General features: G+C 39.3%; 2 protein-coding genes across 2 annotated transcripts; one reads left to right on the forward strand and one right to left on the reverse strand.

The window, feature by feature from the left end:
• Positions 1–24,775: 24,775 nt before the first annotated feature.
• LOC126175577 (dynein regulatory complex protein 11) lies at positions 24,776–29,554 on the reverse strand. The gene has a single exon (XM_049922435.1). It carries the CDS (start codon positions 28,619–28,621, stop codon positions 26,192–26,194), a length of 2,430 nt encoding a protein of 809 aa, XP_049778392.1. The 5' UTR covers positions 28,622–29,554; the 3' UTR covers positions 24,776–26,191.
• Positions 29,555–29,944: 390 nt separating this feature from the next.
• Positions 29,945–60,063, forward strand: LOC126175578 (glycerophosphodiester phosphodiesterase 1). The gene is made up of 6 exons (XM_049922437.1): positions 29,945–30,524; positions 30,701–30,876; positions 30,987–31,092; positions 37,180–37,272; positions 49,180–49,409; positions 59,435–60,063. Exons 1-6 carry the CDS (start codon positions 30,195–30,197, stop codon positions 59,583–59,585), a joined length of 1,086 nt encoding a protein of 361 aa, XP_049778394.1. The 5' UTR covers positions 29,945–30,194; the 3' UTR covers positions 59,586–60,063.
• The last annotated feature ends 12,026 nt before the right edge of the window (positions 60,064–72,089 follow it).

Here is a 72,089-nt window from a genome sequence, read left to right on the forward strand (position 1 = left end):
TTGACATAAGTGTTCAGGTGCCTCATAAAAGTTGGACTGCTTTGCTTTTGTGCAATTCATCTGTATAATACGAGTGAATTTCCCATATATTCCCTTTACTCCAATCAGATCCACAGCACATTTATGCCTCTTAACAACTAAATGGCATTTCACAATCTGTAGGTCAATCTTCATGTTCTTTTCAAGCAAAAACTCGAAACTGATTATGAAGTTTTCAATTAATCCTTCAGCTATTAAGAAAAATACATTTGAACACCATCCTTTGCAACTGAACTTCAATTAGAGACTGAATTTTACTGACCTTTGATTTCCCTCCTACTGTTTCTACAATGTGGCAATTCTGTACTGGGTATATAGGCAACCTTTTAATTTCATTAATTTCCTTGAACAAGTAGTGTGAGATAACAATCATCATTGATCCTGTGTTGAGCAAAATGGTTGTGGGTATAATCCCTACTACTGCTTTAATGCTAGCTTGTACAGTTCCCTATAACTTCACTGTATGTTCATGATGTTCATTTGTCAAATCTTCTCTAATACTGATGGCACTGTTATACCTTAACAGGTTACTCATCACATATGGAGGGCCCCCATTTCCTTTCATGGTCAGCATTGGAGGGCGTAAGGTGATCAATTCCAGTTAAATGTATCCATAGCCATCAAATGTGTATTATTGGCGACCTTGATCTGGATTTCCACACCATGGCTCCCCATTCAGATTCTGGGCTGTATTAAATTGCTGGTGTTTCTTCCCTGATTAAATTGTGGCTGATTTCCCTTGTGGTATTGCCAATGTGGATTCTGAAAATTCCTATTCATACTGTACTGTGAGTGACTATTTGGCGATGGTCCTCACTGACATCTATTGTTCTGATCACTCCAGTTGCCGTTAACAATGAGTAACCTGTTAAGGTATAATAGTGCTGTCAGTATTAGAGAAGATTTGACAAATGAACATCATGAACATTCAGTGATGATACTTATCATCATTCCTATGTCTCCTTTTATGACTCAGAGAGCTGCCGCCAGCCGGGCCAAGCACTGACATCAGCATAGCCTGCTGTGTGTTAACAAATGTGGGATGCAGTTCAGGTGCTCGCCTGTGATTGTTGCCGTTATTTTGGTTATTATTGTTGTTACTAACCTTGATATCTTCATTTTAGAATCAAGGATTGACAAAAAGTGTTCTGTGTTAGTTTCTGGGATCTGTACCAGATTTTTCTTTAATATGAAATGGAAGTTTTCCTTTCAGAATGTGTAGAACACCATGAAGAGCTACATGTTCATCACAGAAATGAGTCTTATTTATGTGCTTCATGAAATATTTGCTTAATGTTACATGCCTGATGTATGGCTCTGGCCTAAATACTTCTTTTCTTAATCTTTTGTGCTTGCAGCATGACCAATATTTTGCAAGGAATGCGTTTTCAAGTTGTGATAATGTGTGACAGCTCTCTGCTGTCTCGGATGCCCAAAGCGCAGCCTCACCTTGTACAAACCCTAGTACCTATGTATTACATTGTTGTACAGACCAAGCTTTAGGCAACATGCTTCTAACAGCTGTTACGAAAATAACTGGATGAGCAGATTTCTTTTCTGGGATGAACAACCGGAATTTTTGGTTTTTTGAAGACTTTCTTCTAGTGTAACTGATAAAAGATAAAAGTGTGGTGTCTGCCCCCCCCCCTCCCCACATTTAATGTAACAGCATTTTGTTGTACTACTTTTGTGCTGGCTACTGTTCCTTGTGTACATACATTTTCGTGAGAAACTGGACTACAACATTCTTCATTACTCTTAACTGTATAGCTACTATCATCCCTTACTTTCTCCTTAATGTTATTCAATTTTTCTTCTAATTTCTCCAATTTTGTTCCTATTTTTGTTTACACATGGTCCTTCCACTTCCAATAGCTAGATACTGTGTAGGTGTTCTTTGTATCTCACCTAGCTCAGTTTGTATTTTAAATACTGATGTACTCTGCTCTGTGTACACATCAGTAATCATTTGTCCGGCTCCGGCAGCTGAGTGGTCAGCGTGACGGAATGTCAATCCTAAGGTCCCGGGTTCGATTTCCGGCTGAGTCGGAGATTTTCTCCGCTCAGGGACTGGGTGTTGTGTTGTCCCAATCACCATCATTTCATCCCCATTGACGCGTAGGTCGCCGAAGTGGCGTCAAATCGAAAGACCTGCACCAGGCGAACGGTCTACCCGACGGGAGGCCTTAACCACACGACATTTCATTTCATTTCCAGTAATCATTTGCTCAACAGCCTTCTGTAGCTTTTTCTCTAACCTGTTATCAATTCAAGTCTCTTTCTCTCATAAAAAATAATCAACTTCTTTTTCGTGTTTTGTTATGTCATCTATTTGTTTGACTACCTGTTGAATTGTGGACTGTAGAATCGTGTGTTCTAAATGCATTGCATCAAAATTATTTCTCGGTTTTTAATCTGTTTTCGGTATGTCTTTTACTATAGCTTTCAGTGTTGAAATGTCATTAGTTTTTCCTTCTAGGTTGCCATGTATCACTTCAATGATGTGATATGCAATGTCTGTTTTCAAAGTGTAATGCATATCAGTAAGATTACTAACATCATTAGTAAAAGCGTCTAATTTTACTGAAGTATTGTTCTGTTTTTGTCAAATCTTTTATCAAGTTTTTGATGTTGTAATCAAGTTTCTGATTGAGTAAATCTTCTATCCATTGATATAACTGCACAAAAGGATCAGGTGTAGGGTTTGCTACTTGATTGGTTTGGTTGATTTAGGGAAGGAGACCAAACAGCGAGGTCATCGGTCCCATCGGATTGGGGAAGGAAGTCAACCATGCCATTTCAAAGGAACCATCCTGGCATTTCCCTGAAGTGATATATGAAAATCATGGTAAACCTAAATCAGAATGACCAGACGCAGGTTTGAGCCATCTTCCCCCTGAATGTGAGTCCAGTGTGCTAATCACTGTACCACCCCGCTCAGTGGTTTTTTACTTTGGAACTAATATTGCTCTCTGGCTGTGACGTTGCGTCACCTGGCAGCGTGACCACACTGTTACTGCTACCCAGAAAATTTTCAACATTACTTTTGAATACAGTATCTTAAGTGTTCTCTGCCTCTGAACTTTCCATGGTTCTTGTTTCAAACTTAATTTTAAGCATAACAATGTGTATGGATTTCTGAAATTATGTTCACTATGTAAGCAGTTCACAGATGATGGTTAGCTGTAACTTACCGCTGCTACTGAAAAATATTTCCTTGCAAACCAATTGCATCATGCTAAGCATGTTTGCATGCTTGCAAGAACATTTCTGTCTTCTTGTCAAATTTTATGTAAAGACAAATTACTACAAAAATAAAAATTTCTGGAAGTACTAGAAAATATACCAAATTCTGTGCATGTCACACAGTGGGTCTCATAAAAATTCAATTGTACTCCCACATTTAACTGTAGCAAGAGCTACGAATGAGTACTGATGTTGTTTACCTATTGTGCTGTTTTGCTGCCATTGGAAAAATATTTCACAGTCGGATTATTTCCAGATTTTTCTGTTCTGGTTTTATTGTTCCAGAATCTTGGAAAACATTTCCTTATTACTGTAACTTGCTTGGCATCATGCAATCAGTTGCACATAGCATGAAACAAACAAACATTTATGTAACAGTAGTATTGTTGCTTTGTACATATGTATATGAGAATTATGTATATATTTACATTGTGTAAATGGTACCCAGTGTAAAATCTCCTTCTGTCTGATTTGGCTTACTTACAAGCATTGAAAAATTGTTGACTGATTTGTTAGAGAAAAATAATTTAATAATTTTGAAAATCAGATATGCCCACAATTTGAAGATTATTCTTGAAAGATTTGTTAGTCGCAGTACACAAGGGATTTACATTAGCGAGAGAGGTATGAACAGGTTATTTCCTAGTGCCACTTTTCATGATTATGGTTAATTTTACAATCTAGAGAAAATACCTGTCTTGCTTCAGATTGGTATGCAGGAGGCAGAGGGTTTCTCTGATGAGCTGACCTGCAGAAAACTATTATTTCCTTTTATGTTCTGACCATGAAATCAGAAAGTTAGAGACTGCAAGCTACTGAAAAGGGTGAGAATTCTACTCGCTTAATTTTTACATACCATGCAATTGGGCATTTTGGCACAGTGCAAGCCAGTCAGGAATTATTCCGTTTTCACTTACAACTTTTACAAGCTCAAAGAACATTTAAACTCCTTCGCCATCTCTTTAGCAAAAGGCGCCACAGGACAATAACAACTGTGTAAATCAATTTCTTCACTTGAATGGTTGTTATTAAATAATGAATGGATTATACTCCCATCTGCCTAAGCTCTATTCAACACTAAAAATGTAAAGATACCAGAATGTGACAAAATAAGATCAACCTTAACATACCTACTGTTTTCTACAGAGATCATAATATTCCATCTGGCACCGTAATTATGTGTTGTAACTCTTCACATGCTGCCACCACATGGGTTTGATAGTTAAAATAATACGTGACCCACTAACAGAGTTCCTCAAGGTTAGTTTTCTTGGCACTATTGGACAACAGAAAGGCATTCTTATCAGCTTAACTGATGTTACCCATTATCTGATAGTGAAAAGAATCAGGGCAGATAATTCTCCCATCTTTCCGTAGATTCATCAAAACTGGCAAATGGCATCCGGGGCAGCTAGAAAAAGGCTTCTTTGCAGGTGCCTGGCCCATCACCAACGTCGCATGAGAGCGGGTCAATTCTGCATTCTGTTTGAGCAGCTCCTGCAGCTGTTCCTTTTCCAGTTGGTGGTGTTGTTGCTTCTGGAGGTACAACTCCTCCTGCCAGCATTGCAGAAATGGCCACAAATTAATACCAAGGAAAAAAGCGGTACATGCATAAGAAACTTTTTTGTCTGCACTTTTGTACCAGTACAGACCTGACAACATCACGAAACTGTCCTGTCAGCATAGCTATCACTAATCTAGCTAATGGTGGGTGCTCGATCTGAAAGCTGGGGAAATGGACCTCAAAAGAGAAAAAAGTCAACATGCTGGTCAATGTACAGGGGAGCAGAGAGTCCGAACGTGTAGAGACTGACACGGAGAAAATCACGCACACAACCAGTTCGAATGACAAACAGCAAGTATGCTGAATCAAGAGCACTGTTCGATGTGGAAGCCAGGAGCATGTTAGTCATATGAAATGACTTTCATAGCCTGTTGTTGCTGGTAAATAAACACGTGGGTCAGCAGTTCTGCTCACACAAAGCTGCATGCATACAATTGGTGTTAGCTGTCCATTCTACTCTACTGCGAGAACCACACTAGCTCATCTGCATCCATATGTATGTCTGCTGGTGGGTATACTGATCACTCAACATCGTTCATCATTACACAGTGCGACGGAATTTCATCACATCATGAGCATCGGCAGAGCTGAAACTTGAGTAGTTACATCTCCAAGTAGTGGTGGTGTTGTGCTGTCCCATGGTTTTGGTTGTCCTTGGTGAAAACGTGCAATGGTTTTGTAACATCTTCTTGTACTGACAACAATTTGGTCATAGGTGTGACCAATACGCATTGCGCAGCACACATGTGCCAAGTGTATGCTCTTGCAGGTTGGTGGACTTCACTATTTTCCTGTAGAAGAGGTTCACAGTCAACTGGTATCTCTCACAAAGGGAAGGTACTTTGCTAATTCACATCAGATCATCTGTTGGGACACAAAGTAATAGGTAGAGGGCCAGGTGGAGTGTATGATCATGAAGCTCCTGTAGATGATCAATGGCGTGTCCTTTGCATTGCCCCAGACAACTGATGTATACTGGAAAATTCAATATATGAGTGTCAAGTAGATAGCTAGATAAAGTGAAATGGTGGTCTGCGTGTTCCCAGACAGTTGTCAATGGCAGTGCTGCCGTCATTGGTCATCCAACAACCACAGTGACTTGAGTTTTCTCATCATTGAATTCCAGAGGCCATTTGGTGACCCATAGCATCAATCCTTGATGACTTGTTGCAGCCAGTAGTGAAGATGGGTGTCATTCTTAGTGTGGCTGTAGAGCACCATATCATTGGCATAGAGAGCCAAGAGGGCTCATTCTGTCATTACAGTGTACATTGTGTACAAAGCATACAGCAATGGTCCACGGATGACCCTGGTGTATGGTAGTACGAATCAGGTATTCTGGTCACTTCCCTTCTGCCCACATCTACATCTACATGATTACTCTGCAATTCACATTTAAGTGCTTGGCAGAGGGTTCATCGAACCACAATCATACTCTCTCCCTACCATTCCACTGCCGAACAGTGCGCAAGCTCTGATTTCTCTTATTTTATTTTGATGATCATTCCTACCTATGTAGGTTGGGCTCAACAAAATATTTTCGCATTCGGAAGAGAAAGTTGCAGACTGAAATTTTGTAAATAGATCTTGCCGCGACGAAAAACATCTTTGCTTTAATGACTTCCATCCCAACTTGCATATCATATCTGCCACACTCTCTCCCCTATTATGTGATAATACAAAACGAGCTGCCCTTTTTTACACCCTTTCAATGTCTTCCGTCAATCCCACCTGGTAAGAATCCCACACCGCACAGCAATATTCTACCAGAGGACGAACGAGTGTAGTGTAAGCTGTCTCTTTAGTAGACTTGTTGCATCTTCTAAGTGTCCTGCCAATGAAATGCAACCTTTGGCTCGCCTTCCCCACAATATTATCTATGTGGTCTTTCCAACTGAAGTTGTTCGTAATTTTAACACCCAGGTACTCGAATTGAATTGACAGCCTTGAGAATTGTACTATTTACTGAGTAATCGAATTCCAACGGATTTCTTTTGGATCTCATGTGGATCACCTGACACTTTTCGTTATTTAGCGTCAACTGCCACCTGCCACACCATACAGCAATCTTTTCTAAATCACTTTGCAACTGATACTGGTCTTCGGATGACCTTACTGGACAGTAAATTACAGCATTATCTGCGAACAACCTAAGAGAACTGCTCAGACTGTCACCCAGGTCATTTATATAAATCAGGAACAGCAGAGGTCCCAGGATGCTTCCCTGGGGAACACCTGATATCACTTCAGTTTTACTCGATGATTTGCCGTCTATTACTACGAACTGCGACCTTCCTGACAGGAAATCATGAATCCAGTCGCACAACTGAGACAATACCCCATAGACCCACAGCTTGATTAGAAGTCGCTTGTTAGGAACGGTGTCAAAAGCTTTCTGGAAATCTAGAAATACGGAATCAACTTGAGATCCCCTGTCGATGCGAATAAAGAGCTAGCTGCGTTGCACAAGAACGATGTTTTCTGAAACCATGCTGATTACGTATCAATAGATCGTTCCCTTCGAGGTGATTCATAATGTTTGAATACAGTATATGCTCCAAAACCCTACTGCAAACTGACGTCAATGATATAGGTCTGTAGTTCGATGGATTACTCCTACTACCCTTCTTAAACACTGGTGCGACCAACGCAATTTTCCAATCTGTAGTTACAGATCTATCGGTGAGTGAGTGGTTGTATATGATTGCTAAGTAGGGAGCTATTGTATCAGCGTAATCTGAAAGGAATCTAATCGGTATACAATCTGGACCTGAAGACTTGCCCGTATCATGCAATTTGAGTTGCCTTGCAACCCCTAAGGTATGTACTTATAAGAAACTAATGCTAGCAGCTGTTCGTGTTTCAAATTCTGGTATATTCCATTCGTCTTCCCTGGTGAAGGAATTTCAGAAAACTGCGTTCAATAACTCCGCTTTAGCGGCACAGTCGTTGGTAAGAGTACCATCGGCACTGTGCAGCGAAGGTATTGACTGCGTTTTGCCGCTTGTGTACCTTACATACGACCAGAATTTCTTCGGATTTTCTACCAAATTTCGAGACAATGTTTCATTGTGGAACCTATTAAAGGCATCTCGCATTGAAGTCCGTGCCAAATTTTGCGTGTCTGTAAATTTTAGCCTATCTTCGGGATTTCGCGTTCTTCTGAACTTCGCATGATTTTTCCTTTGTCTCTGCAACAGCGTTCGGACCTGTTTTGTGTACCATGGGGGATCAGTTCCATCTCTTACCAATTTATGAGGTATGAATCTCTCAATTGCTGTTGCTACTATATCTTTGAATTTGAGCCACATCTCGTCTACATTTGCATAGTCAGTTTGGAAGGAATGGAGATTGTCTCTTAAGAAGGCTTCTAGTGACACTTTATCCGCTTTTTTAAGTAAAATTATTTTGCGTTTGTTTCTGGTGGATTTGGAAGAAACGGTATTGAGCCTAGCTACAACAACCTAGTGATCACTAATCGCTGTATCAGTCATGATGTTCCCTATTAGCTCTGGATTGTTTGTGGCTAAGAGGTCAAGTGTGTTTTCACAACCATTTACAATTCGCGAGGGTTCGTGGACTAACTGCTCGAAATAATTTTCGGAGAAAGCATTTAGGACAATCTTGGAAGATGTTTTCTGCCTACCACCGGTTTTGAACAAGTATTTTTGCCAACATATTGAGGGTAGGTTGAAGTCCCCACCAACTATAGCCGTATGAGTGGGGTATTTATTTGTTACGAGACTCAAATTTTCTCTGAACTGTTCAGCAACTATATCATCGGAATCCGGGGGTCGGTAGAAGGAGCCGCTTATTAACTTAGTTCGGCTGTTAAGTATAACCTCCACCCACGCCAATTCGCATGGAGTATTTACTTTGACTTCACTACAAGATAAACCACTACTGACAGACACAAACACTCCACCACCAATTCTGCCTAATCTATCTTTCCTGAACCCGTCTGAGACTTCGTAAAAATTTCTGCAGAACTTATTTCAGGCTTTAGCCAACTTTCTGTACCTATAACGATTTCAGCTTCTGTGCTTTCTATTAGCGCTTGAAGCTCAGGGACTTTCCCAGCACAACTACAACAATTTACAACTACAATTCCGACTGTTCCTTGATCCAAGCACGTCCTGTATTTGCCATGCATCCTTTGAGATTGCAGCCCAGCCTGTACTTTCCCGAGGCCTTCTAACCTAAAAAACCGCCCAGTCCACGCCACACAGCCTCCGCTACCTGTGTACCCGCCAGCTGAGTGTAGTGAACTCCTGACCTATTCAGCGGAACCCGAAACCCCACCACCCTATGGCGCAAGTCAAGGAATCTGCAGCCAACACGGTCGCAAAACCATCTGAGCCTCTGATACAGACCCTCCACCTGACTCTGCATCAAACGCCCGCAGTCGGTTCTGTCAACGATGCTGTAGATGGTGAGCTCTGCCTTCATCTCGTAAGCAAGACCGGCAGCCTTCACCAAATCAGATAGCCGCTGGAATCCAGAAAGAATTTCCTCAGATCCAAAGCGACACACGTCATTAGTGCCGACATGAGCCACCACCTGCAGCTGGCTGCACCACATATGGAAACTGTGTCCATACAGATAGGAATGTAGGAGGCATACATGTGACAAGGGGATTCCCATGCCAGGCAGCTTGTGTAGAAGCTCCTGGTACCAATCAAAGTCAAACACTCTTGGCACATCAAGGACGATGGCTCCAAAGCACTCCTGGCATTGAGCTTTGTTTGGAGTCTCTGCCACAAGCCAGAGCAGTTGGTGCATCATTTCACAATGCCACCATAAACTGAACTGTTCCCATTAGTTGCAACAGAAGACAAGAGAGTTCAGCATAAAAGTTCTCAGATTTGACAGTGATGGGCAGGGGCTTCTGTTCTTTACGTACCTCACTAACAGCCATATCTAGCATTTGAAAGGCATTAGAAGTATCTACTGGAATTGTGATGGAAAGTTCCATCCATCACTTTGTCCTCGTGGCCCGTGCAAAACCCACAGCATCAGGTACAGGCATCCTTTTCTATTCCTTCACTTTCATTGAGACCCAGTGGATGGCAGCATCAGCAGAGGCTCTCCCCTTGTTTGTCACACAAGTGGATGAAATTGATAGGTGTCTGTTCTACAATTCTGGGATAGGAACTTCTAATTCGGGCATTATTATTTCTGTAATCATGTCCAATGTGGTATCTTGGTTCATCATAAGCCGGGTGGTGGGGAGAGGGGGGGGGGGGGGGCAGATGGGCCCACTGACTGAGCAGGGTCTGCTGGACAGCAATCCACCAGGCCCTCCACAGTACGACGTCTGAGCATGTTGACATCGGAGGGTGAACCTGACGAAGCTAGCGAGTGAGTAGTCAACATCTGATGCCGTTCATGTCCCTTATATAATCTACCAGGCCTGGTAGCAACATTAAACATAAAGAACACTAAAGTACCCTGTTGGCAGTCCCATTAGTCAAGTCAACTGCAACTCTAAATCATTTACATACCCACCAATGATGTGCACATGTACAAAGTAACATTGATATCTGGCCATGTCTTCCGAGTGCTTCACTTTTTTTGAGAGATAGTGAGTGTAGAATTTATAATGGAGTAGCAGATAGGTCACTCCACTTAAGAATTATTTTCATATATAATAAAAAATGTAGTTTGATGTCATTTGTTCCTAAACTATCTAATGCATTGATAATTCTTGTCGCATTACCACTAACTTTGCCTCAGTTGAAAGATGATATTCGAAAATCAGGCTTATATAAGAACAGTATTTCAGAACATCCATAACTCAAGACAATGACCTTGGACTGCTGGCTTGAAACTGTTGACATTAATAGGTGAATTATTGAGTGAGAACAAGATGATTTTTTTTACTAAGTGACAGTATTGTGCAAATCATTTTTGGACTCTCCTGTTTTGGACATGAATTATTTGTATATACATTCATATCATATTAAAACCATGTTGCCTCTGACATCTACTTACAAACATGAAAATAGCATCCCAGCTATGATTTGAACTCTATTTTTCATTGACAGGAGACGCAAAATGAGTAACACGTGAATAATACACAAGAACCAGCTTATAACTGCACCGAGTTGTTAAATGAAGGTGAGTCAAAAAGAGCTCAACATGGCTACTGAGAACTTTGTTGCATGCATAGTATATGTGTGGCATGCTCTTGTGCAGTGACTCGAAAATGTCATGTGAGTGTAAAATCTCCATTGTCTTGCACACAAGCCACCCCTATTGATATTCTGACTGGATAGGTGCAGATACACTCCATTGCAAATAGTTTTAAATTGAGAAGTTGTAGAGTCCATTTAACTGGTTTTCCTTGATATATGCACTCCATCTGATCATTAACTTGATATGACCTTGTATGGGAAGTACAAAATACATTAGGTGCATCATCATTCTGAAATTACATGTCATACAAACAACATTCTACAATCCCAGTGCTACATCATGGAGGTAGGACAACTATGTACCCTTATAGTGTAGAGTGAATCATATCTCCCAATCACAGAAACACCTTCAGCATTAGCCAACATACTGATGCTGACCCTCTCCAACAATCCAAGAACACCTGTTGCATGAGGGTTTTCCTGTGTCCAGACAAGGTTCTTTTAACTAATGACAAAATCATGTAGCTTTGCCTGAGAAAAAAGTTTGGTGTAAAATCCACAAAAAAATCAATGAAATCAACTGAAGATGCAGACAAATGTTTTTTGTGGATGAATGAGTGTAGTCATTGCTCATGAAGGATAGTCAGAGGACTTCCTGAGATACACACACAGAATGTAACGTGTTATGTACTGATAGACAGTGTCTTTTTCAGTTCATGAAGCACCCTAACATCAGGAATGAGGTGTCTCCTTGGAGCATCACATTTGATCTTGCTGGCAATGAAGGAGACCATTTCTCTCAACCACTGATCAACTGTGACAAAAAGTGTATGTGTTACATTCATGTGACATTGAAAAGGCTCTAGATAAATGCAGCTGTCCCATTTCAAAGTAATTCACTGTATATTAACATTATATGGGAATAGAAAGCAAATGTATTTGTAGACATTCTAAACCACCAAAGTTCACTAGTGGTTGAATTGCAGTTTTAAGGTATGAGAATTTGTGCAGGTTCGAAAAAACATGACAGGTGAATCTTCAGCTGAGATCAACTTATGACATAGGCCACCTGCACTCTGACAAAAGTACAGTGTTCCTAGTATAGTTTTGTTTCCTCCTCCCCTTCGGACACTGACAGAAAAGTGGTAGTGTTGCCAATGGGTACACAGTGTATCCTGTGTTCACTTGATCTTGATCAGTAGATGCACTTGCAGTGCAAATTGCAGGGAAGAGGAGGGGGGGGGGGGGGGGGGGGACCGTATTTGCAGATTGTCATCACCATCTTTGCCATTATTGGAGGGAGCAGAAGAGATGAGTAGCTGAAGGAACAGCCATGAGTACATTAATATCATATTTATACCAACAACTACTATTAGAATAGTGTTGAGTCTTACAGAGTAAATGTCATAAAGTGCCAAGTTGCATATTAAACAAAACAAAAACTGTAAAATGTGAACAAAACTGAACTTTTGGTAGGACAAGCTGTACATGGGAACAATCCATGTAAATCATTTTCATTGTCGTCAGTTTGGTCATTGCAACTGTAGTGTCCTATGAACACTGTCAAAGGATCTCCATGGTGATGTCTCAGTATATTAGGTACAGATGGATTGTGGCATGGTGTCAGGTACAATTTTTGTGAAAAAGTTTACTGTATATGTTGCTTTTCCATTATACTCCTTTTTTCATATGCTGTCAGCATTTAAAAAGGTACACTGTTTCTCCCATTTACACATTGTGTTCCGTAAATCCTATCACTGGATTCAGGTGTGGGTAAGGCCAGGCAAGCAGGCTTTGGTTCATTGAGAGAATAATGGGTTTATATCAAAAACCTTGATAAAAAATTTCAGAAATTTGTTTCAAGGGATGACTCTTAAGAATGTTGTACTATAGCCTGCTGTAGCTTTCACTTCCCTAGTAACTGGGGAGGTAGCAAAATAAATAATATCTTAGAAAAGAATAATGGAGCAATACCAAACCTGTAACACATGCTTTAAAGAAAAGTATCCCTGCCATACATCTTACAGTTGTTTTGCAAACTACAGATGTAGAGGTGAAGATATGATGGTAACATTCAGAATATTTCTAACAAAAGTTTTCTCAACAAAATGAAGGGGCCATTGTCCATGCAAATTCTTCTCACAGACAAGAGACCAAAAAGATAAACATCGGTTAAGTTAGATGTTTGTGGCATGAAGTTGTGACCTATTGGATTTCTGGACAATTTTCTGCACTGCCATTTGTATCTTGTATTATTGTGGTACAGTTGGTCTCCATTATATTTATTGATTTGTTTATCATCCTAGAACCAGCAGTACGTCCAACACTGTTGTACTGAATGTACCTAGGATGGATGGATAAATAGACAAAAATAAATCCACAAAGATGAAGTATACCACAATAATACAAGACACAAACCCACGCCATCCACAGAACACATTAACCTTTTACTACTACTCAGAGTAGCATTTTTTGTTAATTGACATTTTTCATTTTAGAGCACCCATCAATTTCATTTCAAAGAATATGAGACTAAAAATTTCTAAAACTTGGTCAATTAAAGATGTCATCCATCAGGCATAACCTTTCATTGGAGAATTGTGATATTTTGTAAAAGGATTAACCGAAAACAGTTCACATTTTAAATAGAAATTTATATATTCAACAACTGTGGAATGTATAAATTGTAATTGTTCTACCTGTAAAAAAATGGACTTTTGCTTTTAAACCTGTTGTTCATTACAAATTTGGAACAGCTTTCTGTATATCATATCAAACAACTTTCCTTTTCAGAATATGGTTATGTATGATTACATTTATAATCTGAATGGTTCATATATCTTACGAAAAGATAAAAAAAATAATTACATTTAATAGAATTTACACAAAAATGTCATTAAAAGTATATTATAAAAGCCACCAATGATAATATAGTTCATTTTCCTGTAATTACTTAACCTTCTCTCAGCACTGCCAGGAAAACAAAGGAAAAGTAAGGGATAGCAGCAACAACATTTTGACATGAAATATTGTTTCATACATCCCCACATATTGGAAGTGATCCTATTTACAGTTTAAAATTTGTTACAGTGTCCCTTTGCAATGCATACTGATATACTATTTAAATTTTTACTTCAAGATATTCTTTAACAGCGTAAGGGCAAATAATGAATGGGTGGTTTTTAATTTTCTTTTTAAAAAATACATATTTTCTATCTTCTTTATACACAGTAACATGAACATGACCCTCATTACACCAGTAGAAGTACTGTTCACCATAAAATCTTTAAAATAAAAAAAATTCTAATAGTTATGATAAATTATCAACAAAGTTAATTAAAGCATGTGCTTCAGGGCACCATATAAAGTTATTTATGTAACCAGTCATTTATCAGAGGAACATTTTCTGAATGGTTGAAATATGCTGAGTTCAGCATTTTTATAAGAAATGAGTTAAACATCATCAAATTTCCATTCAATTTCACTTTTTGCCAGATTTCTCAAAAATTTTTGAGAAGCAAACACACAGTCAGCTTTTTAACCATATGACCACAAATAATACACTCAAAGACAGAAAAAAATGATGCACCATAAAGGAATTGAATGGGATGGGATGGATATCTGTAGATGTGATGTACATGTACAAACAGATGATTACAATTTCAGAAAAACTGGGTGATTTACACAAGACAAAAAAGCTTCACAAACGGAACAAGTTAATAATGTGTTTGTTCACCTCTGGCTCTTATGCAAGCATCTATTCAACTTGGCAATCATTGATAGAGTTGTTGGATCTCCTTCTGAGGGATATTGTGCCAAATTCTGTCTCATTGACACATTTAATTGTCAAACTCCCAAGATAGCTGGTGGGCCCTGCCCATAATGTTTGACTCTTAAATGTGGAGAGATCCAGTGACATTGCTGGCCAAGGTAGGGTTTATCAAGCATGAAGACTAGCAGTAGAATCTCACACAGTGTGTAGGTAGGCATTATCTTGCTGAAATTTAAACCTAGGATGGTTTGCCACAAAGGGCAACAAAACAGGGTGTAGAGGGCAACAAAACAGGTGTAGAATATCGTCAATGTACCACTGCACTGTAAGGTTGCCAAGGATGATGATTAAAAGGGGTCTTGCTATAAAATGAAATGGCACCCCAGAACATCACTCCTGGTTGTCAAGCCATGTGGTGGGTGACAGTCAGGTTGGCATGCCAAATCTGTCTGGGGCATCTCCAGACATGTCATCACTGATCACAGTAGCTCAGTTCGAAGCAGGACTCATCACCGAAGACTATTCTACTGCAGTCAATCAGATTCCAGGACAAATGTGATCAACACCACTGCAAATGTGCTCGTTGGTGGAGGTCATGGTAGCACCACGAACTCAGCCCCCCTTTTGTTAGCCACCTATTAATCCAACATTATTGAATAGTGGCATTGCTCCTATTGGAATGTTGAGTGACTGCTGATTACTCCAACTGGCTTCTTCTAGCACAATGAGACATCCATTCTCAAATGCTGACATTTGCACATACTGTTCACACACCTGTCTGTGAGGCATAATTACTGTCCAGCAGAGTACACAGAATGAAATTTGCAAAGACTTTATGTATTGGTATCGATAAGTCTCCAGTGTACTATCCTTTCCAGCTGAGCAGTGAAATTGCACTGTAATGTCACACATTCATCCATCGGCCACTGAAGTTTACATTTTCCATTGATACCTGTACAAATATCAGTTTGTGACCAACTTGCATAACTCATTCATGATGTTTTTTTTTGTTTTTTTGTTTTAAGCATATACTGTCAAAGTGACAGTTCAGATTTCTAAAGGCTTCTGATACTGAGAAGTCTACCTACACATACAGTAAAAATGTACTTAATTTGTTAGACAAGAAATTACAGGTTACTGGTATATTTTTTGATCTTTCAAAGGAATTCAGCTATGTCAATTCTTTAAAGAAAATTAGGATATGACAATTTTACGAGAAATGCTGCAAGATTGTTCAATAAATTGCAGGGCAAGTATAGTTTTAGGAAGACTGGTTAATGCAATTTTCATAGACATTAATATATGGTTCCTAGCCCATTCTGTGTCACTAAGCTTTGAAAAAGCATGCTATATGCAGTTTAGAAATTGTAGGATATTTCACCCCAGTAGGTGCCTAAAATATAGCTGCAGGCAGATAAACGTTGTCTATGTTAAATTATTGGTATTGCAGCTTGATGACATGTCTGCTTGTGTCTGTATATGTGTGGATGGATATGTGTGTGTGTGCGAGTGTATACCCGTCCCCCTAAGGTAAGTCTTTCCGCTCCCGGGACTGGAATGACTCCTTACCCTCTCCCTTAAAACCCACATCCTTTCGTCTTTCCCTCTCCTTCCCTCTTTCCTGATGAGGCAACAGTTTGTTGCGAAAGCTTGAATTTTGTGTGTATTTTTGTGTTCGTTTGTGTGTCTGTCGACCTGCCAGCACTTTCATTTGGTAAGTCACATCATCTTTGTTTTTAGGTATATATATATATATATATATATATATATATATATATATATATATATATATATATATATATATATATATATATATTTAAAAACAAAGATGATGTGACTTACCAAACGAAAGTGCTGGCAGGTCGACAGACACACAAACAAACACAAACATACACACAAAATCCAAGCTTTCGCAACCAACGGTTGCCTCGTCAGGAAAGAGGGAAGGAGAAGGAAAGACAAAAGGATATGGGTTTTAAGGGGGAGGGTAAGGAGTCATTCCAATCCCGGGAGCGGAAAGACTTACCTTAGGGGGAAAAAAGGACAGGTATACACTCGCGCACACACACACACACATATCCATCCACACATACACAGACACAAGCAGACATTTGTAAAGGCAAAGAGTTTGGGCAGAGATGTCAGTCGGGACGGAAGTACAGAGGCAAAGATGATGTTGAAAGACAGGTGAGGTATGAGCGGCGGCAGATTGAAATTAGAAATTAGCGGAGATTGAGGCCTGGCGGATAGCGAGAAGAGAGGATATGCTGAAGGGCAAGTTCCCATCTCCGGAGTTCTGACAGGTTGGTGTTAGTGGGAAGTATCCAGATAACCCGGACAGTGTAACACTGTGCCAAGATGTGCTGGCCGTGCACCAAGGCATGTTTAGCCACAGGGTGATCCTCATTACCAACAAACACTGTCTGCCTGTGTCCATTCATGCGAATGGACAGTTTGTTGCTGGTCATTCCCACATAGAATGCATCACAGTGTAGGCAGGTCAGTTGGTAGATCACGTGGGTGCTTTCACACGTGGCTCTGCCTTTGATTGTGTACACCCTCCGGGTTACAGGACTGGAGTAGGTGGTGGTGGGAGGGTGCATGGGACAGGTTTTACACCGGGGGCGGTTACAAGGGTAGGAGCCAGAGGGTAGGGAAGGTGGTTTGGGGATTTCATAGGGATGAACCAAGAGGTTACGAAGGTTAGGTGGACGGCGGAAAGACACTCTTGGTGGAGTGGGGAGGATTTCATGAAGGATGGATCTCATTTCAGGGCAGGATTTGAGGAAGTTGTATCCCTGCTGGAGAGCCACATTCAGAATCTGATCCAGTCCCGGAAAGTATCCTGTCACAAGTGGGGCACTTTTGTGGTTCTTCTGTGGGAGGTTCTGGGTTTGAGAGGATCTCTGGCTCCTACCCTTGTAACCGCCCCCGGTGTAAAACCTGTCCCATGCACCCTCCCACCACCACCTACTCCAGTCCTGTAACCCGGAGGGTGTACACAATCAAAGGCAGAGCCACGTGTGAAAGCACCCACGTGATCTACCAACTGACCTGCCTACACTGTGATGCATTCTATGTGGGAATGACCAGCAACAAACTGTCCATTCGCATGAATGGACACAGGCAGACAGTGTTTGTTGGTAATGAGGATCACCCTGTGGCTAAACATGCCTTGGTGCACGGCCAGCACATCTTGGCACAGTGTTACACTGTCCGGGTTATCTGGATACTTCCCACTAACACCAACCTGTCAGAACTCCGGAGATGGGAACTTGCCCTTCAGCATATCCTCTCTTCTCGCTATCCGCCAGGCCTCAATCTCCGCTAATTTCTAATTTCAATCTGCCGCCGCTCATACCTCACCTGTCTTTCAACATCATCTTTGCCTCTGTACTTCCGTCCCGACTGACATCTCTGCCCAAACTCTTTGCCTTTACAAATGTCTGCTTGTGTCTGTGTATGTGTGGATGGATATGTGTGTGTGTGTGTGCGCGAGTGTATACCTGTCCTTTTTTCCCCCTAAGGTAAGTCTTTCCGCTCCCGGGATTGGAATGACTCCTTACCCTCCCCCTTAAAACCCATATCCTTTTGTCTTTCCTTCTCCTTCCCTCTTTCCTGACGAGGCAACCGTTGGTTGCGAAAGCTTGGATTTTGTGTGTATGTTTGTGTTTGTTTGTGTGTCTGTCGACCTGCCAGCACTTTCGTTTGGTAAGTCACATCATCTTTGTTTTTAAATATATTTTTCCTTCGTGGAATGTTTCCTTCTATTATAACCATATATATATATATATATATATATATATATATATATATATATATATATATATATATATATATATATATATATATAATGTTAATAATAATATCAAATAATCCGAGTATTATGTAAAATCTGACTTTTGTACAATTTCAGTGCAGTAATGTGATAAGTGTAAATAAATGTTGTAAAATAATTCTTCTATGTGATGATGTGTTGCCACAATACCCTAAGAATTATCATACGCACCTCAGTGTACTGAAAATTTATGTGTGTGACAAGTTCGTTATTACCATCTAAATGATAATATGTTTAAAATTTTTTGACTTATTCCACATGCATGATGACCATGTCACTCAGTACCTGTAGAAAGTATGTTTATTGTGTATTCTTGTTTTTTGACATGTTCTATATCCTCATTATGAATCTATGGAATGAAAAGTACATCTAAGCTAATCCAAAAACACAGGTTTTTGTTTCATTATCTCTGTGCTGCAAATTTTCTGTTTGCTAGATTGTCTGCAGACATGTTGAATTGAGTCCCCTACTGTACTGTTTGCGGCATTTAATCAAACTGTTGGAGACAGAGGTTACTGATGATGACTAGAGCACTAAACGTAGTACAGTGTGTTAACTGTGTCATACATGGAGGTGAAGATCATTTAAAGTTTTTTCATAATCAAAACCACAGTCATCTTAGATTTGAAATGTTTAATAAAGATCCTAACTGCAATTATTACATACATTTATCACCAGGAATAGAAACAGAGAAGCAGTAAACAAGGACTACCACACACAGAACTGTCAGCTAGGTATCACTGGCTGCAGTAAAAAATAAACAAGTGTTTATCAACTTCTGCCAATTCAGAATTATAGAGTAAATCAGCCAACTTGAAGTTAACACACTGTAGTGGCCTTGGTGGTTTTGTTGTGAACAGGTCAGCTGTTTTATTTTTATACTGTAGTCCAATGATTTTATTCTTCTTTAAGACAAAATTGCATCCAGTTTTATACAAAGAAGGATTAGCTGAGTAGTTTTCTAGCAGTCACATGCGAGTGTCCATAGTGTATGCAGTGATAAACTATGCTCCATATTATAAGTTATCTGGTGAAAACTGCATATGATCTAAAGAACTTTGTACAATAGAGACTAACCAAATGAGTCAGCACAGCTGTTAAGATGATGACCCTATATTAGGAGAGAACGAGTTTGCGCTGTATGGCCATCCAAATTTAGGTCATTCAAGCTTTTTCTAAATTATTTCAGGCCACAGCTGATCACCTGTCCTATTCTTGTAAAAATGAACTTTGTGTTCTGCCTTACGGCGGGTCTTGTCATAGCCTTGTCAGAGAGGTCCACCGCATGAGCGTCTAGAGTAGTGATTCCAGTGGTGGTTTCCCATTGCCTTCCACTGATGATGATGAAATGATAATGAGGACAATACAACACCCAGTCTCTGAGTGGAGAAAATCTCCAACCCAGCCAGGAATCGAACCCGGGCCCCTTGGCGTGACAGGCCGCAGTGCTGACTATTCAGCTATTGGGTCGGACATTCTTGTAAAAACATAAATTCTATGTTTATGTATATTTTGAGCAATCTATTTTCATTTTATTATGATAACAAATCCTATATCATTGTGAGATCATCTCTGGATGACTAAACAAATAATAAAAATGTACTTATCTTCAGGAGATGCATCTTTCCTTGCAGCTCAAGGAAACAGCATTTAAGGAAGGTTGAACTTGGAAGATAATGAATTTCTTCAACTGTTCAAAGAGGAAAGAAAAAATCCCAGTCCTACTGCAGATTAATGTGTCAGATTACTTGAGGAAGATGCACAAGCAAACATACACAGGGTGTTACAAAAAGGTACGGCCAAACTTTCAGGAAACATTCCTCACACACAAAGAAAGAAAATATGTTATGTGGACCTGTATCTGGAAACGCTTACTTTCCATGTTAGAGCTCAGTTTATTACTTCTCTTTAAATCACATTAATCATGGAATGGAAACACACAGCAACAGAACGTACCAGCATGACTTCAAACACTTTGTTACAGGAAATGTTCAAAATGTTAGCGAGGATACATGCATCCACCCTCCGTCGCATGGAATCCCTGATGCGCTGATGCAGCCCTGGAGAATGGCGTATTGTATCACAGCCGTCCACAATACGAGCATGAAGAGTCTCTACATTTGGTACCGGGGTTGCGTAGACAAGAGCTTCCAAATGCCCCCATAAATGAAAGTCAAGAGGGTTGAGGTCAAGAGAGTGTGGAGGCCATGGAACTGGTCCGCCTCTACCAATCAATCGGTCACCGAATCTGTTGTTGAGAAGCGTACGAACACTCCGACTGAAACGTGCAGGAGCTCCATCGTGCATGAACCACATGTTGTGTCGTACTTGTAAAGGCACATGTTCTAGCAGCACAGGTAGAGTATCCCGTATGAAATCATGGCGCTGAATCGAGGAAGTACAGTACATACTGACGAAACTAAAATGAGCTCTAACATGGAAATTAAGCGTTTCTGGACACATGTCCACGTAAGATCTTTTCTTTATTTGTGTGCGAGGAATGTTTCCTGAAAGTTTGGCCGTACCTTTTTGTAACACCCTGTATACCACTGATTATCTTTGCAAATAATTAGCTTCTGCTATGTCTCCAATCAATAACATCACAGAAGACATGGATAACAGAATTTCTTTTTAAGAACTCACAAATGCTACAGACAGACATTGATTAAAATAAAAAATTACTAAGTTACAACCAAAATTACATACAGCTATATGTATTTATTGGTTTATTCTGGGTGAGGCACGATGATGATGATGACAATGCTAAGAGTATTAACAATAATAATAATAATAATTATTATTATTATTATATTTTTATTTTATTTTTTATATTAATATTAATGTAACAAAAGGATGGTAGTGTATATTAATAAGAAGCTACAGTAATTTTAATTACTTCAGTACTTACAAACCTAGCAGCATCATCATATCTTGCAGAGCATAGGTTAAAGTACGACTTTTCTTTGTATCTGTTTTGCCTCTCTCATAATTCAATGTACTCTCCCAATTTCACTTTTAGAACAATATTTTTGTAGCTCTGTAACTCTGCACTATATTCTACAATACCAGTAACTAGCCAGCACCTTAATCCCTTTTAATATGAGTTTCAGTGTGTGCAGTTACCAGTTTTGTTAGAAATTTTTAAGTACACAGGTGTACACTAGGTAGTGAAGCGTACCTGAATACCAATTGATTTTGATTGTTTGTTTTATTTGGTCCAATTGATTGTGTGGTTGTGATATTGCACATACACTGGAAGATTGTGTTTAAGATCCCACTGATGAGGTGGTCTTTAGAAATGATCACAAGCCCAGCTAGGACACGGATAGGGAAAGAACTTTGCCCAGATCATTTCAAGGGAACAATCTTGGCATTCCTTTAGGGAAACCAAGGAAACCTAAATTGAATAACCACGTGAGAATCTGAACTTAACTCCTCTCAAAAGTTAGTCCAGGGTCCTAACAGTATATCAACCGCTCAATTAATTTGTCCATGGCCAAGATGTAAATTACTTGCAACTGTCACAGACATGACATTGATATCAATGTCATTCTTTTAAAATTTTGGAACATGTTACTTAATAATTTAATGTAATTTGAGTGTCAACTTCACCTGAAGAACAGTTCACTTTATATAGTTTTTTTTTTTTAAAGCTAGTTCAGTTGTGTGTGTTTCAAGTCAACAGGTAAACTGCAATACTGTGCTAACATGAAATTATTTATTTTGCATGGTACATCACCAATTAAAATTCATCCGTTAATAAATGGTTAGCTGAATACAAATGTTGAGTCTACATGGGAGAAAAAAAGAAAGAATTGGGCCGAGTACATCAGCCTAAATGAGGAGCACATTGAAAAAGAAGTAAACTGTCAACCTAAAAATCCGTGGCACGCAGACTCTTAACTCTTCCACTGTTTCCTGCTAGGATGAAAGCATTGCATACACCAGAAAGCAATGTTGTTCTCTTGATGGATGAGTTCTGTGCTTAATGACAACTATGGTAACCAAGTATTATTGATTCTGATGGACTGTTGTGTTGCTGACCTCTGTACCTGTGCTACAAGAGACACAGAAGGCAACAGTTGACAGAGACTTCTGATGATTAGTTCATATAGCATGTTTTATAATTTAGCACTACCTATAAATTACTATATTAGGCACATCATAGAAATGGTTACAAGTAATGATTTCCTGTCACTATCGCTCCACTTCACAGAACAATGCTAACAAGCATCCAGGCAGATTTACCCAACTCCTTTGAAATATGTCTGTAATGGAATGCGAGAACTCCTGGACCCTACAACTATGTATGTCCTCTTAAAACTCAACCCAATCTATTGGTGCATCAGTCTGTGGTGATTCTTTGAGGCTGCACATGTAAATCTTTCAATGCATAGCCTATTGCCAAACAGAGTATATTTACTAAAACGCCCTTTGAATTTGGCCACAAAGCATATACACTTTTATTGTTGTTTGTGTAAAACTATGATTCATTATGCTATGTGCATTGCAGTATGAGAGCCTTAAATTTTCAATTTTCTAACAAAATTGTTGGCAGACTGCAGAACATCAGTCAGTCCATCATATTCAATTGAAATCTGTTTTCCATTGTTAGACAAACAAACCATTTGAGGCTAGAAAAAGTTTTAGGACAATAGTTATTCAAGAGGAACTGAGTGAAATTGTAAGGATTCAGGATTATTTGCACAATCACAGTAATGTGGAATGAATCGTTTTACATTCACATATATTTGAATACATACATCATCTGTGCAAATAACAGTTACTATGCTCGTGACTTATCGTTCCAGAAAAGAACTGTAACATGGTGGTGCAGGTCAATTACTATGTTATGGATCCTTGTGAACTATATCCACTAAAATAAGCAAAATGCAAATATGTTAGAAATTTGGTTAAATATGATTTTCTACCACCACAGTCACACTAATCAAAGAAAATAAATGTGATTCACTCAAAACTGTTGCATATTTACTTTATGAAGCAGTTCAATATCTTGCAAACACATCAGTCTGGCGATTGCAACATAAAAAAATATTCATTAGAAAAAGCTTTTGTTGATGGTTTTAGCTTCCAACAAACCTGTTACCCTTTTCTGTGTAATTGCTGTTCACTTCTAAGCACTTTGGCACTGCCTGTAATGTAGCACTGGGTTCTGTATAGCAATTCTCCACCTGGAATTGAACCAATTGATAACAGCAGTCTTTAGTTCACTGTTACCTTCAAACTGTTATCCACCAAACTATTGTTTCAAGTGCAAGAACTGGTAATAGTCACAAAGTGTGAGTTTGAGACCATATGGCGGGTGCTGAACAGGTTCCTAAAAGAATTACTGAATTTTACTCTCGGTATGGCCAGTGGTGTTGGGACACATATTGTCATAGGGGAGGGCCATCCCATATGACAGTTACTTATGCTGTCAATTTTGGATGACATTCCTCAGTTTCATAAGTATTTTGCAACACACATCAGATGCAATTGTTGATTCATGGTCCAAGAAATCATCTAAAAGAATGCCCTTTTCATACCAGAAAGCAGTAGCCATCTTTTTCAGCCTGAGTAAGGAGATTTCTTGAATATTTATGAGCTTTGCGAAGTTGAATATTGCTGCTGTGTTAACTACTGTTTTGATTTAGCATTGGTGTAAGATATCTGTGTCTCCTCACCTGTAAGAATGCAGGAAAATGACTTATCTTCTTAAGGCCAGGAGTGGTATAGAAATGCTCATTTGCTTGACATTCTTTGCTCTTTATGCTGGCTAGTAAGCACTTTTAGTCCACAGAAGCATTCCCTTGACGTTCTGTAAATAATGGTGTGTCCAATATGAGGAATTTCATGAGTCAAAGCACAAATCATTGATTAGATTGCAGCTTTTGGTCTCATTGTCACACGATTTCATTAGTATGGAAACTGGCCTGGTGCTATGCTCTGCATCATGCACACCTGTACAGCCACTTCTTAAAATATTGACATCATTATCTTACCTTTGCTCATTACTGTAGGTCAACTCCTGATGAATTAAAGCACACAAAAATTGAATTACAGCATGCAAACTGCAGTGGGAATAAGCAACGAGTTTTGAAGCCACTGTTGTTTGTTTTCACTCACACACAATCAAAACAATCACTTATGGGATTCATAATCGATTAATAGATGGCACTGGATTTATAAAATGCTGTTCTGAGCTGTCAGCAATTAAATACGAAATAGTTCTTACTTTTTGAATATATCTTGTATAATATTAATATGCACAACTTACTGTTCAAACCATATGAATATATTGAATAAATCAAAAAAATTCAATTTTTTAACATAAATTCACTCCTGTATCATCTTTTACTGAAATATAGTAATAAGCATGTACTGTGAGATCACATACAAGTAACTAAAGAAAGTTTGACATACAGTACCAACAAATTAAATCATTTTAAGATACCATTTGCCCCTTATTTTCTAAATACAAGACTTCAGTAGTTCCAGTCAGACAGCCTAAGACAGTCTATTACTGTATCAAATACACATTAGTGGGTAGCCTTTCCTTGGGACTATTTCTGAGGAGCAGTTGTGAGTTATAAGTGGATTGACTTAACATTTACATAAAGAACAAATTTACATAATGAGAAATACCATGCACTAAAATGGTAACACAAATTGCAATGAACTTAAATTACATAATATTGTGACACACTGTATGTATTACTTCAACTGCCCCCTAAGAAAGATTATCCAACAGTTTAAAGATGAGATTCCATTATGAAGTTAGTACAAGTGGACACAATTATTTGGTGATGCAAATGAAGATAAGATCAAACAATGCATCTCTGCCACACATGAAAGTAATGTTAAAAAAGTAATTAGTAACAAGCAGCAATGATACAGAAATATTATTAATTTTGGCATTCATATTTAAGAATCAAGAATGTCTACAGATTAAAACAGCATATTATTAAGAGTTACAAAAAGAGTACATTGACAAATGGTTTACAAATAACTGATGCTAGTTATTCTAACATTTTAATAACTGTTTGCAGTTTGGCTAAGCCATCTATTATCGTTAGACATTTGTTTTTACACACAGAAAATGCATTTCTTGGAGGTATTTTTATGAGACTGTCTTTTTTGGTGGTGACATATTGAACCCAGTGAAACTGATTTTCAGAATAGTATCTAACAATCACTAAGAAATTTTGCTTGTGGCATACACTATGACATGTCGAAAAGAGGAGTGATAATTTGCAATTAGACACTGAGTTAACAGAGGTCATATTTCAAATGAAAAGTTGGTGCAATGATACAGTCGTGAACTGTGCGACATAAATCAGAAGTTGAAACATGTAAATTAGCTACAATAGTTAATAGTATGCAGAACATCAACTGTAGGATTCCAGCTGGGTGGTTTCTAATTGGTCCCAAACAGAAATGAGCTAGACACTTCTACTTTTTTCAGTTTAATAATTCACTACCTACTGCCTTGTTCTAGGCCATGAATAATGACTTATTTTCTTCCCACATACATTATTATAAACTTTGAGGCTCACAGTTTTATCAATTTTTTGAAGGAAACTGGTTATTACATTTCATTTTTTTGTTTGTTGTGTCTGATTCTCAGCCTTTAGCTCAGCTTCTATCTCTAGGGCTCGGGCTTTTCTCTTCCCAATAGGGGTTTTGGCATACCACTGCATAAATGATTCTTCCTCTTCTTTATACACTGGCTCCTGTTTGCAAAGTTCATTAATAAGTTCAGCATGTGTAAGAGGTCGTATTCGAAGTTGCAGGACTCTTTTGCATGTCATAACATCTTGTACTACTTTTAATATTGACCCTACTGTGTAGCCATCAGATAGTTTAGTCATTGCTGCAGTATCAAACTGACGATTTACTCCACTGAACTGAAATAACAGTTCTTTCCACAATGAAGAGATACTACCATAATCAGGGCGTGGAGGAATCATAACAAATTTATTGTAAGTTTGTGCCAGGGCTTTTTGATCACATTCCCATGGGCAATGTGATACACCCAACAACATTATTTGATCCTCTGGTGCAATGCCTTTTACTAATTTTGGCAGATCTTTTTTCAAACGTTTTGGGTCTGTCTTATCTGTTTTGGGAACTTTCTTCAAAAATGGTTTCTCAGCACCATCCATATATATAACAGAAGGCTGCAACAGGCGAGAGACTTTATTAACTAAATGAACTAACATGATGAGACCCGATTTTCCAGGGTACTTTCCAACAATGTTTGCTGGAGACAAATCAAAAAAGACTGCACCAACTTCTGTACATATTGCATGAACTAACATGTCTTTTCCACTTCCATGGGGTCCAACTATCATTAATGATTTTACCAGTGGTGCCATTTGATGAATAATATTTGAGCCTAGAGGTAAAATGCAATATTCCTTTATAATCTGTCGAACATCACCAAGGGAAGGTGGAGGATCCTTTCCTTGTTTCCTTAAATCATGTGCAGCTAAAGAATGTTCACCATGAAATGAAGAAAGAGGAATTTCTGGATATTTTTTTATAATACCATTTGTTATCAATTCTTCAAAAAGTGATTCCAAAGTTCTATCAGGTGTTAAATCCTTTTCTTTTTTCTTTTTGCTCTTTTTACCACTTCTTCCTTTCTTTTTGGCACTCTTTCTTGCCTTTTTACCTTTCTTTGCACGATCCCTGTCTAGAGCAGCTTGAAGAATTTCCAGTTCTTTTCTCATCAACTGGTCAACTATTTTGCGCAACTCGCTTTCCACTTCAGCTGTTTTCTCCATTCTTATCATATCTATGTCAGCAGTTTGGCGAGGGTTGTTTGACTCATCTCTGTCTTTCCATGTTTCTTGGTATTCCTCACTAGCAGACATTATATCGGACAGAAAATTGGATGGCATCATTTTAAACCCTGGATCTTCTTCATCGTCATCCTTTTTTGGTTTCTTTCCTTCTTTTTCTTTTTCCTTCTTACCTTTCTTGCTCTTTACTGAAGAGGCTGTAGTGGATTTACTAATTTCACTTTCTGCTCCTTGGCGCTGGAATATCAGTGCAGAGCCTCCTGATTCTTCTGAAGGAATTTCAGGAAACTTCCCAGTCTCTTTCTCATACTCTATATACCAATTCCGGATTTCATCTGCAATTTCCTCCTTCATAGTGCCACCTCTTTTACTCATTATCTTTTCTTTCTCTTCCACAAGTGACCTTTCATACTCCTTTTGATACTCAGATTGCAGCTGACGCCTAATTTCTTTAATTTCTTCGGCTCTCTGTCGTTCGCTGGTCTCAGTAAAACTAGGCTGCAACATCCCTATTAAGAGCATCTCTTCCAGTTTTCTTTGTTTCATTTTTCTTCGTGTAATGTAACCGCGCCATACTTTCTGAATTTTCAGAGCGGCTGAACCACCATCAGTGGCTTTTCCTTCTTGTGGTTCCACTTTCCCTTTCTCCTTCATTAGCCGAATTTCTTTCATGAACTGAAAGCGGAGTCGTCCTTGTCGTGCCCTTTCATGTCTCTGTAACAGGCGAACAGCTTCAATTTCTGTCATTGGTTCTTCAATTACTTCTTCTTCATAAAAACCTAATTTTTTAAGAATGTCATCCATATCTTTTCTTCTCTTTTTAATCTCATTTTCTCTCTCTCGTCTATAATGTACTGGTATGTTTACTTCTACTTCTGTGGGAGACAATTTTAATTTCAGTAAAACATCATCATTATAACTGAATTCTGATAAGTCCAGGTTGACAAGCTCATGTTTCAATTCCAACAAACGCCCAATTGAAGCATCTAGCAATTTACGAATGACAAGTCTCTTCTGTGGCTGTACTATCTGATCATAACACTGGTCTAATCTATTTACCACAGTTACATACCTGAAGTATAATTCAGAAACAGAAACTTGTGCTAATTTCTTGTCTTTCTGTGGCTTCTCAGCACTCAATACAATATCTGTCTGGGTAGTTTCATCTACTGTCCTCTGAGTTTCAGACCACAGATAATTGTAAGTTTTATGTGACATTCTTTCAGATTGCAGTGAAATACATATTATGTATAAATTGATAATTTTGTAGGTTTTTCACAATGAAATAACTATGAATCAAAGAAATTCCTCCTGAAATGTGGTAGCATTGATCATAGTTACAACATGGCAGATGTGTGTGCAGTAATATTACTCTTAACAAGCTGCAAACCAGAAACTAAATGTACACTGGATTATGAGTTCTGCAAACTGTAAAACGCTGCTAATTCTGAATATCTGCCAGAGAACTACACAATATTACATATTTTACAAAGTCATACAGATGTAACATTACACAGTTAATTCATAAAAGTGTGTTTCTTTTTCTTTCTATTTCCATATGTGGTACAAGAGAATGTTGAAAATATCCAGTGAAATATTGTAAACTGAGTACTGGACAGGTGATAATTTCAAACTACTGCAACAGAGATTAAAATCTAAACACCACATTTACTGATTTGCTTACACATTTATGACAATACTTAAACATATGTCCTGATGGCACCATACCAAGTAAAGCACTGTTCTCCAATCACAGCAGTGGTTCATTATCTGCGCAGATGCTATGTTGCATCAATAACATGTGTTGCTACAGTAACAAGAGTAGTAGCCTGTTCATTGCCCTTCCCAGCTGCTGCTGATCAATAATAAATTCTAAGTGATGCCAACGGTCCTTACTAAATTTATAACTAGCTTACATGTGAGTGATAATGTATGGCAGATACCAGCAGGTTTTTGACAAAACATTGGGAGCCAAATTTTTGTAAAATTAAAATTCGATACTCGCTGTTAAATGTGAAAGGCAGTCAAGACTTAGCAAAGTACCCAGTAATTTGATGAAAGAAGTGTGGTGCCAAGATTTTTTAACCTTACTACGCCTATAAGACGATAAACATGTGTTGCTGATTGTTAAATTTCGAACTAAATGCTTAAACATACTAATTATGCGAATTGCTAAATTTACCATAATGCACATTTGTGAAACATTTTCTTAGTTCGAAAATGCTTCCATTGATAATGTTGGGTGCCGTCAAAACTTAGGCTACATTTTAAAGGTGTTAGAAATTGATGGTGTGCTAGTATCGATATTACGACGTGGAAGCCATTAATTGTATAAACTTTAAATCTTCCCTGAAAAATTCACTTATGAAATACAGATACTTATGACAAAACTAAAGAATTAGTGCTATTGTTAACCCACAACTACTTTCCACCTCTCGGGAAATGTACTTTCTGTAGTAAGATAGACAGCCTGCTGTTTAATAACACGTGTAATTGACGATTCTATTGACTACATAAGTTGTTTCCGTCTCATGATTCTACGTGGATATTTCGTATTTCGCGCCTGTTGAGGAATGTGTATACATACAAAAGCGCACATGGTTGCCATAAATAACTTTTATGTGCATAATCTTTGTTGAAGCCAGTGCAGTGTGATCTTATAGTAACTAATTATTTGCGCTCAAAGTGCGTGTGGTCGATGGCGAGAACTATAAAAGCGTAGGAATCCACGTGTACGGGGCAATTACTGTCACACTGCCTAGAGTACGCCGGTGTAGTTTGTGTTGCTGCCATGAGCTTGCCGGGAATGTTATTGAGTTGCTTTAAATGTTGGACTTACTTGTATGGTCTCTATTTGTGTTTATCAGAAGCAGTGTGTTGTACAGTACCAATTTCATTTCTCGCCCCTATACTGTTGGCGTTGTGGATTAAGTATTTACGAATTCCCCCACCTGATGCAAAACTAGTCGAAGATGTATTAGGATGCGATCCGTGGGCGTTAGCTGAAATCAACGGCAACGGAACAAATGAATCGAATAATGAGCGGTATGTTATGAGAACAGTTGCTCACCGCGGAGCGGGTTTAGATGCTCCAGAAAACAGTTTGTCTGCTTTGAGGAGGGTAAATATGTGTGCTTCTTAATTTTGGATGTATGCAGATATGTAAAAACTCCAGATTACCCGTTATTACTAAAAGTTCGGATTAAATACGAAGATTGACGTAATGACAATTACGGTCCACTCAGTTTGTGGATTATGTTTACTCTGGACTAGTAATGTGCGTTGTATGTTTTGCAGGCTAAAGAAAAAGGCTGCAGTGCTGTAGAAATAGATGTTGCTCTTACATCTGACGGTGTTCCTATTGTTTTTCATGATGATACTGTGGATAGAATAACGACATCCACCGGTGAAGTGAAAGATATGACTTGGGCCCAACTGAAAAATCTGGATATTTCTTCAAAACATCCATTCAGGTGAGCCCCTATTGGACAACCTTGATAAAATCCTCAACCTGTAATAAATGTTTTACAAGTATGAATTTTTCGTGGATTCATGTATAGTTGTTATTTGATTAAATTTACAGTGACAGATACAAGGGAGAGAGAATTGCCTTGCTAGATGAAGCCATTCAGGAATGCATTGAACTGGGACTAAGAGTATTTCTTGACTTGAAAGGAGACGATTTAAAGGTAAGATCAGTTTAAGGCACTCTCAGTAAACAACCCTCAAATAGTGTTTTGCAGTGACAGTTTCAGTTCCATATGCAATTTTTAAAAACATCTGTATACTTTGTGCACTCTGAATTGTAACAGGTTAGTTTTATGTGCTTTGTTGTATGTAAAAGTTATATGAATGTGAATTACAAAGTGATAGTGAATAGCTGGTCCACCACACCAGCAGAAACCATATTGGCACATGGTGTACTACTCTAGGGCTTTCTGTTCCCTACAGTTTGCCTCTGAGGACACACTGAATTGCCATTCTTTCACATTTAATGGTATGCAAAGCTGTGAAAAATAAAGGAAACATAGTTTTTAATAAATATGTAACCTGAGTTTTTTTTACTGTGAAATAACAAGATGTTAACTCTGTGTATAACAGATCCCTACTGTCAGTCCCCCCCTCCCTATCTCCCCCCCCCCCATTTTCTCATAATTGCTTGTAATCCACATGACAGATCTCTCACTTGTCAGTGAGTTTTATATACAAGGAAAGTGTGATGCTGGTCCCTGGTCTATGTTCCCCATGAAACAGCTGGTCCCTTTTAGCTTTAATGAAGGCAAAGGCATGCTGAATAATATGACTACATAGATAAGAACAGTAGCATTGAAACAAACTTTGAATTGGCAGCATTTGTATCTATTGTTCAAGACTTAGCAACTTCTGTCAACTTTCTCACGTGTATCTAGGAAAGGCGTATTCCAAAGGTTGTTATTTCATTACAGAGAAATAGTTCCTGTATTCTGTACATCTGTTCCTGAGTTCAGGTAAGCCCCTGAAATGACTGACATGGGGATGTAGTCACTCTTTTAATCATTTAGTGTAATTCTTTGCTGGTACTTTGATCCCAATTTAACTCTGTTAATTTACTTTTATTTGATAAGTTTTTAAAAAGAACTATGCAGAAAGTTTTAGTTGGCTAAGTTTTCGGACATTCATTGCTCATTAACCCATTTGATAGTGTTCACTCCCTTCAGTATGGCCTCATCTTTAATCGGCAGAGTGCTTGGAAGGCAATCAGCAATTACTATAATAAAACATTAAGAAAATTACCTGTAAAACTACATGTTACAAATGTTTTTGGATCTGAAATCTTTGTGGACTTAAAGGAAATGAATTTTTACAGCCCCCCCGCCCCCCCCCCCACAAGGAGCAATCAGCTTGCACCACTCTGTACTCAAGTTACTTGTAATGTTTTGGGATAAGTCACATTTTTATGCTTCACCGAGCTGCAGGGTTGTTAGAGTATAAGAATGTTGTTGTTGCTGGTCTGAAGACTGTTTTCCTGCAACTTTCCTTGCTACTGTCTTCTGTAAGCATTTTTCTTTCTGTGCAACCTGCACGTATTTGAGCCTGTCTACTGCAGTTAAGTCTTGGTTTCCCTCTTCAGTGCTACATCTTAAACTTCCTTCATTAATACATTTTATGATTCCTTTTTCCAGTCAAGTTGAGCCATCAGTTATTTGGGTAAACTAGGTAATTCAGTATACCTGTTGGTACCACCATATCAAGCCCCAAGATACAACACACACTATTTAAAGTTAATCAATAACCTTACGTGTTTCCATGGCATGAAAATATAAACATCAACTACAGATTCACACAAATCTATGATATTTAGGTTTTCCTGTCATTGGAGTATTTCTCATATACTCAGCTGGGTGGTAACTTTCAAAATGCGTGATATTTCAGCAAGCTGATATTTTTTCCATCTTCAGACGTACTTGATGACTTGTTGTCTCCTCTTGGCACCACATTTATATCCCACATCACCTACTGCCTCCATCCATCTGGTTGAAGGATGTGGACCTGGTGCGGTGGTGGAAGAGTGAAACTGGGGCTTGATCCAATATCCTCAGGTGCGGGTCTCTGCCAGTATAGTTGCCGTGCTTTATTGAAAGCTGTGGTCTTTTGTCATGTAGTTAGATTTCTAAAGGATCTTTCAGAATTAAATCCCAATAGGTGTTAGACTGTTAAAACAACTTTGTGTCATCATACCTCATGTCATGTCCTTGGGAGCTGCAGTGTTCTGCGGTAGAGCATCATTTGTTGGTGGTCCGTTGCCTGTGTGGTGTTTAGGCTTGTACTTTACAGGTAGTGTGGTCTACACACCTTTTCTCACACTGGCAAAAGATGTGATAGACTCAGTTTATGATGTTGTAGGTCATTGTTTACTGATTGCAACAAGATTTTTGCCTTGGCTGGTGGGTGGAATACTCACTTGCCATGTTAAGTTTCCAGAGTAGCATCCCTCCCCCTCCCCTCCCCCCCTCTCCTGAATGTGCTCACAACAAATTGGATAATTACCGACCATTGCAACAGGTTTCTCTTTATCTTCATCAGATTGTGATTCCCCGCCACCCACCCCACCTCACCCTGTCAAGGGGCTCACCACTCTTTGATGACTTTGTGCTTGGCTACTAAGGGGCCCCAGCCTTTTCCCGTTCCATGCTGCATGTCTATCTTCCTGCTATTTGTTTTCCCCTCCCAGGAGAACATGTCTGGGATATTTTTTGGAATGTGTTCTGAAGTTGTAGTAGCCTGACATCAGAACAGTGCCTCCACTGCTTTTTCTTTCTTTTTTTGTTCTACATCTCCTATCCTTCCTCTGCATTGGCATTTGAGGTTCCTCTTTGTTGCTGCTTCCTCCCTGTGTGCTCATGAAGGCCGCCCCACACATCTGATGTGTAGCAGGTGACGGGGTAATGCACAATTCCCAGCCCCAGGTCGATAGGTAGGGTTCACACATACCCCTGGTACAGGCCAAGCCAAGGAAGTGGTGATGGCCTGAGCTGTTACCTTCCCAAATTGCCAATTGGTCCCTCTGTCAGGAGATCTGGTGTGATCCGAGGTGTGAACAATCAGCTAAGGCGGGTGAAGCCCCTTCTGGGGTGGAGGGGGCACAGGTGAGGGTGCAGTTGGAAAGTGCACACCATCGGAGGTGCCGACAGTCGTGGAGGATTTTTTTTGCAATGAGCCAATCGCCATCTCGGTCTGTGTCTACTAAACATAAACAGTGAGGCTAAAGATCCCAAGACTCTCCAGACTGCACCTAGGTTCCTTGTGGCGTCATGTAGTGAAGGTCAGTCCTTTGCTATGGTTAATCCATTTATTATTCAGAAAGGTGTTGATGCAGTTGCAGGCCCTGTGAAATCCTGCTCTCGTTTAAGTAATGGAACTTTGCTTTTTGAGACCAAGTGTGATCTTTCAAGCCCAGAATCTGCTTGCAGCTTCGCTCCTACGTGGCTATCCTGTTAGTGTCGAGTCCCATCAAACGCTGAATTGTTTGTGTGGCGTTACTTACACTAGGCTGCTCAATGGTCTGATCGACGGAGAAATCCAAACTTACCTCTCTGATCAGAGTGTTACAGCAGTCCATCTGATGATGAAGTGCTTTCACCAAAGATCAAAGCAGGCTATGAAGTCATCTGTCTGCCCATACATTCCAAACCTGATGTGCTGTGTTCTAAGCAGTACTTCCTGGAGAGTGAATTGTATCGCCCTCCACTATTTGTACTGATCCATTGTCCATTCAAAACTAGACTATGGCAGTTTCGTTCATGCATCTACATCTCCATCCATCTTACAGTCTTGGAATCTGTTCAGCCACTGATGTCTTTTACACTAGCCCAGTTGAGTCTCTATGCAGAAGCTGCCGAACTACCTCTGTTATACTGGTTCTCTTCAGCAGATGTGTGTGCTGTTCATCTGCCATGCCCGGCCATGCATCCTATGCCTCATTCTTTGATGACTCCTGTGACCACCAGTATGGGGCACGTCCTTCTTCTGTTACCTCCTGGAGTTTGTTTTTGACTATTGCTCTGGTAGTTTAACTTCACACTACCTGCTACATTCTCGATGGTTGTGAATCCGTCATCACCTCATCTTCCTGCGGTGGTTTATGTACATCTTGTAATTCATCTGCTTCCTAAGGAAACTACTCTGGATTCGATCTATCATAAGTTTCTCAATCGTCGCACGGAACATAGTGATAATACCTTTGTGTGCACTAATGGCTGTAAGACTGACCGTGATTTGTTTGCCTTTGTGTTTGGCACTGACCGTTTTCAGTATTGGCTGTCAGAAAACTGCTCAATTTTTACAGCAGAGCTCTTCGCCCTCGTATCAGGCCACCCAGTACATCAGGTGACACAGGCTTTTTAATTGTGTCATGTACTCTGATTCTGAGAGCCCCTGTGGGCTGTACACAGTCCATCCCTTAGTGCAACAGGTCCAAGAAAGCTTCCATTGTCTAGCTCTTGAGGGAGCTAATGTGATGTTCATGTGGGTTCCTGGTCACAAAGATCTGGTGGGGAAATGAGGCTGCTGACGCTACTGCCAAGGCTGCAGTCCTCCTAACTTTGTCCGGTAATTCGTCCGTCCCTTCGGATGATATGTGTTGCTGTCTGTCAGCAGGTGGTGTCACTGTGGCATCACCACTGGTATTCTCTTTGCAGGAACAGTCTCCGACGAATTAAACATCATCCAGTGGCTTGGCTGACTTCATCTCGGCCCTCTCGCCACAAGGTCATTTTAGCTAGGTTGCATATTGGACATCTTCATTTTAGCCATTGCCATTTATTAAGTGATGATCCCCACCGCATTGTCAACCTTTAATTGTTTGCCATTTGCTGACCGAAGGCTCTTTTTTTAACCACTTATATTCTCATGTATGTCTGCTGTCTGAGGTACTGTTATTTCAGCGAATGACGCACTGGCTGTCGACCATGTTTTACTTTTTATCTATCGTAGCAATATGGCAGAGGACATTTAATCTTTGGTACAAGACCTGTGGTGTCTTTACAGCATATTTTGTGGGCCTTTCTTTACGAGCAAGTCCTTATTCTTTTACTTCTTGATGATATAAAGTTGTGACGTGCGCTTTTGGTCTTAGATGTTTTTGCACACAGCCTGTAGGAGCTGTGATTTGGCTGCTAGATGGTCATGGTCAGAGGTTTCATATGCTCAGTGCGCTACGGTGCTTTGGACATCTTTGTGTTGTGAAGGGGCAGGACAGCTGAAGGCATACAAATATGAATCCGTTCTTCAGTTTATGGTAGGAACAGTGTTCTGGTGTGTGGTCTGGTCTTAGATTGGTGAGCTCATCCAGAACTCGAATGTGAATTAGATGTAATAGTTCGTTGAATTCTGGTATTGCAGGAAGTCTTGCAGTCTATACCCCTTGTGTAGTCACAGTGTGAACATATCATCTATATATTGAGAAAAGCGTGAGGTCGTGTTGACTACCAACTCCAGGGCTGCTTCTTCAGATGCCTTCATAAACATAGTGGTCACCACTGGTGACAGTAGGCAGTCTGTTGCTACTGTCTGTCCATAGTAATTTCTGCTGAACAGAAAGTAGGCGGACTAAGTATGAATTCAGTACCATTAGGGCTGGCCCAAACTTTCGTCCTATGGTGCTTAGGAAGTGTCCATGAGATACCATTGTAAGAAAGACACTACATCGAAGCTAACCACGAGGTTGTCTGTGTGTGATGCTGGCATTTGCCCGTAAGGGGGCTAAGCATTGCTGTTCAGAGTTTTGCTAATTCGTATATTGGTGCACCAGTGTTGCTAACAGTTAAGTGGGGTGCCATTCGTACCTAGTAGACGTTACATTGTCCATTTAAGTCTAGGTGGTGCAGCTGCTCATGGACGAAGTCTCATCACCGTCTTACGATCTGGGAATATGTGTTGGAGGAGGTAGGTAGTCTTGTTAATTTAGTTTGCAGGATCATCTCCAGTTCTCCTGTAGGTGTCATACTTCAATAGGTCGTACGTTTTTTTGCTTGTATACTGCTGTGTTAAAATGACCATACTGTTCCCTTCCTTTCCTGGTAGGATGGCTGTTTTCAAAATCTTTTCAGAACTGTTTAAGTGGTTCCCTCTCTTCTTTGGAGAACAACTCGGAGAATATTCTGAGACTATCATTTTCCCAGCAGACAGGGGAATTGCATCTGATTCCTATTTTTAGATTCTCTATCCTAATTATCTGATCAAGAAATGGTGTAGTTAGTTGTAATGGTAATTTGACTTGGAAACATTTGATGTTTCAGCTTGTTCCAGTTGTGCTGGATGCATTTGATAAGAACAGTAGACTGTACAAGACTGCAGTTGTATCATCATTTAATCCATACTTAATCTACATGGTAAGTAAAATTATGTTGATATTGTTTCTCAGTATTTAATTCCAGCTTGATAAAATAAGCTAAACCAATATACTTAACCATTAATATTTCATACATGATGACTGTAAGTAAATAGAACAATGCATTTTCTTCTGTAAGCTAAAACTTAAACATTTTTGTTGGGATTGGTTTTAAAGATCTGGCTTTGCAATAGTCCTCTACGATCTATGATATAATGTTTATTAAGTTGGAAAATGATACTGGAGACACTAAGTGGCAGTTCCAGAGACTTAACAGTAATCCTGTAGTGCCACATCCAAGCAAAGGGACTTAGAGAGAGGATGTGGGTTTTGGAAAGGCACAATTAATGGCACTTCACCAGATTGTAGCCTCTTACAAATTGTTACAATGCTGCAGTTGTTGGTGCTGCTTGTAATGATTTATTTACTGTTGATGTAACGAAAATCAACTGGTTAGCTGTTGGAGAAGTTAAAGAGGAAACCACATTTGTTAGTGGTTGTCAGCATTCTCTTTCTGTTGAAGAGAAACCAAGTCAGATCATTGTAATGCCATGTGCTCAGTTTTATACTATGTTGATGTGGTAAATACAGTTTTTCATTATTATAGAAATTAGTGAGCATTCCATTTTCATTGTTGTATAAATATATACAAATACAAAATCAAACGGTGAAAAAATCAAGGATGGAATAATGACAAAATTATGAAAAGGGTAGTTGCTACTCATTGTATAGCGGAGATGCTGAGGCACAGGTAGGCACTGTCAAACAAAGCTTTTGGCCAAACAGGCCTTCATCAGAAAACACACACACACACACACACACACACACACACACACACACACACACACACACACACAGACCTCTGGCTGCCAAGGCCAGAGACATCAAGACATAAGTACATTCATTGTAAGCTGGCACTGTATAAGGAAGTGAGTAATTTAATGTATTAGTGATATCTGTGCAGTAACTGAGCAATCCCTCATTTGTTTTATATGTAAATGGTATTTATTTATATGAAACATTCACCTTAACAACTTCAAAAAACCACGCAAACCTAAGTCATGGTGGCAGGATGGGGTACGAATTTCACTCTTTTACAGAGAGAGTAGATTGCACTAAAACTGGCATAGCCACCTCGCTTGGTACATGATTGAAAAGGAAGCCACCTATAAATGGTCTACAAGGAGAGTACAAGATGCGAAGTAGTAAAATAAATGTTTTAACTAAAACATGAAACTTTGATGTAATACACTTCTGGAACATGTAAACACATGAATGTCTTATACAACACTGCTGAAAAGTATGACACATGATCACCTGCCAATACTGTATTCATCACAACTAATGCTGGAAAAGATAGTTTCTCTGAGGTGGTGTATTGCACTTGACCTCAAACAAGAAAACAGGAAACCAGCAACAGAAGCATACTTGTGCAAACACACACAGCATAGGTGATGGCACATCTGTGAGAATATTAAAAAAATAAGCAACAATAAATGGAGCATAGTATTTCTGTAGAAACACTTCTTGATAAGACATGATATTAACTCTAATTTAAAACCTGTCCTACTCCAGCCTCTTTGTGTGGTGGCAATGCCTTACATAGAACACCACCAAAGTAGCTCACACATCTTTGAGAAATAGTAGTTTTTGGTCACCTTACTTGAAGGGATCCACAGTTGAGTGTTGTAGTTGTGTTAATTGGTGAGTCTCCAAGATAAGATCTCAACAACACAGATGTGTATATGTATGGGAGGGTGCTGTAAGTGTGCACAACTTTCTAGTTAGCTCAAGGGCTTACTGCAAGCCTCTATGTGATAAGATTTGAATAGCCCTTCTCTGTGATGTAAAAATGAAATGACTGTTAGTTCTACCTCAAGAAACTATTGCATAAGCTACAAGGGACTGAAAGTAACAAAAGTAAGCCATTGTAGCATCTTCTGAGGAGCATACTTTGAAGTATTTCTCAGAACACAACATGCAGAATAGAACTCCTGGAAGAGTTTTATTACATTGTGTATCAGTTTGTGTCGATCAACGTATTATATTCCTAAAAGTTTTGTGCGTCACACTGTTTCTAACTCATTTCTGTCCCATGCCAGTCGGAGATGTTTGTTTTGATAAGTTTTTCCAAATTGAATGTAATTTGTTTTCTAAACACGGAGTGACAGTGAACCATGAATGCAGAGACTTGATCAGTTGTAGACGGAGATTCCATAACATCACTCACTAATATGCTAGTATCAAATGCAAATGTGATACTAGCTGCAGTTTTAAAGTCTGTATGTCATTTATATAAAGAAAGATTGGGAGGGGGGTGTAACACACTACCCTCTAGTACACTTATTTTGACTTCCATTGCTCAAGATACTAACACCATTTTATAATTAAAATGAGGTGAAGTTGGTTCCGCAACCTGTAATCATATTTTGTAAATATGATAGGAACCACTTGTTCACTATCCCATTGATCCCAGCTATCTAAAAGAATTTTATGAGTAACACTGTCAAAAGCTTTAGAAAGATCTGAATTAACTCCTACAACAGTGTTGTAATCTACATCTCTAAATACTTAGTCTGTGTAAACCGTTATTGGTGGTCCTGTACTACCACATTGAAAGCAGTGTTAATTACTGTTCAATAGCTGAGCACTGTTCAAGTACTTGATTTGTTGTATCATTCTGAAATACTGCACAGGATGCTGATAGGGGCAACATGAGCCATTAACTTTCAATTTTATCAATTACACCTCTTGAATAAAGGTATCGCTTTCAAAATTTTTGTTTGGTGGGTAGCACTCGTACAGTGAACAATGAATTAGAAGTGTACATCAAGGATGTTGCAATTTGTGAAGCAATAGGAGGGATTAAGTGATGCAGGTACTTCATATTCAGCTGCTGACATTTTGTGTTTGAGGCTTTTAAGCAACTTTACTACTTCATAATTGCTAAATAGAGCTAACATGTAGTTTTCTGCTGTGAGATACTTAAGTTTATCCTGACCTGTGAAATTAAATTTGTGTTAGGGAAGCATTTATTAAGTTATCATTTATGTAATTTCAGAGATCGTTTCTACCAGTATTAATGTTATTGCCATTTGTATTAGGTCTACAAGTTTGCTTCTGACACTTTTTTCTCAAAGTTCGAGGCTTTATTGTGAAAAATTTACAAAACATTTATGATTCAAAGTACTGGCTTCTGCTGGCCACTGCATTCTCCCATCTTTCAGGCAGCATACGAATCCCACTGCGGAAGAGCTGGGCATCTTTGGAGGAGCTCCATAAATCATTCCAATTTTGCACTTGTTCATATGGCCGGAAGTGCTAGTCAATCAGTGCATATGTCATTGCCCGAAAAAGGTGGTAGCCAGCAGGAGCAATGCTTGGAAAATTTGATGGGTGGGGCTAGACTTTCAATTTTAATGTTTCCAAGCTCTTTTGTTGGTTTTTGTGACATGGGGTTGAGCTCTGTCATGCTGCAAAATCGCTTTTTCATGTAGATCGCTGTACTGTGGCCATTTGTCTTTCAGTGCTTGGCTCAGGCGCATTGATTGCTTTCAATAACGATCTCCTGTGACTGTTTGTTGGTTTCAGGAGCTTCAAAAACCTTCTCTCTCCCACTGCAATGCCAGTCTTCAGTGCAAAATCAGCATTCTTGAATCATTGAAATGATTCTCTGCATGTTATTTCACTAGTACCTACCTCGACATAGGTCTTACCCAGCATTTTGTGACCCTTAGTCGCAAATTCTTCATGTTGAAGCAAAAAATTAAAACTTCCCGCAAATGATGAGAACTGGGCGTGTAAGCTAACATATTTAATCGCGAATAACTTAATGATGCAACCACAAATCGACCACTATATTGATGGCGTTTACAAATGTCTAAGATTATTGTATGACAATTACCTGCACCAGCACCACTTGTAGCTAGCTAGTGGCACCTATTGCAAAACGGCAGAAGTAATGTTGTAGACCAAATAAGTATAACTTCCTGCTCTTCATGTCTCTTTCGTGTTTGAGTTCTTACCGTTTCCCATATACGGGATGATTAAGAAAGACGGAACAGATTTTAGTTCTTATTACAGACGCTGAAAGGTAGAAACACATTGCTAATGTCACTGGATGGAGAAAGGTTCAAAGCTCTATGTTTGCAAAGGCACTACACTATACTAAACATGAACACACCATGTGTTGCTCAAGAAACATAGAAATGATATTAGAATTATATTAATACTGTCAGCTGCTCACGGGTGTTGATATATATCAACAGGGACAGGTGAAAATGTGTGCCCCGACAGGGACCTGAACCCGGGATCTCCTGCTTACATGGCAGATGCTCTATCAACTGAGCCACCAAGGGCACAGAGGGTAGTGTGACTGCAGGGACTATCTTGCGTATGCCTCCGGCGAGACTCACATTCTCTCCCTTGTACATCCACACACTACGCCCACACACTCATTACTTGTGGAAGACATTCTTTCCAAGCCCCGTAAGACTTCGGGGAATATGTGTGCATCCGCACAGGAGGAGGTCATGGCCGGTATTGCCAGAACTATATATTTATATGGATATGGTGTCTTTTCTTTCAGACATGTCCGAAAGAACAGGCACCATATCCATATAAATATATGAAAATGATAGTCCATTTCATTCCAGGCAGAAATCAACAGGTCCCTGTTTATTGAAACAGCTTCAACAACTCGATTTCTCAACTCTTGAAGAGTAGCTGCTATAGGTCGGACAAAGACTGTCTTTTAAGTAAACCTGGAAGATAAATTGCAAGTTGTGAGGTCTGGTGATAGGGTAGACCAAAAAAGGTGAAAAAGATCTTGCTGTCCACCCCTTCCAAACCAGCATTGTGGGACGCTGTTAAGATAACGCCACACTGCGAGCTGAAAGTGAGGCAGGGCATCATTGTACATAAAAATGAAATCTTTTGAATCTTTGTGAAGTTGAAGAATCAACCAATTTTGCAGCATGTTCAGGTATTCCTCTGCAAAAACAAAGGTCCATAAACTTTGTGAATAGAAATGGGGCAACACACATGCAGTTTTGGTGAGTCTGTTTCATGTTGTGCAATGACCTCAGGATTTTATGACCCCAAATTCTTACATTATGGCAGTTTACTTTACCCGACAGATGAAACATTGATTTGTGTAAAAATGTGTGTTGTTTGGAAAAAGTGTCCTCTGCAGTCCTGGAGAACTGAAATGCAGAATTTGTTCAGGTCACTGGGATGCAGTTGCTGCAACCTGTATGGCTTCATATGCAGGCATCATTCCAGAACACGCCACACATCATTGTTTGTTGATGTTGATGTTGATGAGGATGTTGATGTTCCTGGCCTGCCCATCGTGCGGACATCTGAGGGCTCTGGGTGAACGCGTCTCCGTACAATTGACATTTCCTCATACGTGTGTGGCTGACCATTTCTCTTCCCTTTGCATATGCAACCAACTTCCAAGAATCTTGTATGCCAGTCACAAATAACCTTGTGTAGAGGCAGTCTCTTGCTGAATTAACAACGGAATACGTGTTGCACTTGAGCTGTGGATTGACTTCATGCAAATTCCAACACACGTGTTAATTTCTCATGTGTTGTCACCATGTTGCTACAAATGGTGCAGCTTTCACAAAACTTTGAAATTTGTCACTATCCTGTAACATGCATGCTGTTTTTCTATCTTTTAAAGTCTGTGTTGAATAAACAATTGAAATCCATTTTTTTCTTTTTAAACCACCCAAAACGTTTTGATGTGTTGCCTGACATTCTTACTATGCTATAGTTTCTAAGAAGTTTTGCATTTACAATTACCCGCAGATACATTTTCTTATAAGTCTCTACACACTATATGAGATGGGGATCTGTGGATATTTTCACTTTAACCCTATCAACGAAGACCAAGAGAGGTCTTGTGCACAGTGCTAGGAGGGCATGTCCTGAACAACATACGGGAAATCATGACCAATGAGGTGTGAGCACTGGAGTCAGGTGGGGGTTTTGTTACTTTCTATCGATTTTTCTCAAATAACTCAAACTGCAGGTTCTAGTGAAAGTGTTTCACATAAAAAAAAGCAAACATTAAATTTGCCACAAAAAGGTGCTGTTCATTTTTTCCCCCTAGGACTAATAGTTTCCATAGCAGATGGGATGGAAATATTGCATATGATTAGAAATATTGCATTAATGATATAAAATTAATGTTCATCTTCAAATGCAGTGGATTAAAACTGAGTATAAAATGTGTTTACACAAGTGCAGCAGAGCTATATTAAGAGATAAATTGTTGCAGGGCTGTAACTAAGTACAGATTTGGGGGGGGGGGGGGGGGGGGGGGGGGGGAGAGAAGCACGAGGTAAGGCTCATGCACTTCCTTCTTCCATAGGTCTGGATAATGAATTTTGATTATGTGAGTCCCCACTCTGTCCATCCGACTGCTTTACAGGAAGTCTCATGAAGCTATGCCAACCATCTGCTACTCTATTGTGAATCACTGGGAGGGAGGGGGGGAGGGGGGGGAGGGATTGCAGTTTGCAGACATGCTCGTGTGTGTGTGTGTGTGGGGGGGGGGGGGGGGGGGGAGGGGCGACATTTATTTTCCCCAAAATGCATAACAATACACGGAATACAAGAAATGCTTATAAACAGAATACATGTAAATTGCTGCACATTGTTCTATACTGCTAGAGGGAAATCGATTCTGTCATCATGTACGGTAACTAGCGTTCTTACAGGAAAGGAAAGTTCCACCATGAATGATGGTCCCTTTTTCAGTTTAGACTTCCCTATCATTTCCTGCCTGTTTCTCTTATGTGAGTTGGTGAAAACTGTAACTGAGCTGTTTATATAGTGGTGCTATTTTCAGTTTGAGTACTTATTTACAGTTGTTAAGGGTGTTACTGTGAAGCTGTCAGATGTCTTATCACATTGAAGAGCTTGTCGCAAAATGTTACATGCTGTCAGTCTGTATTAGACAATATCGATTTCATTGTCTCCACTATCACTGTCCGAATGCTTTTCACAGCTTCGGGGGTATCAGATGCGTCACTCCAGCCTCAGCTCTCCCAACATGTAGATACACCCAGAGCCTCCAGTTGTGTCCCTCTACAACAGGAGGTGGTAACCTAGTTGTTATAGAACTTGGGTGATGCTGTTTCACATGCAGAACATTTTATCCCTTAATACTGCTCTACTGCAGTTAGATGTAGTATGAACATCAAATATTCACTTTTAACCCACTTCATTTGATCATAAACATTAGTTTTATTCCATTAAAACAATACTTCTAATCACTTATTATTTTCCATCCCTTGCAACGTGGAACTGTTAGTCCTTGAGAAAAATGAATTGGACCTTTTCGTAGCAAATTAAATGTAAGTTATTATTTTACTGGGAAAGTTCTTTGCTGCAGTCCACAGTTTTAAGTGATGCGTGAAAAACATAAATTCACCTTTAAGCCCCCCCCCCCCCCCCCCCCTGCCCCAATGCTCACACCACTCTGGTCAGTATTTCTAGTATGTTGTTTGGGATGCTCCCTCCTAGCACTGTGCAAAAATTTGTGACTACATGATCCCCCCCCCCCCCCCCCCCTCCAACCCAATAATTTTCATTTGTTGACCGGACTATTTGATCACAACCTTTTTAGTGTTGCACAGCAAATCTTAATGCCTGAAATAATCCAGGTAGCGGATTTAGTGATTCGACATGAGTAGGCTCTGATCAGTATCTTTGCAAAACGCATTTCAAAATTGGACATGGATACTGAAGAGCGTACCTGAATGTGAAAGCACTTGTAAGCAGGAATTGTTATTTATATGACCTACAAAACTAAGCAAGAGGTGCATCCCTTTCTCCCACAGGTGCTGCTGGAATTGTAAGGATGTGAGGGCATTATGATAACATAGACTTAAATCAGTATTGGCTATTTGTATCTTTGTGGTATCCAACTTTGAAAATGTATTGTCTATATGACTTCCTTTACTGCTGTATTCCAGTGGGACTACTCGGAAGAGGTAACATGGTGAAGCTATAAAACACATTAGGAAATAGCTTCTTTCAAGAAGAATCATTGACAAGTTTCACACAGTCCCCACAGGCAATTATGATGGGTTGTTCAGTAAACATAATGTCCAGCAGAGACTCCAACTTATTAATGAAAGTGCCTGTTCCCACTGTTACAGTGTTACCCATCTCCTCATGCAATTGAACACCAACAGCTTCTAAGTGCTTTTCGGTACTCAAAGCTTCTCCCTCACCTCGTTTCATATTCAGTGCCAGATTTAAGAAAAATAAACAGCTCTACTTTTGGTGTCCTGCCATAGAACTATCTAGCCAAATTGCAGTGATTAATGTTTACAATATGTAATTCAAAACTCCTGAACCAGTGCTCCATAATACACAGTCAACATTGGCTTAGTTCAAAAGATTTATTCCTCGGACTTTGGATATTATAGCTTAAAATGAAAACATATGGAATTTTACAGGGACCAACATGACTGGCTTGTGCCCCTACTGTGTTCAGGGTGGTTGTGGTAGGTTCCACAATGGGTCGGCAGATGCAATAACAGCTGAAACAATCGTAAGACATGTTTGTTCAGTAATTTTACAGTCTAGATGGCATCTTTAGTCCTCTGCTACATCTTGGGGGGCAGGTCCTCAGGTCTGTCTGCTGCTGCTGCGGTCCTTCGTGTGTACCTTTGAGAGAATGTGGGAGTGCTCAATCCCTTCTGCAGCTCCTCTCGCTTTCTCATAAACTTCGCAGAGTTATTGACTGCCATAATGCCCAATCCTATTGCCCCATTGGGCACTGCATGTTGCCATGTTGTTAGTCAGTTATGTTGACAGGCACTACTGCCTATCAAGTGACTGCGTTACCTAGATGTCATGCTGTTAGGTGATCCTGCCATTCAGCAAGTTGCTGGTGAATTGGAGGTAGTGATGTTACAGCAGCTCATGACCCAGCTCGGTATTGTGCTGACAGTCTACTCAGTGGCTTATTAGCAGCAGTTCTCATTCTGGTCTCTAAGACGGCTCCTGGCAGCTCATGAAGATGCTGTCATCCATGCCCATTAGTGTAGCGGATATGTGCAGGAGAACTGGAACAATCTTGGACAACTGTTATCTAACAGTAAGCAGAGAATTGCGTACAACAGGATAAACACCATTGATCCTTCTGATCAAGTGACTACCTGTTTGCTAGCTGACATATTTGTTACAGTTTTTTGCTATTAGATGTTATTCATAATGATCAAACATTCCTCCTCTATTCCTAACTGCCAGCATTCTCTCCCACTACTACATTTGCATAACAATTCCTTTTGGTATCAGATTGAGATTATCACTCTACAGCGGAGTGTGCGCCGATATGAAACTTCCTGGCAGATTAAAACTGTGTGCTGGAGAGAGGCTCAAACTCGGGACCTTTGCCTATCGCGGGCAAGTGCTCTACCAACTGAGCTACCCAAGCACGACTCACGCCCCGTCCTCACAGCTTTACTTCTGCCAGTACCTTGTCTCCGCAATATCCTTTCTTTCAGGAGTGCTAGTTCTGCAAGGTTCGCAGGAGAGCTTCTGTAAAGTTTGGAAGGTAGGAAATGAGGTACTGGCAGAAGTAAAGCTATGAGGACGGGGCGTGAGTCGTGCTTGGGTAGCTCAGTTGGTAGAGCACTTGCCCGCGATAGGCACAGGTCACGAGTTCGAGCCTCGCTCTGGCACACAGTCTTAATCTGCCAGGAAGTTTCCTTTTGGTATGTTAGCCTTCGCGACAAACTCGTGGTGAATGAAGATGCAAATCTTGCTTCATGCATAATGTTATGGAGGCGTGGCTAACTCTGTGTAACACACTTACAGCTTTGCTTGCATTTATACCCTGCTGTGCTGAGCTTGGTGTTTCTGCTGGCCTGCTCACCATGTGTACTTGCTTAAGATGCATGCTGTGGCTGTAGCTGCACTGGCCCCACTCCAGAGACTATGCTCAGCTGGTAAACTTAAAAAATATCTTGTCTTCCCAAACTGAACTTTTTTGCTGTGAATAAATGTCAAATGACTAGGGCCTCCCATCGGTAGACTGTTCGCCGGGTGCAAGTCTTTCGATTTGATGCCACTTCAGTGACTTGCACGTTGATGGGGATGAAATGATGACGACGATTAGGACAACACAACACCCAGTCCCTGAGCGGAGAAAACCTCTGACCCAGCCGGGAATCGAACCCGAGCCTTTAGGACTGACATTCTGTCACGCTGACCACTCAGCTGCTTGGGGGCGGATGTTCTTTTGTGGAGCAGTGGATATTGGTAACAGTAGTATGTTGTGTACTTGCACAAGAAAGTATTTATATTCTAAAAGCTAGCAAGTTTTCTTTTGTGTGTGCTCCTCAATGACTCAATGCTTCTGCTGTTCTGTGATTTGTCCCCATTGATCGTAAATTATTTGCATTCTGCTGTAACTTTACTTAATAAAACTATTGTGTAAATCTGTATCAAACAAGTTAAGGAGGGAGACCCGTATGGCCTCCCTGCAAATAATGTGGAACTAGTTGTGTGTACCAATGTACTTACCATCATGTGGTCATTACCTACTACACTATGTGATAAAAAGTATCCGTACACCAGGCTGAAAAAAACTTAAAAGTTCATGGCGCCCTCAATCGGTAATGCTGGAATTCAATATGGTGTTGGCCCACGCTTAGCCTTGATGACAGCTTCTACTCATGCAGGCATACATTCAATCAGGTACTGGAAGGTTTCTTGGTAATTGCAGCCCATTTGTCACGGAGTGTTGGACTGAGGAGTGGTATCAATGTCGGTCGGTGAGGCCTGGCACAAAGTGGAGGCAAAGGTGTTCTGTTGGATTCAGGTCAGGACTCCGTGCAGGCCAGTCCATTGCAGGGATGTTATTGTCGTGTAACCAATCTACCACAGGTCGCGCATTATGAACAGGTGCTCGATCGTGGTGTGGTTTTTTTTTTGGTTTTGGTGCGTCGTGTTGAAAGACGCAATTTCCATCCCCGAATTACTCTTCAACAGTGGGAAGCAAGAAGGTGCTTAAAACATCAGTGTAGGCCTGTGCTGTGATAGTGCCTCACAAAACAACGGGTGCAAGCCCCCTCCACGAGAAACAAGACCATTCCAACCCCCCCCCCCCCCCCCCCCCGAATCTTACTGTTGGCACTACACATCCTGACAGATGAAGTTTATCGGGCAGTCGCCATACCCACACCCTGCCATCGGATTGCCACATTGTGTACCGTGATTCGTCACTCCACACAACGTTTTTTCCACGGTTCAGTCGTCCAATGTTTGCACTCCTTACACCAAGCGAAGTGTCGTTTGCCATTTACCAGCATGATGTGTGGCTTATGAGCAGCCGCTTAACCATGAAATTCAAGTTTACTCACCTCCCGCTGAATGTCATAGTACTTGCAGTGGATACTGACACAGTCTGGAATTACTGTGTGATGGTCTGGATAGATGTCTGCATATTTCACATTATGACCTCCTTCAACTTTAGACGGTCTCTGTTAGTCAACAGACGAGGTCGGTCTGTATGACTTTGTGCTGTACGTGTCCCTTCACATTTCCACTTCACTATCACATCAGAAACAGTTGACCTAGTAATGTTAAGGAGTGTGGATACCTCGCGTACAGATGTATGTCACAAGTGACGCTCAAACATCTGACCACGTTCGATGTCCATGAGTTCTGTGGGGTGCCGCATCCTGCTCTCTCACGATGTCTAATGACTACTGAGGTTGCTGATATGGAGTACCTGGCAGTAGGTGGGAGGACAACGCACATAATGCTAAAAACATGTGTTTTTGGGGGTGTATGGATACTTTTGATCAGTGTATATACATATATGTGTAGCCTCTATTATTCTGGTTTGAGACTCTTTACTTCATTTTTACAGATACGACGAGCAGACCCAAATATTGTTTGTTCCATGGCTTGGAGACCGAATTTTTATGCGTATCAATCATATGATGGCACTTTTGGTGAGAGCCATCCACGTTTCAATGGCCTAATTTCTCATATCTTGGCTTTATTAGTTGATGCTGCCAGTGACTGGGCACTTCATAATGTTACATATTACGTTCTTGGCCTCTCTGCTGTCCTACTGCAGAAGGACAATGTTACACTGTAAGTTCATAATTACATTTAAAATATTAATGATGTGTTGCTCTGTAACTTTAAAATGTGACACACGTGTTGTAAACTAGTATCTGTTTGTTTTGAGTGTGTGAGAGCGGGCAAATGGTTTCAGGGCTAGCCTCACAGAAAGTCCACTTATAAAAAGGATGCAAGGACAATTGCAATAAGCGAAGCCAGTTAGGGTGAGCTATGCAGCTTATGTATTCAGGTAGTGAATTGGCATTTGAAAAGATGATATTGCCATGAATATAAGACATGAAATGTTTCACCCGTAAATGATGACCGATGTCAAAATGAAAGCTATTGCCGCTGGGTTGGACATGAGCCAAAGTATGAACCATTGCAGAGATTGGAGTTAATATTGAGAAATGGGAAAAAAATGTTTAGAAAAACACTCGGGCCAACTAAAATAACAAAAATTAAACCTGGTCTTCTGGGATTTTTAGCAGTTCGGCTTGATTCTTTTCTATATGATACATGTATATGTATTGCATTAGAGATTGAACATCATAGTGAACACATTATTTTAGCCAACATTGACACCAACCTCACGCCTACCACAGTAATAAAAGTTCATATGCCAACTAGCTCCGCAGGTGATGAAGAGATTGAAGAAATGTATGATGTGACAAAAGAAATTATTCAGATAGTTAAGGGAGACTGAAATTTAAGTCGCGGGGGACCGGAATTCGATAATAGGAAAAGGAAGAGGAGGAGAAGTAGTATCTGAATATAGACTGGGGGTAAGAAATGAAAGAGGAAGGCACCTGGTAGAATTTTGCGCAGAGCGTAACTTAATCATAGCTAACACTTGGTTTAAGAATTATGAATTAAGGTTGTATACATGGAAGGGTCCTATGATACTTCGATTTCAGATATCTTATATAATCGTAATACAGAGATTTAGGAACCAGGTTGTAAATTGTAAGACATCTCCATGGACAGATGTGGACTCTGACCACAATCTATTGGTTATCAAGTGTAGATTAAAACTGAAGAAACAGCAAAAAGATGGGAATTGAAGGAGATGGGACCTGGATAAAATGAAACAGAGTTTGTAGGAGTGTTTTGGAGACAGCATTCAACAATGATAGACAAATACAGGAGAAAGAAATAAAGTAGAAGAATGGGTAGCTTTGAGAGATGAAATAGTGAAGGTAGCAGAGGATAAAGGGGGTAAAAAGATGAGGGCTAGTAGAAATCCTTGGGTAATGGAAGAAATATTGAATTTAATTGATGAAAGGAGAAAATATAAAAAAGGCAGTAAATGAAGCAGGTGAAAAGGAAAACAAATGGCTCAAAAATGATATTGACAGGAAGTGCAAAATGGCTAAGCAAGGGTGGCTAGAGGACAGATGTAAGCATGTAGAGGCTTCTATCACTATGGGGTAAGATAGGAAAATTAGAGACCTTTGGAGAAAAGAGAACCACCTGAATGAATATCAAGAGTGCCAATGGAAAACCAGTTCTAAGCGAAGAAGGGAAAGCAGAAAGGTGGAAGGAGTATACAGGGTGCGATGTACTTGAGGACAAAATTATGGAAATGGAAGAGGATGTTGGTGAAGATGAAATGGGAGATATCATATTGTGTGAAGAATTTGACAGAGCCCTGAAAGACCTAAGTCAAAAAAGACCCCAGGTGTAGAAAACATTCCATACTGCTGATAGTCATCGGAGAGCTACCGTATTTACTCGTATCTAAGCCACACTCGAATCTAAGCCGCACCTGAAAAATGAGATTCGAAATAAAGGAAAAAAAAAATTCCCAAATCTAAGCCGCACCTGAAATTTGAGAGAAAAGTTTTAGGCCGCACCTCCAAATCGAAACAAAGTTGGTCCATTGTAATATTCGACACAATTTAGGTCGAATGAATGACGATACAGCTACAGTAGTTTGGTTCGAGTCGTAAGCTTAGCAGTTAAGCTTTACCAGGTAGCCATTGCTATGCGTCAGGCACTCCGTCCGTATTTACACGGATACTCTTCCTTTTTCACGTGCTTTGTCTGGTTTGAATTGATTGCTTATTTTGCTTTGATCTGATAAGTGCCGTTTTCTTTGTTATAGGTGTTTACGTCAGTCACTCTAAGCTGAAAATGCATTACTATATTGTGTCATGCATTGTTTGTCGCATTCTGATAGTGCGTGTTTACGGCCTGTCGCTGCTCGTGGCATGGCTTGCTTTTGTGCGCGCTACCGCCGCCTACAATTAAAAAAAGAGAGGAATCGTCTCATTAGCGAAGCAATGGCAAGAGACTGCTATTTGTAGTTACTTACACTGCTGCTTTCTTTGATAATGATCAACAAGAACCAAATAATAGACTGTGTATGATAGAACATGATCTGAACGAGAGTTTGGCGAAATTTTTTCTCCGTTTGAAAGTCTTTGCGGCCGCTTCTTTAGTACATCAAATTCTGCACAGAAATTAGTCATCTTCGATTTAAAAATCTAGTCAGTTGCCGTGCTTCATTTCTGACTGTATCACTATTAGGCATAAGAGTAATACGAATATAAACATGACACGATACGTATATTCTTCCGCGTTTGCTGTTGTCTCACTCTAGTTTCGTAGTTTGTTGGGCAGACAGGATTTAAATGAGATAGAAACAAACACGAAAGAATACATGGCAAAATGTTTATATTCGTATTATTCTTTTGGTGAAGAGAATACTGCATGTGATTCACATTTCATCAGGTTCCTATTAGCAACCATCTCTTCTCACAGGTAGGAAAAAATTCAGAACGTAGAGTTGGCCATATTGCCAAACATCCCGAATTGTCTTGCCAGTCGGATTTTCGTAGTAAATTGAAATGCTGCTACATTCGAAGATGAACAATACGGAATTTGTATTTACTTTGTTGGATAATGTACGAAAATGCAGTGGTCGAAACTCGGGCGGAGAAAAAAAGCTCGTCTTCCAATTTTTTATTTGAGAAAAAAAGCTCGTCTTCCAATTTTTTATTTAATTTTATTTACTGACGCAGAGGTTTTGGCGCCAGTATTTATCTTTGTGCCTACAAAGGATGCCATTGTAGCGCTACATATATATGCGATGGCAGAAGTTAATTGAGGCGGCACCTACCAACATTTTTCAGAACTTCCGCTTGCTTTGCACTCGATTCTAAGCCGCAGGCGGTTTTTTGGATTACAAAAACCGGAAAAAAAGTGCGGCTTAGATTCGAGTAAATACGGTAACCATGACAAAACTCTTCCATCTGGTGAGCAAGATGTATGAGACAGGTGAAATACCCTCAGACTTAGACGAATATAATAATTGCAATCTCAAAGAAAGAAGGTGTCAACAGGTGTGAAAATTACCAGACTACAAGTTTAACAAGTCATGCTTACAGAACACTAACATGAATGGAAAAACTGGTAGAAGCAGACCTCTGGGAAGATCAGTTGGGATTCTGTAGAAATATTGGAACATGTGAGGCGATACTGACCCTACGACTTATCTTAGAAGCTAGATTAAGGAAAGGCAAACCTATGTTTCTAGAATTTGTAGACTTAGAGAAAGCTTTTGACAATGTTGACTGGAATACTCTCTTTCAAATTCTGAAGGTGGCAAATACAAAATGCAGGGAGTTAAAGGCTATTCACAATCTGTACAGAAACCAGATGGCAGTTATGAGGAAAGGGGCATCAAAGGGAAACGGTGGTTAAGAAAGGGGTGAGACAGGGTTGTAGCCTACCTCCGATGTTATTCAATCTGTATATTGAGCAAGCAGTGAAGGAAACAATAGAAAAATTTTGGAGTAGGAATTAAAAACCATAGAGAATAAATAAAAAGTATGAGGTTTGCCGATGACATTGTAATTCTCTCTGAGACGGGAAAGGGCCTGGAGAGAACGGAATGGGCAGTATCTTGGAAGGAGGATATAAGATGAATATCTAAAAAACGCAAAATGAGGATAATGACATGAGGTTGAATTAAATCAGGTGATGCTACACTTAAAGTAGTAAATGAGTTTTGTTATCTGGGGAGCAAAATAACTGATGATGGTTGAAGTGGAGAGGATATAAATTGTAGACTCGCAATGTCAAGGAAAGTGTTTGTGAAGAATAGAAGTTTAACATGGAGTATAGAGTTAAGTGTCGGGAAGTCTTTTCTGAAGGTATTTGTGTGAAGTGAAGTGTAGCCACGTATGGATGTGAAACATAGACAATAAATAGTTCAGACAAGAAGAGAATAGAAGCTTCCGAAATGTGGTGCTACAGAAGTATGCTGATGATTAGATAGGTAGTTCACGTAACTAATGAGAAGGTGCTGATTAGAATTGGGGAGAAGAGGAATTTGTGGCACAACCTGACTGAAAGAAGGGATCCGTTGGTAGGACACGTTCTGAGGCATCAAGGGATCACCAATTTAGTACTGGAGGGCAGTGTGGAGGATAAAAATCATAGAGGGAGACAAAGAGATGAATACACTAAACAGATTTTGAAGTGTAACAATTCTATAAACTCGGACATCACTCCTGGAATGAATACATACTTTCTTTTTGTTACTGATTTTTTTAATGTAAAGTACATAGTAAATCACCAGTAATTAAAAGGCCATTTCCAAATTATTATTACTATTCAGGCAGCAGTTTGTTTTGCTGATTCCTGTCTTACATTTAATTGTGCTGAAGAAATTTTATTTTACAGGAAAACATAATGTTAAGTGTCATTGTGCGGTGTACTAAAAGTCTTTACCTCCACCAATAAGCCTTTGCGGGAACATTGACTTAAATTAAATAAAGTACTAAGTTTCCGGATTGAAGAAATCGTTGGTTGTATCTGATACTTTGGAAGTAATTTTCATGCAAAGATTTCACTGTTTAAATTTTTTATATAAAAGGAGTGCTTTTTAAATTTCACTCCAAAAATAACATCTGAGTAATATGTAAGAGGCGTGTTACCTACTTAAAGGTACAGGGATGTGTGTTAATCATTGTGTGCTCCTAATTTCCATTAAATTTTCATTAACTGTATGAAACAAGTCTATCTGAATGATTAGTGGTGTAGTACTATAAGTACGCTCCAAATTTGGTTATACTTAGTTCATCATCAGAATAAACCTGATGTGAACAAATATAAATGCAATGTCTGGCCAGCAGTTGTAGCTAAAGTACATTGTTGTTGGTACAACCTTGAAAGTAAATCCTACTTATGTATTAGATACCTTATTATTATGTACTGTCAATGAAAATCAAAAATATTCTAAAACAGTAATCCACAGTTTTCTTAATGATACTTTAGCTATGTAGTTTTTATTTTAAAATATTGTGTAGTCTCACGGACTCTGTAATTGTATGTAGTGTCCTGATTGTTGTTGTTGTGTTAATACATACTGTGAAAATGGCTGATGTTGCTTCCTGCTCTGTAGTGAAACACAAGCATGGAAAAACATTAAAAAGTGGTGAGAGCAGATTTATTCTTAATGTTTTTCAAAAATTTGCGCAGGAATCTCCATTGGTAATGAGACAGCAGATTGCAGAAATAACTTCGTAGTTTACTGGTATTTGTGCATCGAGGGTATTGAGCCTTCAGAAATAAAAACAGCATACTGAAAAAATTTCTGCTTTAGAAGATGCAAAAAGTTGCATAATAAGGCAACTACAGTAAATAAGGTATTTAAAATGGGAAATGACTATCAGGACTTCCCCACTGCTGAGAGGACAACATTATACAAACTACTAAGAGACATTAGTTTCCAGTTCAAAAATAGGGAATGAAATAGTTTGACAGACAGATGATATTTCTTTGTGAAGAATGCATTATCATGGTCAGATTTGTAAATTTAGACCCGAGGAACATAAATTTTATTATTCCGATGAGACTTGGATTAATGCAGAACACACAAAGTATGGACTGATAAAACTGTTACCGATAAGAGGCAAACTTTCGTAGCAGGTCTATCACAGGGAATAAAAAAGCCCTATGGAAAAAGGAAAAAGTTTAATGATTGTACATATAGGTAACAACTGAGGTTTTGTGGGAGGTGGTGATTTAGGGTTTGAATCGAAGAAAACTGGACGTAATCGTGAAGAAATGGATGGTGAAGTTTTTAAATGGTCAAGAGAGATTCATCCAGTTTGGAGCCTTCCACATTATTGTAATGGACAATGCGTCTTATCATGGTATCACAAAAGTTGAGTGTAGGCTGCAAAAAAATCTTGAAAAAAAGCAAGAGTTTATCCTCTGATGTCATGCAAGATATTAACTTTGACTAGATACCTCATATCCATAAGATCTGACGATGCTGTTAAAGTGTAACACATGGTAAGCAGTATAATAGAGAGTTCAGCAGCTGAGACGAAAGTATATTATTGAGTCAAACATGGTCATAGATCCAGTGAATTAGCTATTTTCCAAGGTAACATCGTAAATTTGGCTGGTAGAATAGGAAGCCAGTGTAGATTGTAATGCATTTAAGGTCTCATTGATGCAGTGAGATGAACTTTACATTTATAGACCAGTAAATTGTATTGGGGAAGCTGTTTAGGCTGCAGGTCACATTGTTAGGTTACCCCTGTAATTTTAACACAGTAGGAACTGATCTGGAACTGAGTTATGAGATTTGTCATGGAAAAATAACATTTAAGCTGTCAGACAACTGAAACTAGTGCTGAAGCTTTGTCACGTCACTGTGGAATGCAGGAAGGTTGCAGAATAGTAGGTCATAAGAGGAGAAAATATGCTGCTTGAATGTCTTCATGGATTGTGTTCTGATTTTTCTCGTTCTCATTGTAGCTGATAACAGGTCCAGTGCTTCAAATGCAGTCATTGGATTCGGATTTGGGGGATTTCAAAGAGTACCAGATGACTGGCTGTAAGTAATAACTTCAGTGGCTTAAGCATTTAACTCTGTGGTAAAAGCCCTGCAATATGCTTTCATGTCACACAGCTCAATACGGGTTGTATGTCTCTGCCCTGCTACCCCCTGGAGTTCACTTTCGTCGCCTCCTTCAACACCTTAATTTTTCACTCCCTGCAACCTTTAGAGTGGGCGAGAGCCACACGCCACCTTGGCTCCAGGCTCAGGTCCGCGTTCACCTTGACCTCAGCTCACTCCCAAAAGAGGTTACCCCCGGTTCGGTCTACCACTCCCGTTTTTTGGAACTTCGTTCGAAGTTCATCAACATGACTTTCATTTATACAGATGGCTCTAAGACCAATGACGGGGTCGGGTGTTCCTTTATTGTCGGGGCACGAAGTTTCAAATACCGGCTCCATGGCCATTGTTCGGTCTTCACAGCTGAGCTCTTTGCCCTCTACCAGGCTGTTCTTTACATCTGCCGCCACCGACATTCTGCTTATGTCATCTGCTCCGACTCCCTGAGCGCCATCCAGAGCCTCAGTGATCCGTACCCGGTTCACCCTTTCGTACACCGGATCCAACGCTCTCTTCAGCAGCTGGTGGACGTCGGTTCTCCGGTTAGCTTTATGTGGGTTCCTGGCCATGTCGGTATCCCTGGGAACGAAGCTGCAGATGCCGCGGCCAAGGCTGCGGTCCTCCAGCCTCGGACAGCTTCTTGTTGTGTCCCTTCGTCCGATTTTAGCAGGGTCATTTGTCGGCGCATTGTGTCGCTGTGGCATGCCGATTGGGCTGCACTTACAGACAACAAGCTTCGGGCCTTAAAACCTCTTCCCGTGGCTTGGACGTCCTCCTCACGCCCTTCTCGGCGGGAGGAGGTAGTTTTGGCCCGGTTAAGAATTGGACACTGCCGGTTCAGCCATCGCCATCTGCTGACGGCTGCTCCAGCGCCGTTCTGCCCATGTGGGCACTTGCTGACGGTTCGACACATTTTAATGTCTTGTCCATATTTTAACACACTGCGTCTACATCTTAACCTGCCAAGTACTTTCGATGCCATTTTAGCGGATGACCCACGAGCAGTTGCTCGTGTTCTTCGTTTTATCAATTTGACAAACCTCTCTCAGGACATTTGATGATGCTGTTTTTTAATTCTATGCCTGTCAGTCTGTCTTTTATCGTGTTTTCCCTTTTAGTTGTTGTTGTCCACTTGTGCCTCGCGGTGCATTCTTAGAGTAGTCAGGGCGCTAATGACCATTGAAGTTGTGCGCCCTAAAACCACAAAAAAAAAAGAAAAGAAAAAAAGTCACACAGATCAAGCAGATAAATTACCCTGTGTTAGGAATTTTCATCTCTCCTTTTTTTATTTGCAGTATAAGATGATGAAAGTCACTGAACTCTCATTGGTGACTTCCAAATTGACAATGTAGCAATCTATTATTCAAACCACAGAGAAATTACGAACATTGAAGTCAGAAAGGGTACAAATGCAGGCTCATACCATTACCTGGTGAGAATAAAACTGCTTAAAACCTCAGTGGTTAATAACACAAACACACTCAAATTTGATACCAGCAGGATCCAACCGTATTTCACAGAAGAATTGTAGAAAAAGCAGTCAAGCAGTTGGCAGTGGCTCAAAAGGAAGTTGATAGAAATAACACTCACACTAATTCCTCTGCAGAAAAGGAAAAAGCATCCTTGGTGGAATGAGGAATGTGAATATAAGTCGGTCTAAATGGATGCATACAACAATTGGAAAAGGGTAAGACAGAAGACAACAACCAAACAGTCCTGAAAGTGGGGAAAGAGACAATCAGATTGATCAGAAAGACAAAGAGGAAATAAGAAAAGGTATCAACTGCTTGTAATCGAGAAATACGTTGAAAGTAGCAGCACAGGAAATTTATGTAAGAACTTCAAAACTAAGCTTGCAGGATATCAACCGTAGTCTCCTTCAAGAAAGAAATGGACAATTGTGCCTCTAACAATCAAGAAAACAGTGAGAAACTTTGGAGATGTTTCAAAGAACTGCTTAACTGCCCATAACGAAATAAAGATTCCCACCACAAGTACCTGAAGACACTAATCCAAATTCATTTCAGCAGATGAAAATAAAACAGCCAGACAGATCAAAAGACTCCAAAACAATAAAGCGCTGGGGGAAGAAGGAACTGTAGCAGAAACTTTCAAATCGGCAAGCTCAAATGCCATAAAAGAAATCACAAAAATCACACAAGACATTTGACAAACAACAAATTCCAGATGACTGGAAAAATGTGGTAATTCATCAGTTACACAAGAAGACTGACAGAACAGATGTAAATAACTAAAAGGGAATCTCGCTAGTATCAGTTGTATCAAAATTCTATCTCTTCTCGATAGAGCACATAAGCAGCTTCAACAAAAAATTGGTGAATATCAGATGGGATTCAGACCAAACTTTTATTGTCAAGAGCAAATCTTGAACCTAAGGCTAATAAGAAAATTTGTGGCAAAAATGTTGTGTGCACTTTCTTTTCTTCCAGAAAAGTGTATCACTCAGTTGATTGCATCTTTAAAATATTATTTCGTCAGAACAGATCAAAAGCATTCATCTCTGTTATCGTGATTTTTAACCAAGATATCCTCAGAAATGAAATGGTTGCCATCATGCATTAAGTATTTCCCTACTTGCTCCATCATTGGCAGTTATTCTTAAAATATAAACTGTGTTTGCAGTAGAAAGAACAAATGTATAAAGTAGTGCTTCCCCTGATCTCATTACTCAGAAGGAAGCAGTTGTAAAGACTTGCAGATGCTCATTGAGACAGTGTACTTAAACATTGATGAAGTCTATTAATTGTGATAGATTGAGTAAATGCACAGTGAGTGATGTGCTCCAGACTTATTTTACAATTGTTCTTAGAGAACAGTATGGCATCAGTAGTTGGCTAGCTGTGTGTGGAATGTGGAGTAGTGTGTAAGGCAGAATGAAACGGCCAGTCACCAATATATGAAGGCTACACTTCGTTCTTATTTGTTCTTATTTATCTTTTTTAAACGTCTGGAAATTGTTCTTGTAATTTTGGGAACAGTAGTGCATGAAATTAATCAGAAAACAAAATTTTATGTTTCTTCAGCAGTGTGAGAAAATTAACTGTGTTTCATGAAAGTTTATATGGACTTACTTGTTCAGAAATTTAATTATTTTTTTTAATAATTATTGCAGTGAGACTGTCCGCAAATGGAAAGAACGAGGAGTCCGTGTTATTCCATGGACTGTCAACCATCCACTGGAGAAGCAATTTTTCTCTAGAATACTGAAGGTTACATATATGACAGATACACTTGATGGCGAACCAAACAGACTGACCAGTTAATATTTCTATTCAGATTTTTGTGCATTGGTTTTCATGGTAGTAGTTAAACATGTAGTGAGAGAATTTCACATTTTTTGTTTTATTTATAATTATACACATGTATTACTTTATGAAGCCATATAACTGTGGTTCAATGAAATGTAAGTTTATTTCTTATAGAAATTGAAAAAAAAAAGATTTTTTGTGAAAAAAGAAAAGACCCTATAAATAGGGATGGAGAAGGCTAATCAGTCTGATGCATGATTCTTTGGTGGACCAGTTTTTTTTTGTTAAAAATTGCACTCTTAAAATGTTCATTTTGAATGTTTAGTTGCTTAAAAAGCATTTTTGTAGGCTGCAAATGATGCATTTGAGACGTGCCTTGAATTCTGCATGTGAGTAGCTATTCTTGAGTGAGGTGTCTTTCTCTTTATATGGCAGCTCAGATCTTTTATAAGTATGGTGTTAATGTAGCATAATAAACAGTGTGGCTTTTTAAGGAGGAAAAATTCATTTGTCACAAATGGCAAGAATGGAATTGTATTTAATTTTAATACTTAATTTAAAATTTACAGCTGAGCTTAGTATCATATGTCTTCAAAGCAAAAGACTGCTTTTCTCATTTTATGTGATGAATGATATTGTTTAAAATAAGTACAAATTACTATAGTCCTGGCTTTGGAGCTGTATAAGATTATTTTTCTACATAAACTCTTCAGCAAATTGAGGGAGAATTATGGAACAAAAACTGTGCTTAGAAGCACAGATAACCATGTACAAAAGACTGCCATTAGTTACCTATGGAAAAAGAATTTAAGTATTTATTATATATTTGCATTAGTCATAATAAAAAGCAGAACAACTTGTACTTACCAAGCAGCAGCAGCAGCAGCACCAATAACAAAAACAGTGTAGTCATATATGCAAAGAAGGGCTGGTTAAGTTCTCTGCTGCTTACTGAGTGGAAGTTTCTTCCTTTCTTTGTTCTAATTTCATTGTGAAGAGTGATTTCGTGCAAAGCTAAAATTAGGATTGTAGTTCCAGCAGATCAAAGCAGTTATGGCGACATTATCCACTCACTTGAAGCCAATAAAGTTACCATTATAATTAAGAATATATGTTTGGCAATATTACATGCATTTAATCTTATTTACTTTTAAGTAATGAACATTACTTCATTATTTACTTTAAAACAATTTAAATAGCATATAAAAAGCATCAAAAGTGCAATTTCGTCAATCGTCGCATTTGTGAGGAAAAGCACATCAATATGTGCATTCAACCTGTCATTATTATTATTATTATTGCAAACAAATAAATTTTTGGAGCAGCTTTAACCATTATTAATTATTATTGACCTATGACACGTACTTCTTCCAAAATTTTTAATTGAAAATGATGTAAAGAAGAAATGTTGAAGCTGTTAACTTATTCTAGTCTGACATCTGTGGCTGATAACATAGGTGTAAATCAATCAGTTTCATCTACTGTGTATAAGAGTTCAGGGAAGTTTCGTTGTTTGTCAGGCACAGAACTATTGCAGTGACAGTTTTTTTAGTTTCATTTTTCTAGTGGTGGTATTATTCAACTTAGGATAAAGTTGGCTCATTAATCACTGATTGTAATGTGCCATTTTTTTTATAAAATTTCATTTCCCTGTATTCATGGAAATGCCTCTGAAATGATGAAACAGTCATACAAAGAAATATGCATGATGCAGTTACAGTACCCAAATTAAGGAGCATAATCCCGGAGAGTTTCTTTATACTGGGCACAGCTGCTTTGGTATGTCAGCAACATGATTCTGTAAACGTCTCGTAGAACACCTCTTTAAATAGCTCTATATACGGGTATAGTTTTTACCTGTTGCCATATGCTCTTAGTAGTTCAAAGCTGTCAAGTGTTGCAATGTGTCAGGGATTTCTGTAAGTTGACTCTCCTCTTGGCGTATCTTAGTAGTAAAGAACAAATATATTAAAACTTCATGCACGATGTGGCATTTTTCACATATCCTCAGTCTTTGACGTCATACCTGTTGAACAGTGTTAGGTGGATAGTTCTTATCCCACGGCAATTGTTGCCTGTTCTGTGTAGAAAGTTCGATTGAAATCAGTTCAGGAGGTGGTATGGCTGACGCGCGCGCACACACACACACATTTTTATAATGTATGTGGATTGTATCGGAAGACATCTGTGACTGACAGGCACAAAATGCAGTTAACCAAAAAGAACCAGGTTAGTCAAACAATAATAAAGAACAATTTGCAACATAGTTTTCTTAATGTTACTTAACTTTTGTTGACAAAGGGGTTTGTTTGATTTAACAGGTACTGCATAGTAGTGCCCAATGTTACTTACAGAACTGCAGTCTCTCATGTGTCTAAAAAGCTTACACAAAAGAAAGGTCATGTACCCCACTTTCACGTGACATGTACCCCGCAAGTTCAGTAGTGCAATATTTCGGGAAATTGCAAACTTTTGGGAATCAAGTGACACTGCTCACTGCTGCTTCATTTCACAGTCCCAGCTCCCTTGCTGCTGCAGCAAGTAGTTTTTCTAAACATACTGCTCACATATGTTTCTACCTTTGTCAAAAAAGCAAAAAAAGTAAAAAAAAATTGATGATATTAAGAAGCAGAAAATGAAATTCTCCCTCCCTCCCCATACGTACCATTTCTGGGTCAGTGGACTACTGACTGCTTCTCATTTGGAAAGCAACTGTTGCGAGTCTTGTTGTTACTAATCAGTTTTAACCACTGCTGTATCAAAAATGCAAGCTTCATTCTGGGGCATAACTGATGGCGTCAGTGGGGGAAATCGGGATCCACATATTTCATGGCACTCCTATGGGATAGACTGTTGCATTGTAATGAACTTGGCAATCACCTCGTTTCAAAAAGCACTTAGCATCCAGCCCACATCCGTCTATCGATTATTCATATGAATTTGAAACGCATCCCTGTTGAATAACAGGTAAGAAAGACTTCGTATTATCTTCTCGGTGTATCCAAGAAAATGAAATTTTGTCAGAAAATATTTTCCCAAAACGAAACACTGGTAAGGACCAGTTGTACAGTCCCTGGCTAGCAGCCGCTAAAGTTCTATTCTGGGAGTAGCGCGGAAAACGCTTTGTTCGAACACGTAATAACGCCTAACCGGAGAATAAACGCGGGATAACTAAAACGGTGATTGTGGTAGGGTTAGTCAAGTTAACCGGAGAATACGTTTTAACCCTGGCAGGAATAGTTACAGAATTAGTGATGACAATATTGTTTGTTAGAATGAGGAAGGAGAAGAAATGGGGACATCACACAAATTATGGAAGAATGACAGTTCCAAATTTACATAAAAATTTCGTACTCCTACTTTTCGATGTCGTGCTTCAGAAGCTAGACTGTGTGAATGAAATGTGAAACTATTTCCTAACATTAAACTTTTTGCATGTGGTAGGCCTAATAGGCATTTGATATTGGTACTTCGTGATTATGTCGTGTTACAAAAATAACCATTTGTGCCAAAACAGTGTTGTTTATTCTGTGTGTGTTACAATTGCTGCAATATTAGGCAGACCTTTTTCGTGTTATGGAGCAGACAGTGACAAAATACTTGTAATCAGATCAAGAAACCACACCAGTTTTGGGTACTATTCATATTAATAGCTTTTCAGTATTAGACAATGACATTTGGTTTTTTCATGTAGCAAAACGTTTGATGAACTTTGATGAGCTAATAGATTCTTTCCCAAAAAGGGAAGCATGCTATGTAAAGCTGTAATAAGGGTAGTGAAAAAAGCAATGCAAGGACTTAAGGATTGAAAAAATGTGTGCTGTCTTGCTCGTTTATTGCTCTCATGTTGAATGAAAACAAAACTGATTTCTGTTGAATGAATTACGTAATTACGGATGGCTAAAATATGTTGTTAGTTTCAGATTTTATTTTATTCCCCTTTCTGACAGTCAAGCATTAATTGCATTGCAGAACAATGAAGTTATTTTTATCGATTTGCTAAAGAAATTTAGCATTTATTAATCTTTTCCGCTGAACCAGCCAATTTATTTGAAATGGTGTATTTAATTTGCTAGTTTCAACTGTTCGCTGCATTTCAAGTGCATGTAAAACGTATGGTATTATGCCATAATAAAGAACCAAACTTGAAGTAATACAGTACTGGCGTTCCAAGAAAATTTGCATCCGAATGTGGACATACGAATGTGCACTTTAAGCCGAATTAAGCATTTTAGTATGGTTCACGAAATTCCCATGCTCTTGGAGTATCCTCTAATGTCTTGTTTCTTTTATGACACTATGTAAGACTCTTGTTATCTGTCGCTCTCTGGGAACTGCTGAAACGAACCTATTTCTAACAGGTCGCGGGAAAATATTGCGAATGGTGGTTTGAAAAGCGTTACTTTAAAAGTAAATTTCCTTCCACGCAAGATGATCTACGTGCGAGAATGTACGATGAATTTCTTAAATCACAGAGCTTTTGACTCGCGTTTAAAAATCAACTCTTTGAGCCCAGAAGATCTGACATGTATGTCGTTCATAAACATTTTACTGGCACATTTGTGTGATGTGTCTTAAAGTGTAACACCCGCAAAAAGGGGCAACATTATATGTGAAAGCTTTTCTTTACTTGTAGCAACACTGCGTATATTAATTAAACCATTAACTTTTCCTATTTGTGTGTTTGCTGTACTTAACAGTGATGTTGCTATGGGCTGACTACATCGCGTGTCCTATGTTCTAAATATCCGTTATGATCGGCTGGCGAGATCACTTGACTTGAGCGGTGCCTGGCTTACAAAAGCACCTCACAATCACGATTTCAATGCTTCAGAAAGTAACACGCGGTGTTCGGTGGAATTCGAATTTATACTTTCGTAATACGAAAATATGCTGTGTAAAAGTTGCTGCACGTCAGACATCTTCCCAAAACATGTTTTGTTCCCAGAGTTTCGTTTTCTGAAGTGCCAGGAAATTCTACGCCGGTGTATAAAACCATAACCATTCAAAGACTGATAAGTTTTACAGTTCCTAGGAAAAGTATACTCTCACCTAACACGGAAAAAGTGTATTTTCACACGGGAGGATCTGTATTTTTAACCGGGAATTCTGGGAAAAAACGGGAAATTTTTTCCTCGTTCATGTATACACCCTGAAAATGTTTTCCAATACAGGGAGTACCCAGATGCATAAATTAACCCTTGAGTGGGCGAGCTTGTGTATAAAGTGCGCCAACCACAAATAAAATTATTTTGCTCTGTTACATTGTTTTCCAACTGTTGAGTCCATACCTAATCCTTCATTATTGCTTCAGCTAACATAGTGATACATTTTGTTGTCATTATGTCCAAGTGAGCAGCAGTAATAGAAAATAAACAGCGAGGTTGGTGAGAAAAAAATTAACGATCTGTGCAAGGAAATGACACAGATTACGAGCTAGCAGCACAATCCTACAATGAGGCAGATAATTTGCAATCAAATAAGCGCTTGGCTGGAGCCTGATGCAACAGCGCTATTTAATGCTTTGAATGGGTCATTACTGTGGGGTAACACCTGCCTTGGCTATGGAGTGGGACAGAGAAAGTTATTTCATTATTGTTCAATTAGACACTCCTTTAAATCATATTAAGTAAGTTTATTTTCTTGGTTTTTTTTAATTAAACTGTGATTTTTGGTCAAATGTGTTTACCTCGGTAGCACAGCTACACGTGTACAAAATCCACTGCATGCCTGCTTAAGGATTAAGAGGAAAGAAATCATAAATCAGCTATAATAAGAAGCTACAATATATTAAGGGACAATGACACTATTGGTGAGATGAGATGGTTAATGTTGGAATGGCCATCTTTGCTAGTAACTCAACTTCTGTTTCCATCACTACAAGCTTTTGCTGCTGTAATATCCTCCCATACATAAGCTGATATTCAATTTATTTACCACTTCATGAAGCACCTGACAGAGGCACTTACACAATCGAATCCATTACTCCTCATGCACATTTTTTATTGCATGAAGTGGTCTGGGGCGGCTTTTATTCCTGCCCCCTTCTAATGTTTTTTGGACGACAAGAGACAGTGTGGTACTGGGTTGCAAGGCACACACGTCTCTCAATTCAGTTAACTTGCACGTTGTGTGCAGCCGATCTTCTTCTAAGGGTAATCAGCTCCGTCGATCTCCCAAAAGCTTCTTCTCCACAGACTATAGCTGGTTAAAGGAATTTATTAAAATACTTCTCTATCTTTGAAATAATTTTGGTACCCACAAAATACTTTTCAGTTCAATCGCCATACATTTTCAACTTTCACAGACAATAACTTCTGCAAGCTAACTTGTTCACTAAACATTAGACTCCTTTATACATATTCAAATAGCATACATGTGTCTTGCTTCATTCATAGCCAAGGCTTGAAGTAATTCAAAAGTATCTAGTCTCAGATGAGTCCAATGCATGAATAAACATGGAAATGTATATTCAATTGTTCATTAGTCTTTTTACAATCAAGAGACCCTAAAGAGCACAGAATACTACGTAAAGTTTCCTTGTTCTTCTCGACCTGTACACGGAGACTCTGTGGACCATACAGCAGGTACTTGACAGCTGCTTGGTCCATATTTTTCTCGTAACTGTTTTTTTTTTTTACCTGCACTTAAAAATAGGCGATGTGCAGTTGGGCGTATGCATTCTCCCACTCACCTCTAAAATATCGGGTGTTCGAAACGTTGGAAGGCTGAGTGGTTCTATAATTTACTCTGAAATTCTCGAAGCACTACATATTTCCCTCCCTTAAATCGAACACGCAATATTTGATACAATAATTATGTTAATTTTTATCGCATACAATTCTAGTAATACACACTCCAACATAGATCTTTGTACTCATTTAGAATAAACTGTATCTAATATTTCATATATTCTACTCTCACTCTATTTTGACATCAACTCCAAATATTCCATTGTGATCTTGTAAGTTTTTCTAATATGTAGGATTTGTTAGGACTCTGTCACAATTTCCAATCGCAAACTCCAGGTGTTCTTGACGCTTGCGTACTTTATTCTAATTCTTTATACTGTTTCTTTATTATGCAATGGTCTTTTTAGTTATAGACCTTTTGTAGTCTGGAGGAACTCTGGGCAAAATAAAAGTGTCAGATTAAAACTGTGTGCCCGACCGAGACTCGAACTCGGGACCTTTGCCTTTCGCGGGCAAGTGCTCTACCATCTGAGCTACCGAAGCACGACTCACGCCCGGTACTCACAGCTTTACTTCTGCCAGTATCTCGTCTCCTACCTTCCATACTTTACAGAAGCTCTCCTGCGAAACTTTCAGAACTAGCACTCCTGAAAGGAAGGATACTGCGGAGACATGGCTTAGCCACAGCCTGGGGGATGTTTCCAGAATGTGGCTAAGCCATGTCTCCGCAGTATCCTTTCTTTCAGGAGTGCTAGTTCTGCAAGTTTCGCAGGAGAGCTTCTGTAAAGTATGGAAGGTAGGAGACGAGATACTGGCAGAAGTAAAGCTGTGAGTACGGGACGTGAGTCGTGTTTCGGTAGCTCAGATGGTAGAGCACTTGCCCGCGAAAGGCAAAGGTCCTGAGTTCGAGTCTCGGTCGGGCACACAGTTTTAATCTGCCAGGAAGTTTCATATCAGCGCACACTCCGCTGCAGAGTGAAAATCTCATTCTGGCATTATAATGCTAGTGAAGTATAGAATTCAAACTTGGAAGAATAATTTCTACAAAATTTTGTGACTTTTGTCCTGATGCTGTACTTTCCCATCTAGAAACAGTACCTATACCTCACCTATGGGTTGAGCCTGTGAGTACCCTTTCTCCTTCCGTTTTGGTAGGTATGCCCCATTTTTAATTCCTGTTTTCCTATGGTACAGGTCAATCCCCTTCTTCGTGCCCCTGTCTGCACAGTATAGGTCAGCCTTTCTTAGGTCTGCCTATCTGTCCTCTTCATCCAATACATGCTGGATGTGCCCCCTTATCTTTTAGTAGGCCTCATAGTTCATTTCCCTATTATACATCTTGATGAACACTATAATTAAATGTTTTCTAGTGAAGTTACAAATCTATTTTACACCTTAACTCCACTTCTTGATACTTCATTTTGTCCCCAGAGTCCTCCCCTACTTTTCAACTTATACATACTTGGTATATACTATGTTTCTATATACCATTCGATATATAATATGTTTACTTAGGTTATTAGAGTCCCACTATCCTACAAATCATCGGAATATTTGTTAGACTGACATTCTGTAGTAATTATCATCACAATTACTTCCTCCCTGACTTATTCAAGTACCTAGTTGATGCAGAACAGTCACAATGAACAACCATAAGTGCATGTATCTCTCTGTGCACATTCTTTCCTCCTACAACACTTGACGGTTCTCACGCCCTTTTAATCTGTATTTTCATTGTTTGCGTCTTCATGTTATGGTGTGTGTATGTGGAAGTGTGTTTGTGTAGCCTGATTCTTCAGCTTACGTATGTGAAATAAGTTGAAGGTTATTGGAAACCACAGAAAATAAGGAGGACTTCAGTGATAGAAGTATATGCATGTGGAAAGAGGGAAAGATAGACTGGTACTCAGATGAGAAGAAAGGAATAGTAGAAATGGTAGCTAAGATCAAAGAAGAGAAAGAAGATAGCCCCAAATACAGGAACCCCCCCCCCCCCCATTCCCCAGGGTCCCTACTTCGTCGGTACTTGAGTGAGAAGCCGGAGAAGGTCTGATGTTAAATGTTATCTAAATAACAAAGATTCTCACCTTTACATTTGAAGTCCTCAAAGAAAAATCTTAGCAACCCCTATGGAACGGCAAATGGTGAAGAATCAGTCACACTAGTCTGCGAGTGTCGTTTGAAAGGTGTGGTGTGTGTTCTGTGTTAGCCATGTTTGTACTTACACTACCCACCCCTTCCAGAACTAATACAAACCCTCCCCTACACATCGCATCTCATAAAGGTAAAATTATGTATCATGTTATCACAATTGTGTAATAATTCATATAAAATTCCATTTTCTATTAATCTAATATTCTTTGCAGTTTATTAATCTGCACTCAGGTTTACATAGATCAACTAGATATGAGAATACTTTCAAAGAATAGTTTAGGCAAAAATAAGACCTAATTATACGGTGATGTCGGGATTCGAGACCACCACTGACTAGAACGGAGCATGAAGGCGACTTAAATACTTATCGGACACTAACAACCGTGCACTGAGAACACAGACTGTTCTGGATGTAATTGCAGATATATCAAATCGGAATCCAACTGCTCTTAAGGAGCGTATTATGAAAACAGTAATAGGTGCTTCAGTCCTGACTCGATGTAACAACAAAATTTATGGAGTTGATGACATAGCGTGGAACAAAAACCTACGTAACGCATTTGTGATACAATCACTTATTGCTATTACTACAAGAAGCAGTATGGTCATGATATCAATGACTTGCAGTAGCCATTGCTTGCCAGCCAAGGATGCAGGAGCAAGAGAAAACTGATCAACTTATGTCTCTCTGTAAGTGAATAATAGGATAGTATAAGAAGTCAAGACTAGATTGCAGAATAGTTTAAGATTTGAAGGGCATTCGGTGCAGGAAAAATTGTTCAGAAGAAACTGAAGACAACTTGAGATCCGACAGCCATCACTCTGCCCATTAATACAGAATGTTAACATCCCTGGGGGATATACAACTTTGTCTTTTACACTGTATTTTCCTTTTTCTGATCCTGTTAGAGGGTCTTCTAAAACTAAGGCTTTGGGATGAACCACCGTTTGCACTCGGTAAGATCCCTCATACATTGAAAAAATTGTGTGTTTCTTCAGGGCAGAGCTCTGAAGATGCTGTTTCACTTGAACTAGGTCATTAACGTTATACTTAGGTTCGACAGCCTTCTCGTTATATTTACTCCCACGTTGTTGTCCTCTTTCAACCAAGTTATATTGTTTGATTAAGTTGGTAACGATCCGGCCAAGTAAAACATTTAATAAGAGGTTCTCCTACAAAAGGTTTACCTATTACTTCCAGCTGATAAATGTGGTAATTCATTTATAATAAGCTCAAAGTCCTTTCGTTGCCCATGACGTATGTTTTTCATGACAATATGTACGGCATAATTTCCCAATTTCTTTCATAACCCTTTCACACGGGTTAGAAGACGGATTATAGTTGGAGATTAATACCTGACGAGTATCTTCCCACGCTAAGAATTCTTTAAAGTCGTTACTAACAAATTGTGGTCCATTATCAGAGATGAATCGTTTTGGTTTGCCCTCCTCGAAAAAGTATTGTTGCAGACAGTGTATTACTGGTGGTGTGTTTGCTTTCTTAATTGGATACAGCTTACCATACTTAGTCCAACACTCTTATGAGGACAAACATGTACGATACTCCTCCCTTGCCTTTCGGAGTTGGTCCGAAGAAATCCGCTGCTGTAAGATCGTGTAATGCCTTAGGAATGATTGGATACATTTTGGATCTAATATGAGTGTTACTCTCTTTTACTTTCTGACAGGTTTCACGAGTTCTAATTAAAGATGTTACCTTATGTCCCAACTTTTTAAAATAATAGAACTTGTTCATGTGGGCTATACACGTTTTTATTCCAAAGTGTCCATACCCTGTATGCACATACCACACAATTTCGTCCCCTATCAACTTCGGGATGCATAAACGTCACAGTCGAGATGTTATACTGTCTCTCCAAAATAAATTTTGCCCTATAATTGTCCATTTTTCTGCTTGATTAGGAGTTACAGATTTTGTATTACAAATCGCATATATTTCTGTAAAGTCGGTTATTGTTTGAGCCATTTCTTGTACCCTGTTGTGCGGATATTCTATTGTCATAAAATTAATCACAAAAATTACGCCGGGTCCTTCTGAACGTTTTAAGTTTTCATATCTACAGGTAATCTAGACTATGCGTCAGGTACAATATTTTCAGAACCTTTTACATATTGTATTTTAATGTCATATTCCTGTAGGAACAACATCCACTGCATTAATCTACTGTGTAATAAATGATTAGTCATTAAAAAAAGATAGAGCTTGATGATCCGTATATACATGGATCTCTGACCCCTATACTAACGTTTGGAATTTTTGGATACTCCATACCACTGCTAATAATTCTTTCTCTGTGGCTGTATAGTTTAATTCATGTTTGTTAAGACTTCGGCTACCAAAAGCTATAGATCGGTGATTTGTACTTTCCAGACCCCACTCCCCTTGGAAAAGTAATGCTGCTATACCATAGTCGGATGCATCTGTTGAAATTTTAAATGCCTAACCCATAACAGGATGGTATAGTATAGGTGATTCTACCAGCGCTTTTTTCACATTTTCAAACGCATCATTGGTCTCTTGGTCCCAACTCCTCGATATTCCCTTCCATAATAAACACAGAAGTCTTGGGTCGTTCAGTTCTTGACTCCATATATGTTTGTTGTTGTTTTCAGTCCTGAGACTGGTTTGATGCAGCTCTCCATGCTACTCTATCTTGTGCAAGCTTCTTCATCTCCCAGCACCTACTGCAACCTACATCCTTCTGAATCTGCTTAGTGTATTCATCTCTTGGTCTCCCCCTACGATTTTTACCCTCCACGCTGCCCTCCAATACTAAATTGGTGATTCCTTGATGCCTCAGAACATGTCCTACCAAACGATCCCTTCTTCTGGTCAAGTTGTGCCACAAACTCCTCTTCTCCCCAATCCTATTCAATACCTCCTCATTAGTTATGTGATCTACCCATCTAATCTTCAGCATTCTTCTGTAGCACCACATTTCGAAAGCTTCTATTCTCTTCTTGTCCAAACTATTTATCGTCAATGTTTCACTTCCATACATGGCTACACTCCATACAAATACTTTCAGAAATGACTTCCTGACACTTAAATCTATACTCGATGTTAACAAATTTCTCTTCTTCAGAAACGCTTTCCTTGCCATTGCCAGTCTACATTTTATATCCTCTCTACTTCGACCATCATCAGTTATTTTGCTCCCCAAATAGCAAAACTCCTTTACTACTTTAAGTGTCTCATTTCCTAATCTAATACCCTCAACATCACCCGACTTAATTCGACTACATTCCATTATCCTCGTTTTGCTTTTGTTGATTTTCATCTTATATCCTCCCTTCAAGACACCATCCATTCCGTTCAACTGCTCTTCCACGTCCTTTGCTGTCTCTGACAGAATTACAATGTCATCGGCGAGCTTCAAAGTTTTTATTTCTTCTCCATGGATTTTAATACCTACTCCGAATTTTTCTTTTGTTTGCTTTACTGCTTGCTCAATGTACAGATTGAATAACATCGGGGAGAGGCTACAACCCTGTCTTACTCCCTTCCCAACCACTGCTTCCCTTTCACGTCCCTCGACTCTTATAACTGCCATCTGGTTTCTGTACAAATTGTAAATAGCCTTTCGCTCCCTGTATTTTACTCCTGCCACCTTTAGAATTTGAAAAAGCTTTCTCTAAGTCTACAAATGCT

The sequence above is a fragment of the Schistocerca cancellata genome, chromosome 3 (assembly GCF_023864275.1).
Source record: "Schistocerca cancellata isolate TAMUIC-IGC-003103 chromosome 3, iqSchCanc2.1, whole genome shotgun sequence".
In the NCBI taxonomy this organism is placed as follows: domain Eukaryota; kingdom Metazoa; phylum Arthropoda; class Insecta; order Orthoptera; family Acrididae; genus Schistocerca; species Schistocerca cancellata.

Bases quoted from the DNA above. Each gene is read 5' to 3' on its own strand.
- LOC126175577 (XM_049922435.1), bottom strand. From the start codon at position 28,621: ATGTCACATAAAACTTACAATTATCTGTGGTCTGAAACTCAGAGGACA.
- LOC126175578 (XM_049922437.1), top strand. From the start codon at position 30,195: ATGAGCTTGCCGGGAATGTTATTGAGTTGCTTTAAATGTTGGACTTAC. The intron at 31,093-37,179 runs GTAAGATCAGTT...TTGATGTTTCAG, and splicing joins TGAAAGGAGACGATTTAAAG to CTTGTTCCAGTTGTGCTGGA. The intron at 49,410-59,434 runs GTAAGTTCATAA...TAATTATTGCAG, and splicing joins CAGAAGGACAATGTTACACT to TGAGACTGTCCGCAAATGGA.